This window comes from Oncorhynchus kisutch, linkage group LG2 (assembly GCF_002021735.2).
Source record: "Oncorhynchus kisutch isolate 150728-3 linkage group LG2, Okis_V2, whole genome shotgun sequence".
NCBI classification, from domain to species: domain Eukaryota; kingdom Metazoa; phylum Chordata; class Actinopteri; order Salmoniformes; family Salmonidae; genus Oncorhynchus; species Oncorhynchus kisutch.
This window is the reverse complement of record NC_034175.2, coordinates 2,631,940-2,691,939: the sequence shown is the minus strand read 5'-3', so window position 1 is coordinate 2,691,939 and position 60,000 is coordinate 2,631,940. Positions and strand designations below refer to the sequence as shown.

Sequence of the window (60,000 nt, the reverse complement as noted above, 5' to 3'; positions counted from 1 at the left end):
TTCTGGACGGGGGATCCGTGAGACTCCGGAACCCTACGGCCTGACAGGGATCCTAAGCTTGTTATAACACTACTTAGAACACAAACCAATCCTACACCGTAATCAGAGGAATGTAATTGGTGGGGAGGTTAGACAATGGTCTCTCTATCCTATATACTGTACATACATCTGTAAGCATTTAGCTGTTTTAAGTTATTACAGTATTATTGTTATGTATTATGTCTTTATTACACATTTGTATAATGTTCCTATTTAGACCATTCCATTATGTACATTGTACAGGAAAACGCCCTGTTAGAACGCTCCATTAGTTTAGCCTGTGTGACATCATATCCCTGACATCATTGCTTGGCTCATTGGGAAAGAAGAAGTCCATGGAGCGATACAGTTTTTAACCGCGTTGAATACATTTTCTCTGTAAACCTTTCATTACTACAGTATAGAAACGGTGAAACGGAGAAGCTGTTGAATGTATTTATTAGCGTCAGACTAGCCTTCCTTTATTGAAGGTCGCGCCACTACAGTGTCCTTTATCTGACATCTAGATGAACTGTTGTGCCATAACAACACTTGGAGTATCCAGCAGGCCTACAGGTCTTAATGAAGCAGGAATCGCCCAGATGTTGTAGTAATACCATTATCACAACATTAGTTGTTAAGTACCACGTACCATAACCTTGAGGTCACCGTCGCGTCTATAAAAACATCTGTTCATAATTGTTTTCTCCAAAAAGAAAGACAATGTTATTTTGATGATACAATGTATCCTGTGAATTGGTGTGGGGTTATTTAGCTATGCTATAACCATCCATAAACAAGCCAACAACCTACCAAACTACAGCTGCTAGAGTTTTGACAACGTCTCCTATAAATCCTGTAAAATCCTGTTCACCTCCTCTAGTACCACAGTAATTGTCACTACCATTGGACAAGTCATCTTACCAAAGACTACCTGTCATTCAGATGGAATGTTCCTTTTAAACTCAGATCTTGCGACAGATAAGATGTCTTGGTGTCATTGTGTCTGATTACTACGATCCCCTCACTATCCCTCAATCCACCCTCCCGATCTCTCTGTCCCCTCACTATCCCCCTATCCCCCCTCCCGATCTCTGTATCCCCTCACTATCCCCCTATCCCCCCTCCCAATCTCTGTATCCCCTCACTATCCCCGTATCCCCCCTCCCGATCTCTCTATTCCCTCACTATCCCTCTATCCCCCCTCCCGATCTCTCTATCCCCTCACTATCCCCCTATCCCCCCTCCCGATCTCTCTATGCACTCACTATTTCCCTATCCCCCCTCCCGATCTCTCTATCCCCTCACTATCCCCCTATCCCCCTCCCGATCTCTGTATCCCCTCACTATCTCTCTATCCCCCCTCCCGATCTCTGTATCCCCTCACTATCTCTCTATCCCCCCTCCCGATCTCTCTATCCCCTCACTATCCCTCTATCCCCCCTCCCGATCTCTGTATCCCCTCACTATCTCTCTATCCCCTCACTATCCCTCTATCCCCCTCCCGATCTCTGTATCCCCTCACTATCTCTCTATCCCCCCCTCCCGACCTCTGTATCCCCTCACTATCCCCCTATCCCCCCTCCCGATCTCTCTATCCCCTCACTATCCCTCTATCCCCCCTCCCGATCTCTCTATCCCCTCACTATCTCTCTATCCCCTCACTATCCCTCTATCCCCCCTCCCGATCTCTCTATCCCCTCACTATCCCTCTATCCCCCCTCCCGATCTCTCTATCCCCTCACTATCCCCCTATCCCCCCTCCCGATCTCTCTATCCCCTCACTATCCCTCTATCCCCCCTCCCGATCTCTCTATCCCCTCACTATCCCCCTATCCCCCCTCCTGATCTCTCTATCCCCTCACTATCCCTCTATCCCCTCTCCCGATCTCTCTATCCCCTCACTATCCCTCTATCCCCCCTCCCGATCTCTCTATCCCCTCACTATCCGTCTAGCCCCCCTCCCGATCTCTCTATCCCCTCACTATCCCTCTATCCCCCCTCCCGATCTCTCTATCCCCTCACTATCCCCCTATCCCCCCTCCCGATCTCTCTATCCCCTCACTATCCCCCTATCCCCCCTCACGATCTCTCTATCCCCTCACTATCCCCCTATCCCCCCTCCCGATCTCTCTATCCCCTCACTATCCCCCTATCCCCCCTCCCGATCTCTCTATCCCCTCACTATCCCCCTATCCCCACTCCCGATCTCTCTATCCCCTCACTATCCCCCTATCCCCCCTCCTGATCTCTCTATCCCCTCACTATCCCCCTATCCCCGCTCCCGATCTCTGTATCCCCTCACTATCCCCCTATCCCCCTTCCCGATCTCTCTATCCCCTCACTATCCCCCTATCCCCTCTCCCGATCTCTCTATCCCCTCACTATCCCTCTATCCCCCCTCCCGATCTTTCTATCCCCTCACTATCCCTCTATCCCCCCTCCCGATCTCTCTATCCCCTCACTATCCCTCTATCCCCCCTCCCAATCTCTCTATCCTCTCACTAGCCCTCTATCCCCCCTCCCGATCTCTCTATCCCCTCACTATCCCCCTATCCCCCCTCCCGATCTCTCTATCCCCTCACTATCCCCCTATCCCCCCTCCCGATCTCTCTATCCCCTCACTATCCCCCTATCCCCCCTCCCGATCTCTGTATCCCCTCACTATCCCCCTATCCCCCCTCCCGATCTCTCTATCCCCTCACTATCCCCCTATCCCCCCTCCCAATCTCTCTATCCCCTCACTATCCCTCTATCCCCCCTCCCGATCTCTCTATCCCCTCACTATCCCCCTATCCCCCCTCCCGATCTCTCTATCCCCTCACTATCCCCCTATCCCCCTCCCGATCTCTGTATCCCCTCACTATCCCTCTATCCCCCTCCCGATCTCTCTATCCCCTCACTATCCCTCTATCCCCCCTCCCGATCTCTGTATCCCCTCACTATCCCTCTATCCCCCCTCCCGATCTCTCTATCCCCTCACTATCCCCCTATCCCCCCTCCCGATCTCTCTATCCCCTCACTATCCCCCTATCCCCCCTCCCGATCTCTCTATCCCCTCACTATCCCCCTATCCCCCCTCCCGATCTCTCTATCCCTTTACTTAAATACTTCCCTTACATCTTCCTAAGTCTGTTAGTCTGGTCTCATAGAGAAAACCATCTGTCTGCAGTAAGACCACCTCCCTCTCTGGACTTTCTGCATAGAAGGCCAGCATCCCAGAGTCGCCTCTTCACTGTTGACGTTGAGACAGGTACTATTTAATGAAGCTGCCAGTTGAGGACTTGTGAAGCATCTGTTTCTCAAACTAGACACTCTAATGTACTTGTCCTCTTGCTCAGTTGTGCCCTGGGGCCTCCCACTCCTCTTTCTATTCTGGTTAGAAACAGTTTGTGCTGTTTTGTGAAGGGAGTAGTACACAATGTTGTACAAGATCTTCAGTTTCTTGGCAATTTCTTGAATGGAATAGCCATCATTTCTCAGAACAAGAATAGACTGACGAGTTTCAGAAGGTCTTTGTTTCGGGCCATTTTGAGCCTGTAATCGAACCCACAAATGCTGATGCTCCAGATACTCTACTAGTATAAAGAAGGCCAGTTTTATTGCTGTAACGGTTTTCTTCCTGGGAAGGAGAGGAGAGAAAATGCAACGTGGTTATTTATAAACATCTTTAATGAAAGATGAAAACGTGAACACTATACAAAATAAGAAAACGTGGAAAAAACAAAACAGTCCTAACTGGTGCAAAACACAGAGACAGGAACATCCACCCACAAGATACCTAAAGATATGGCTGCCTAAATATGGTTCCCAATCAGAGACAACGATAAACACCTGAGAACCACTCCAGGCAACCATAGACTTACCTAGAACACTCAACTGAACACAACCCCATAGACTACAAAACCTTGGCCTAGTAACCTTAACAAAGGGCCCCACTGGACTGAGGGGCAGCTCCGGCCTGAGGGACAGCTCGGGACTGAGGTAGCTCGGGACTGAGGGGTAGCTCGGGACTGAGGGGTAGCTCGGGACTGAGGGGTATCTCAAGACTGAGAGGTACCTCAGGACTGATAGGTAGCTCAGGACTGAGAGGTAGCCCAAGACTAAGAGATAGCTCAGGCAGGTTGACGGCTCTGACAGATCCTGGCTGAATGGCGGCTCTGGCAGATCCTGGCTGACAGGCGGCTCTGGCAGATCCTGGCTGACTGGCGGCTCTGGCAGATCCTGTCTGACTGGCGGCTCTGGAAGATCCTGGCTGACTGGCGGCTCTGGCGGTTCATGACAGACGGGAGACTCTGGCGGCTCATGACAGACGGGAGACTCTGGCGGCTCATGACAGATGGGAGACTCTGGCGGCTCATGACAGACGGGAGACTCTGGCGGCTCATGACAGACGGGAGACTCTGGCGGCTCATGACAGACGGGAGACTCTGGCATCTCATGACAGACGGGAGACTCTGGCAGCTCTGTACAGACGGGAGACTCTAGCAGCTCTGGACAGACTTGTAGCTCAGGTGGCGCTGAGCAGACGGGAGACTCCGGCTGCGCTGGAGAGAAGGAAGGCTCTGGCAGCGCTGGACAGGCGAGGCGCACTGTAGGCCTGGTGCGTGGTGCTGGGCCGAGGACACGCACCTCAGGGCGAGGAGGTGCGTGGAGGTGATGCGTGGAGGTGGTACTGGATAGACCGGACCGTGCAGGCGCACAGGAGCTCTTGAGCACCGAGCCTGCCCAACCCTACCCGGTTGAATGCTCCCGGTCGCCCTGCCAGTGCGGCGAGGTGGAATAGCCCGCACTGGGCTGTGCAGGCAAACCGGGGACACCATACGTAAGGCTGGTGCCATGTACGCCGGCCCAAGGAGACGCACTGGAGACCAGATGCGTAGAGCCGGCTTCATGGCACCTGGCTCGATGCCCACTCTAGCCCGGCCGATACGAGGAGCTGGTATGAACCGCACCGGGCTATGCACCCGCACTGGGGACACTGTGTGCTCCACAGCATAACACAGTGCCTGCCCGGTCTCTCTCGCCCCCCGGAAGTTGGCGCAGGTCTCCTACCTGGCTTCGCCATACTCCCTGTGTGGCCCCCCAATACATTTTTGGGGCTGACTCTCGGGCTTCCTTGCCAGCCATGTTCCCTCGTAACCCCTAGACAAAACAAGACACATAAATCACCCATGTCACACCCTGGCCTAACCAACATAATAAAGAAAACACAGAATACTAAGACCAGGGCGTGACAATTGCTTCTTTAATCAGGACAACAGATTTCAGCTGTGCTAACATACAGTAAGTGCAAAAGTTTTTCTTCTGATCAATTAGCCTTTTAAAATGATAAACTTGGATTAGCTAACACAACGTGCCATTGGAACACAGGAGGTGTTGCTGGTTGCTGATGGCCTCCGATGTAGATATTCGATTAAAAATCTGCCGTTTTCAGCTCCAATAGTAATTTAAAACATTAACAACATCTACACTGTATTTCTGATCAATTTTATGTTATTTTAATGGACACAAAAAATGTGCTTTTCTTTCAAAAAGAAGGACATTTCTAAGTGACCCCAAACTTTTGAGCGGTAGTTTACATATACTGAATGAAAATATAAACGCAACAGGCAACAATTTCAACAATTTTACTGAGTTACAGTTCATATAAGGAACTCAGTCAGTTGAAATAAATAAATTAAGCCCTAATCTATGGATTTCACATGACTGGACAGGGGCACAGCCATGGGTGGGTCTGGTAGGGGCATAGGCCATCCCACATGGGAGCCAGGCCAACCCACATGGGAGCCAGGCCCACCCACTGGGGAGCCAAACCCAGCCAATCCAAATAGTTTTTTCCCCCCAAAAGGGCTAAAGTATAGAAAGAAAATTTGTCAACACACCTTCCACATCGTTTATTATTTTTCCATAGAACGCATAACCCATCGTTGATTATCCCTTACGTGTGGGTGGTCTGGGTAATCTAACCCACTACCCTGCCATAACAAGCACATGCTCCACCAACTGAGCAAAGGATTTAGTATGAGAGCAGTCGTTCTATGCTTTGGTAAACGTTTATAAACTCCATTGTTATGATCTCCTGTCCTCTCTGACCTCTAGTATTATTACAAGCCCACTATACTCCACTATCCTCCACTATTCTTCACTATCCTTCCCTATCCTCCACTATTCTCCACTATCCTCCACTATCCTTCACTATCCTTCACTATCCTCCACTATCCTCCACTATCCTCCACTATACTTCACTATCCTCCACTATCCTTCACTATCCTTCACTATCCTCCACTATCCTCCACTATCCTCCACTATACTTCACTATCCTCCACTATACTTCACTATCCTCCACTATACGTAACAATACTCCACTATCCTTCAATGTCCTTCACTATCCTCGACTATCTTCCAATATCTTCCACTATCCTTCACTATCTTCCACTATATGTCACTATTTTCCACTATCCTTCAATGTCCTTCACTATCCTCCACTGTCCTTCACTATCCTCCACTATCCTTCACTATTCTCCACTATCCTCCACTATACTCTATCATATGCCACTATTCTCCACTATCCTTCAATGTCCTTCACTATCCTTCAATGTCCTTCACTATCCTCCACTATCCTCCACTATCCTTCACTATCCTTCCCTATCCTCCACTATCCTCCACTATCCTTCACTATCCTCCACTATCCTTCACTATCCTCCACTATACACCACAATACTCCACTATCCTTCAATGTCCTTCACTATCCTCCACTATCCTTCACTTTCCTTCACTATCCTTCCCTATCATCCACTATTCTCCACTATCCTTCACTATCCTCCACTATCCTCCACTATCCTTCACTATCCTCCACTATACGTAACAATACTCCACTATCCTTCAATGTCCTTCACTATCCTCGACTATCTTCCAATATCCTCCACTATCCTTCACTATCCTCCACTATATGTCACTATTCTCCACTATCCTTCAATGTACTTCACTATCCTCCACTGTCCTTCACTATCCTTCACTATTCTCCACTATCCTCCACTATACTCTATCATATGCCACTATTCTCCACTATCCTTCAATGTCCTTCACTATCCATCAATGTCCTCCACTATCCTTCACTATCCTTCACTATCCTTCACTATCCTCCACTATCCTCCACTATCCTTCACTATCCTCCACTATCCTTCACTATCCTCCACTATACGCCACAATACTCCACTATCCTTCAATGTCCTTCACTATCCTCCACTATCTTCCAATATCCTCCACTATCCTTCACTGTCCTTCACTATCCTACAATATCCTCCACTATACTCTATCATATGCCACTATTCTCCACTATCCTTCACTATCCTCCACTGTCCTTCACTATCCTCCATTATACTCTATCATATGCCACTATTCTCCACTATCCTCCAATGTCCTTCACTATCCTCAACTATACTCTATCATATGCCACTATTCTCCACTATCCTTCACTATCCTCCAATGTCCTTCACTATCCTCCACTATATTCTATCATATGCCACTGTCCTCTAATATCCTCCACTATACTCTATCATATGCCACTATTCTCCACTTTCCTTCAATGTCCTTCACTATCCGTCAATGTCCTTCACTATCCTCCACCATCCTCCATTATCCTCCACTATCCTTCACTATCCTCCACTATCCTTCACTATACTCCACTATCCTTCAATATCCTTCACTATCCTTCACTATCCTCCACTATCCTCCACTATCCTTCACTATCCTCCACTATCCTCCACTATCCTTCACTATCCTCCACTATACTCCACTATCCTCCACTATCCTTCACTATCCTCCACTATCCTCCACTATCCTCCACTATCCTTCACTATCCTCCACTATACTCCAATATCCTCCAATGTCCTTCACTATACTCTATCATATGCCACTATACTCCACTATCCTTCACTATCCTCCAATGTCCTTCACTATCCTCCACTATACTCTATCAGATGCCACTATCCTCCAATATCCTCCACTATACTCTATCATATACCACTATTCTCCACTTTCATTCAATGTCCTTCACTATCCTTTAATGTCCTTCAATATCCTCCAGTATCCTCCAATATCCTCCACTATCCTCCTCTTGCCTTCCCTTTCCTTCACTATCCTCCACTGTCCTTCACTATCCTCCACTATACTCTATCATATGCCACTATTCTCTACTATCCTTCACTATCCTCCAATGTCCTTCACTATTCCCCACTATACTCTATCATATGCCACTATACTCCACTTTCCTTCAATGTCCTTCACTATCATTCAATGTCCTTCACTATCCTCCACCATCCTCCATTATCCTCCACTATCCTTCACTATCCTCCACTATCCTTCACTATCCCCCACTATCCTTCACTATCCTCCACTATACTCCACTGTCCTTCACTATCCTTCACTATCCTCCACTATCCTCCACTATACTCCAATATCCTCCACTGTCCTCCACTATCCTCCACTATCCTCCACTATCCTTCACTATCCTTCACTATCCTCCACTGTCCTCCACTGTCAAGTTGTGTCTTCAGGCCAACAGTATAATTAGTGTGACCTAACCACAGTGCATCAGTATTTGTCAGTTCAGTAGAGAGTCCCACAGACAACAGGAACATGATGAACACATACATCTGCCAAGGATAAACCTCCCAAACTGTGTGTGTGTGTGTGTGTGTGTGTGTGTGTGTGTGTGTGTGTGTGTGTGTGTGTGTGTGTGTGTGTGTGTGTGTGTGTGTGTGTGTGTAATGATCTAGACATCGTTAACTCCCACTGGCATGATTTAGGACAACCTCTATTCGCCATGACAACAGCAGCCTGTTCCAAGCATACACATATGCACAAACACGTACACACACGTAAACACACACACATGCATAAACATGCAAACACACACACCTCCTGCACAGTGCATATCAATCATGATTGGAATCTCACTAACTTGTCTTCCAGAGAGAAACTCCCTCTAACACAAACTCCCAGAGAGTCAGAGCTGGAACAGCACCCTGTTCAAGGGCCTAGAGGGAGATGATTCCCTCGGGGGGGGGGGGGGGGGGGGGGGGGGGGGGGGGGGGGCAGAAGGACAGAGGGACAGCCCCCGACACAGAGAAAGTGGTAGACTGAGTGTGTTCTTTTTAATCAAGCAGATGCTTGAGCAATAAGATACACTCTGCCAATATACCAGCCTAACAGACTAACAACAGAGATGGAGAGGGAGAGAGAGAGAGAGAGAGAGAGAGAGAGAGAGAGAGAGAGAGAGAGAGAGAGAGAGAGAGAGAGAGAGAGAGAGAGAGAAAAAAGAGAGGGATAGAGAGAGAGAAAGCGGGAGCGAGAGAGAGAAAGAGGGAGCGAGAGAGAGAGAGAGAGAGCAGAAAACCAGAGTGCGAGTGAACAGAGGAATGGAAAAGGGGAGAAGGAGAAAGAGAAATACAGAAGGAGAGGACACACAGTCTGAAAAAAAAGCTCTGTAAAGGGCCAACAAGCTTTTGACCTTTACATATACTGCAGTCTTAGTTAGGCTGAATGACGGACGAGTGACGGACAGTATGACTGTCAGTCTGTGTGTTGTGTGAACGAGCATGGACTGGGCTATGTTTGGAGGTGGACCAAGATTTGTGCATGTATTTACTGTAGGGAATATCAGTGACACCCATGAGAGGTCTTTGTAGACATCTGTAACATTAACACCCCAGTTTGAATATCAGTCGTGAACAGCATTGACTAAATGTTTCTACTGGTACATTAGTGTAAATAACAACAACATGCCTCTTCAATGTCTTTAAAAGACTGTAGACTGGATCTAGATGATTAAACCATGAACACGGCAGAGCCATCAGAAGCACCCACACAACCCATTCTACTGTTCAGTCTTCCTGATGAAAGAAACGTGTCATATACTGTCTACATTAGTCTACATACGGTAGCAGCAGGTCTTATTGGGGTCTAATAGAACAGCACGGCTCAATTAACGGTTGTTAATACAGACTGCCATTTCTGATAGCTGTCTCCGGTATGATGTGGTGTCAGCCAATCATGTATTAACTACAATCTCAGAAAAAATGTGTCTATCTAAAACCTAAAAGGGTTCTTCGGTTGTCTCCATACTTGAGCCTTTGAAGAACCCTCTTTGATTTCAGGTAGAACCATTTTGATTCCAGGTAGAACCCGTTTCACAGATGGTTCTACGTGGAACCAAAAAGTGTTCTACCTGGAACCAAAAGGGATTATCCTATGGGGACAGCTGAAGAACCCATTTGAAACCCTTTTTTTCTATGAGTGTAGCGTAGGCTAGAGTAGTTTGGCACTACAGTACCAGCCTTGCCAAGACTCAAGATATCAAGGTGAGGTCGGTCTGATAGCAGATATGACTGTGTCTGGGCACTAAACCTGTAGACATCCAGAGTCAAATAAAACACATTTGAAATGGGACTATTTTACTGCAGTATAGCTCACCTTTGACTCCATAACCTTTCGATGCTGTGCCAAGGTACCTGTTTGGTCCTCTCTCTCTCTCACACACACACTGACACAGACACACACATACTGTACAAACACAAACACACACACATACACATGACTGTCCTAACTGGAAACATGGTCATCTCTGGGAATAAGACCAGGGGTTACTATTTCAGTGGAAACCTGAGACCTGACAGAGACTCATTGTCCGTGTGTGTGTGTGTGTGTGTGTGTGTGTGTGTGTGTGTGTGTGTGTGTGTGTGTGTGTGTGTGTGTGTGTGTGTGTGTGTGTGTGTGTGTGTGTGTGTGTGTGTGTGTGTGTGTGTGTGCGTGTGTGTGTGTGTGTTTCAGAATGTCTGTGGCTGTCTGAGTCACATTGTGTTGCCACTCTAAGACAACGATCATATCCGATTTCTTTCTTTCCTTCTGTGGGATGATGGGAAATCAATACTCACCATTCTGGATGAGGTGTGACCAGGTCACAACCACAACCTCACACACACACAAATACACACTTAAACAAACACGCCCGCACGCACACACACAAATAGATACATGTTTCGATTCCTTTGCACACTAACATCAATTATGTTTGTGCTTGGTTTTGAGAAATGACAACACACACACACACATCCACCCACACACACACTTGGATGCAGCTAGCCACACCTCGCCCCCGTAGATTACATATCAGCCCATCTGGGATCACTGAGGCTGTTGATGAACAGAGGACTAAACCAGGAGAAGAGAAGGATAGGAGGAGAGAGGGGGAGAGGGGGAGAAGGGGAGAAAGGGAACAATAGATGAGGGGGGAGAAAGAAAGAAAGAAAGAAAGAAAGAAAGAAAGGGTTTTAGAGAGAGATGAAGAGATGTGATACTAGGTTAGAACAGTTTAGGCCAAAGAGTCCAGAGGAGAGGAAGGACCGAGAGCAGAATGAACAGATGAACAGAAAGCGAAAGAGAGACAGCAGTTAGGAGAGAGAGAAAGAGATAGCTGAAGATGATAATGAAGCCAGGTGTATAGCTGAATGAGTTAGTGACAGGACCCCTCTCTAGATGCTGCCAATGATGACTTTGGTAGGAGGGATGATCAAAGTGCTTTAGTGGGGAGGTGCACAGCTACGAGGGACGACAGAAGGGAAGTGTGCCTGTTGAATGGGTAAGTTAATGATTGGTGTGTGTGAACAAAGACACAGCATTGAGCCAGAGGGGTTCAGTTTGTTAACTCAACCATGTAGACCCCTTGGTTATACCATATAACCCATACTGACACACACAGGAAATGCTTTGTGAGTGTGTGCGTGTGTGTGTGTGCGTGTGTGTGTGTGTGTGTGTGTGTGTGTGTGTGTGTGTGTGTGTGTGTGTGTGTGTGTGTGTGTGTGTGTGTGTGTGTGTGTGTGTGTGTATAGGCTTCCAGTTAGGCATTATGTGTGTCAGTTAGTATCACTATTTGCCCCCTGCAGAATGCCATGTGGACACATGGAGCACTATTGAGCAGGAGTGTCCCTCACAGCGGGTGAATTGGGACCACCTGTATGCAGATGAATAGGGCTGAATGGACCAGAGGGGATTCCTTTGTCCTGCCAGAAAAGGAACAGCTTGCCGGAGTGTGCCGATATGAGACAGGGTCAGGGGATAAAGACAGGCTCTGAAAATCTGTTGGGATCACTGAGTGACATCTTCTATCTGTCCAATAGTGCTGATATGTGAAGAAAAAATGCACTGTACGGTAAAACTTGTAGACGTACAGTAACATAAATCTCTCTTTACAAATGTTAGCTAGAGTCCTTGTTGTATTATTGTAATAGAGCAGGACAGAGGTTGGAGTGAGATGGAGAGAAACGAAGGGGGATGGAGGATTCCAGCCAGTGAAACAGAGGCTTGGGGGTAAAAGGGGGAGTGTGATAGAGAAATAGAGAGAAGGGGGACATGGGTAGACAGAGATATGATTAAAAGATAACATCGTGAGCTCTTTCAATAACAATAAAAACAGCTCCAGGGAGAAGAGTCCTGCCCCAACTATAGTAGTGTGTGTGTGTGTGTGTGTGTGTGTGTGTGTGTGTGTGTGTGTGTGTGTGTGTGTGTGTGTGTGTGTGTGTGTGTGTGTGTGTGTGTGTGTGTGTGTGTGTGTGTGTGTGTGTGTGTGTGTGTGTGTGTGTGTATGTGTATGTGTATGCATGCATCTCTTTCTCTCTGTACCATCCCTGTTCTTTCCATGTTACATGGTATGTACGTATGTCTTTCTACACTCCCATTCTCTGTTTTCAACCCTTTCCATTACTTCTTTCTCTGTTGTCTTTACTTCACCCCACCTTGTCTTGGTTTCTGTTACAGCTTTATGTTTTCCATGTCTCTTTTACTTCAACACACCTTTAGTGGAAACACACCTTCTATTCATTACGCTAATGTGTGTACGTGTGTGTCGGCTGAACATCTGGACATTTTAAGAGAACTACATCAGGCAGCCCCTCGGGCAATGACAGGATGAGAGGAGGGATAGAGAGACGGGGTGAGAATCTGAGGGAGAGTCCCTATTAGTGGCTAGATGATGCCTATCTGATTCCATAACATTTATTTTGTCTACTTGGTAGGTCCTCTACCTCTCTTTCTCTCCCTCTGTCATTCTAGGAAGAACACCCTTGTGGGGACACAACATTCAGTACCATTTAAAATCCTATTATCCATATCCCCTAACCCTAAACCTAACCTTAACTCTAACCCTTATCCTAACCCTAGCTCCTAACACTAACACTAATTCTAACCTTAACCCTAAACCCCCTAGAAATAGCACTTGACCTTGTAGGGACTCTCTCTCTCTCTCTCTCTCTCTCTCTCTCTCTCTCTCTCTCTCTCTCTCTCTCTCTCTCTCTCTCTCTCTCTCTCTCTCTCTCTCTTTCATTCTTCTGTCCTCTTTTATATTGGTTCTACTCTCACTTATCTTTCTTAGTAACTATTTTATTAACAGGAAGGTCTTCCCTCTCTGTTGGCTGTTGGCTGTGGGAGGCTGGAGTTACAGTCATCATCAGGAGCACTGTGACATAAGGACCAAACCCTGCCATTGAAGAGGGCGTGTGTCAGCCGGGACGGAAGTGTGTGTTCGGGAGATTCCATCCCACGGCTGCTACAGCAGAGGAGGTGTTTAGGATGCAGGATGTGCTGCATCTGTGTGTGTGTGTGTGTGTGTGTGTGTGTGTGTGTGTGTGTGTGTGTGTGTGTGTGTGTGTGTGTGTGTGTGTGTGTGTGTGTGTGTGTGTGTGTGTGTGTGTGTGTGTGTGTGTGTGTGTGTGTGTGTGTGTGTGTGTGTGTGTGTTGTATTGTCCGTCAGAAAGCCAGGGGCAAGTGTGTGCTTGCCCAGCCCAGCCCAGCCTGGGGGCAGTTCAGACAGACACCTGTAAACAACAGGTGTAGACTAACAGTGAAATGCGGACTTAGGGGCCCTTCCCAACAATACAGAGAGAATAATAGAACAATAATAACACAAAGCATAAATACACAACGACTAACGATAACTTGGCTATATACACTGTGTACCAGTACTGAGTCATGATAACGTGGCTATATACACTGTGTACCAGTACTGAGTCATGATAACTTGGCTATATACACTGTGTACCAGTACTGAGTCATGATAACTTGGCTATATACACTGTGTACCAGTACTGAGTCATGATAACGTGGCTATATACACTGTGTACCAGTACTGAGTCATGATAACGTGGCTATATACACTGTGTACCAGTACTGAGTCATGATAACTTGGCTATATACACTGTGTACCAGTACTGAGTCATGATAACTTGGCTATATACATGGGGTACCAGTACTGAGTCATGATAACTTGGCTATATACACTGTGTACCAGTACTGAGTCATGATAACTTGGCTATATACACTGTGTACCAGTACTGAGTCATGATAACTTGGCTATATACACTGTGTACCAGTACTGAGTCATGATAACTTGGCTATATACACTGTGTACCAGTACTGAGTCATGATAACTTGGCTATATACACTGTGTACCAGTACTGAGTCATGATAACTTGGCTATATACACTGTGTACCAGTACTGAGTCATGATAACTTGGCTATATACACTGTGTACCAGTACTGAGTCATGATAACTTGGCTATATACACTGTGTACCAGTACTGACTAACGATAACTTGGCTATATACACTGTGTACCAGTACTGAGTCATGATAACTTGGCTATATACATGGGGTACCAGTACTGACTAACGATAACTTGGCTATATACACTGTGTACCAGTACTGAGTCATGATAACTTGGCTATATACATGGGGTACCAGTACTGACTAACGATAACTTGGCTATATATACGGGGTACCAGTACTGAGTCATGATAACTTGGCTATATACACGGGGTACCAGTACTGACTAACGATAACTTGGCTATATACACTGTGTACCAGTACTGAGTCATGATAACTTGGCTATATACACGGGGTACCAGTACTGAGTCATGATAACTTGGCTATATACACTGTGTACCAGTACTGAGTCATGATAACTTGGCTATATACACGGGGTACCAGTACTGAGTCATGATAACTTGGCTATATACACTGTGTACCAGTACTGAGTCATGATAACTTGGCTATATACACAGGGTACCAGTACTGAGTCATGATAACTTGGCTATATACATGGGGTACCAGTACTGAGTCATGATATCTTGGCTATAAACATGGGGTGCCAGTACTGAGTCATGATAACGTGGCTATATACATGGGGTACCAGTACTGAGTCATGATAACTTGGTTATATACACTGTGTACCAGTACTGAGTCATGATAACTTGGCTATATACACTGTGTACCAGTACTGAGTCATGATAACTTGGCTATATACACTGTGTACCAGTACTGAGTCATGATAACTTGGCTATATACACTGATTACCAGTACTGAGTCATGATAACTGGGCTATATACACGGGGTACCAGTACTGAGTCATGATAACTTGGCTATATACACTGAGTACCAGTACTGACTAACGATAACTTGGCTATGTACACTGAATACCAGTACTGAGTCATGATAACTTGGCTATATACACTGAGTACCAGTACTGAGTCATGATAACTTGGCTGTATACATGGGGTACCAGTACTGACTAACGATAACTTGGCTATATACACGGGGTACCAGTACTGAGTCATGATAACTTGGCTATATACACTGGGTACCAGTACTGAGTCATGATAACTTGGCTATATACACTGGGTACCAGTACTGAGTCATGATAGCTTGGCTACATACACTGAGTACCAGTACTGAGTCATGATAACTTGGCCAAATACACGGGGTACCAGTACTGAGTCATGATAACTTGGCTATAAAGATGGCAGGGAACACGGCCCCTGTAATGTACTGGGCCATATGCACTACCCTGTTTTAGCACCTTGCAGTTGAATGCCAAGCAGTTGCCATACCAAGCGGTGATGCAGCCAATCAAGATACTCTCAATGGTGCAGCTGTGAAACCTTTTGAGGAGCTGAGGGTCCACTACAAATCTTTTCAGGCTCCTGAGGGGGAAGGGCCGTTGTTGTGCCTTCTTCACGACTGTGTTGGTGTGTGTAGACCATGTTAATACCTTATTGATGTGGAGGAACCTGAAGCTCTTGACCCACTCCACTACAGCCCTGTCGACGAGGTTGGCGGTGTGCTCGGCCCTCCGTTTCCTGTAGTCCATGATCAGCTCCTTTGTCTTGCTAACGTTGAGGGAGAGGTTGTTGTCCTGGCACCATACTGCCAGGTCACTGACTTCCTCCCTATAGGCTGTCTCATCGTCGTCTGTGATCATGCCAACCACCTTCATGTCGTCAGCAATCTTAATGATGGTGTAGGAGTCGTGCCTGGCCACGCAGTCATGGGTAACAGGGAGTACAGGAGGGGACTAAGCACGCCCCCCTGAGGGTCATCGTGGCAGATGTGTTGTTGCCTACCCTCAACACCTGGGTGCATCCCGTCAGAAAGTCCAGGATCCAGTTGAAGAGGAAGTTGTTCAGTCATAGGGTCCTGAGCTTCGTGATGAGCTTGGATGGCTCTACCATGTTGAATGCTGCCCTATAGTCAATGAACAGCATTCTCACATAGGTGTTCCTCTTGCCCAGGTAGTAAAGGGCAGTTCGGAGTGCAATAGAGATTGCATCACCTGTGGATCTGTTGGGGTGGAATGTGAATTGGAGAAGGCTCCAGTGTATCTAGAATGATGGTGTTGATGTGAGCCTTAAACAGCTTTTAAAAGCATTTTGGGGCAACAGATGTGAGTGCCACGGGCGGTAGTCATTTAGACAGGTTACCTTGGCATTCTTGGGCACAGGGACTATGGTGTTCTCCTTGAAACATGTAGGTATTACAGACTGGGTCAGGGAAAGGTTGAAAATGTCCGTGAAGACACCAGCTGTTCAGTGCATGCTCTGAGTATGCATCCTAGTGATCCATCTGGCCCCATGGCCATGTGAATGTTAACCTGTTTATAGTCCTTACTCAAGTCCTGCCACATCCAACGAGCGCCAGAGCTGGCGTAGTAGGATTCCATCTTAGTCCTGTATTGACGTTTTGACGGCTCATCTGAGGTCGTAGTGAGATTTCTTATAAGCTCCCGGGTTAGTGTCCCGCTCCTTGAAAGCGGCAGTTCTAGTCTTTAGCTCAGTGAGGATGTTACCTGTAATCCATGGCTTCTGGTTGGGATATGTACGTTGGGTCATTGTGGGGACGACGTCATTGACACAATTATTAATGAAGCTGGTGACTGATGTGGTAAACACCACCATTTTATCAGATGAATTCCGGAACATAGTTCAGTCTGTGCTGGCGAAACAGTCCTGTAACTTAGTGTTCGCTTCATCAGACCACTTACGTATTGAACTGGTATTTCCTATTTCAGTTTTTGCTTGTAAGCAGGAATCAGGAGGATAGAGTTCTGGTCCGATATGCCAAACGGAGGGCGAGATAGAGTTCTGGTCCGATATGCCAAACGGAGGGCGAGATAGAGTTCTGGTCCGATATGCCAAACGGAGGGCGAGATAGAGTTTTGTATGTGTTTCTGTGTGTGGAGTAAAGGTGATCTAGAGTTTGTGTGTTTCTGTGTGTGGGGTAAAGGTGATCTAGAGTTTTGTATGTGTTTCTGTGTGTGGGGTAAAGGTGATCTAGAGTTTCTGTGTTTCTGTGTGTGGGGTAAAGGTGATCTAGAGTTTCTATGTTTATGTGTGTGGAGTAAAGGTGATCTAGAGTTTCTGTGTTTCTGTGTGTGGGGTAAAGGTGATCTAGAGTTTTGTATGTGTTTCTGTGTGTGGAGTAAAGGTGATCTAGAGTTTCTATGTTTATGTGTGTGGAGTAAAGGTGATCTAGAGTTTCTGTGTTTCTGTGTGTGGGGTAAAGGTGATCTAGAGTTTTGTATGTGTTTCTGTGTGTGGAGTAAAGGTGATCTAGAGTTTTGTATGTGAGGTAAAGGTGATCTAGAGTTTCTGTGTTTCTGTGTGTGGGGTAAAGGTGATCTAGAGTTGTGTATGTGTTTCTGTGTGTGGAGTAAAGGTGATCTAGAGTTTCTGTGTTTCTGTGTGTGGAGTAAAGGTGATCTAGAGTTTGTGTGTTTCTGTGTGTGGGGTAAAGGTGATCTAGAGTTTTGTATGTGTTTCTGTGTGTGGGGTAAAGGTGATCTAGAGTTTCTGTGTTTCTGTGTGTGGAGTAAAGGTGATCTAGAGTTTGTGTGTTTCTGTGTGTGGGGTAAAGGTGATCTAGAGTTTTGTATGTGTTTCTGTGTGTGGGGTAAAGGTGATCTAGAGTTTCTGTGTTTATGTGTGTGGAGTAAAGGTGATCTAGAGTTTCTGTGTTTCTGTGTGTGGGGTAAAGGTGATCTAGAGTTTTGTATGTGTTTCTGTGTGTGGGGTAAAGGTGATCTAGAGTTTATGTGTTTCTGTGTGTGGATTAAAGGTGATCTAGAGTTTCTGTGTTTCTGTGTGTGGGGTAAAGGTGATCTAGAGTTTTGTATGTGTTTCTGTGTGTGGAGTAAAGGTGATCTAGAGTTTCTGTGTTTCTGTGTGTGGATTGAAGGTGATCTAGAGTTTCTGTGTTTCTGTGTGTGGGGTAAAGGTGATCTAGAGTTTCTATGTTTCTGTGTGTGGATTAAAGGTGATCTAGAGTTTCTGTGTTTCTGTGTGTGGGGTAAAGGTGATCTAGAGTTTTGTATGTGTTTCTGTGTGTGGAGTAAAGGTGATCTAGAGTTTTGTATGTGTTTCTGTGTGTGGGGTAAAGGTGATCTAGAGTTTCTGTGTTTCTGTGTGTGGGGTAAAGGTGATCTAGAGTTTTGTATGTGTTTCTGTGTGTGGAGTAAAGGTGATCTAGAGTTTTGTATGTGAGGTAAAGGTGAGCTAGAGTTTCTGTGTCTCTGTGTGTGGGGTAAAGGTGATCTTTGTCACCTCTAGTTACACAGGTGACATGCTGGCAAAAATGAAGTAAGACGGATTTCAGTTTCCCTGCATTAAAATATTACAATTCTTCAGGTCCTGTTAATAGGATGGTCTGGAACGGAGCTTGTCTAGTTTGTTCTCTGGTGATTGGTGATTTACCAATAGAACAGAGCTTGTCTAGTTTGTTCTCTGGTGATTGGTCATTTACCAATAGAACAGAGCTTGTCTAGTTTGTTCTCTGGTGATTGGTCATTTACCAATAGAACAGAGCTTGTCTAGTTTGTTCTCTGGTGATTGGTCATTTACCAATAGAACAGAGCTTGTCTAGTTTGTTCTCTGGTGATTGGTCATTTACCAATAGAACAGAGCTTGTCTAGTTTGTTCTCTGGTGATTGGTCATTTACCAATAGAACAGAGCTTATCTAGTTTGTTCTCTGGTGATTGGTCATTTACCAATAGAACAGAGCTTGTCTAGTTTGTTCTCTGGTGATTGGTCATTTACCAATAGAACAGAGCTTGTCTAGTTTGTTCTCTGGTGATTGGTCATTTACCAATAGAACAGAGCTTGTCTAGTTTGTTCTCTGGTGATTGGTCATTTACCAATAGAACAGAGCTTGTCTAGTTTGTTCTCTGGTGATTGGTCATTTACCAATAGAACAGAGCTTGTCTAGTTTGTTCTCTGGTGATTGGTCATTTACCAATAGAACAGAGCTTATCTAGTTTGTTCTCTGGTGATTGGTCATTTACCAATAGAACAGAGCTTGTCTAGTTTGTTCTCTGGTGATTGGTCATTTACCAATAGAACAGAGCTTGTCTAGTATGTTCTCTGGTGATTGGTCATTTACCAATAGAACAGAGATTGTCTAGTTTGTTCTCTGGTGATTGGTCATTTACCAATAGAACAGAGGGTACAGGTGTTTATTTGTCTCCTCAGGGAGCCCACTTGTTTGCCTCTTTTGCAGTGTCTCTTCCTCTTTCGAGTCCAGGGATTAGGGCCTGGTCTGAGCAGTATGTCAAAAGCTGCCAACTTGTTGAAGTAGACATCTGAATCAAAATGGAAGTTAGGGATCACTGTTCTGATGTCCAGAAGCTCTTTTCGGTCATAGGAAACTATCCCGTGTATATAGCCAAGTTATCATTGACTATCCACTGCAGAGCCATCTTCATTAATCTTCACACACACACACACACACACACACACACAAAATGGAGTTCTGAGCCTGTTCACCGGGCCTTGTCCTGGTCCCGGCCTGGACTAGCAGAGAACACAGTGTGTTTGGCACATTTACTCAATTATTCATTATTGCTTGATTTCTGCAATGTGCTCATTTTTGTTTTTGTCAGTCTTGTTTTTTAGTGGCACAAAAGAAGTGAATACTAAATGTGGGATAAAAAAAGGTGGGCTATACTGTATTATGATGCATTATTTTGAGCAGCTTTGTGTTGCTAATTTACAGTCACTGTGTGCCTGCAGACTATATGGCTACAGGGGACCCAGAAGATTAGCTACACAGATAACATCTTAATGATTCAATAGGATAACATCTGACTGACAGTCACAGATCAGCTCTCCTACAACCTTTAGGTAGACTTTTACATTACATTAGATTCACTTATTTTCTAAAGTGTACCATAGTATTTTTATTTCACATTTTCATGTTGTTGAATATGTGAGCCTATAATTAACACAAAAACTATTTTGAGTGCGTCATGAATTCATTTCAGTGTCACAAAAATAGCGATAGGCCTGTATATTTCTGTCCATGGCTTTGATAATATCATAGAGATTGGATGAAGTGTTCATGGCGTCTCTAGGTGAATAGTCAGAGCAGCGGGGCGTTTTTCCCGCTGCTATTGGCTATACAACCGGGAGAGGCGTGGCTCCGTTAGACAAAACAGTCAACGCGCCTCGGACTGAACCATACAAACCGCTGTTAAACTCAATAGAAGGAGGTCTCAACCCTAGAGAAAAGCAACAGCTATAGACCAGCACCCTTATCATACAGTTCTTTTGACAGTGTGCACAGACTTATTCTGCAATAACTGACAGTATTTGTTGGTGTTCTGGTCCAAAATCAGCAGCTATGGATTTGGTGTGGTTGGTGTGTTTGGCTGTGAGCTTCGGAACCTGGTTCGCCTCTGCAGAGAGACATAGCGTCTTCTGGAATAGCACAAACCCAAAGTAGGTGTTCTTAATCTCTTTCTCTCTGTGTGTGCGTATTTTGGTGTAGCACACATTAAAAGTGTGTGTGGTTTCTGTTTACGCGCACCTAGTGCTCAACTCACTTTGAGAATGATTATCTGACACTACACCAGGCCAACTTAAATACACTTTCTGTCAAGGAACAAATACTGTGTGTCTCATCCACTCAATGGATAGCCTACGCGCTGAATTTCCTCGGATTCTTTATCAGACATCCAGCCCCACTGGACACACACGGCCTGGTTGAATCAACGTCGATTGCACGTCATTTCAATGAAATGTTGAACCAATGTGGAATAGAAGTTGACATCTGGATTTTGTTATTGCTTTTTACTTCTTCCACTTGTAGGATATTAGGTGAAGGCTGTGTGACTTGTTGTATTAGCTGTCTGCTTGCCCTTTTAACCAGGTAACAGAATTGTAATCAGGCTATGGGAGGCCAATCGCGCCGCAGGGCATAAACAGAGAACAAGGGAAAGATTGGGAACGAATTCTGAGACAGATGGACAGACAGAATCAACCATATATGTGATCTCGATACATAGACAGACTTCCTCACACGGCATAAAAATAAAGCCTGACATGAACCAACTCGACCTGAGTGTCTGAATATAGACTGTATGTCTGTGTTTCACTCGAGTGGTGCTGTTGACAGTCTGACACTTCAGCTCTCCAAAGGGGGAGATGGGGTGAGATGTCCAATGCTGATTGTTTTGGGGTCAGAAATTGTAATGCTACCCTGCCACTCAGTGAGATCAATGGAGCTTGACCGCATATGTGAGGCAGTGTGATTTATTGAGCTTTTAGCACAGAGCTGAAGATGGTGAGAAAGAAGGATGGATTATTTTATAGAGAAAATGTACAAAGACTGAGGGGTCACGGTTTCAGCCGACTGGGTCGACGTTATTGTCCCTTCTTATCGGCCTTTTTGTGTTACCTTAATTCGATTTGCACCATGTCTCTGTAGCCTCATTCTCCTTAGGACAATGATGATGACAGAACACTAAATTAGATTTCCTATGAAATGGGAAAGACATTGGTTTTGTAATTGAATTAATGACGTGAGCACAGGAAAATATTGTTGACGAGTCATACCATGTCATGCGTCGTGACGTAATGGGTTTTGTCGGTGTGAGTCAGTCGTGTACTTTACCTGTTCTGTACACAGGTCTGACTTCACCTGGGTTTGTCGGTATGACAGCACTGAGACGGTGCCTCGAGCACAAGGAACACGACTTCTGTTGATCAGGTGATATGAGGAAGAGAGAGGGAGAAAAGAACTGAAGAGAAGGACATCTGAACTAAACTCTTAGTCCATAATGACAAAAGAAAGAGGTTATAGAGGAGAAATCAGAGCTTCAGAGTTGTAGGTCAAGTGAGAATTGCTATGAATGCAGAGAAATACAGAAAGAACATTTGAGGGGCAGTGTGAGTGTGTGTGTGTGTGGTGTGTGTGTGTGTGTGTGTGTGTGTGTGTTTTAACTATACTTGACAGGAAGTCCCCACCAGAATAGTAAACAAACATTTGACCAACTGGGGACATTTTTTGTTGATCCCCACAAGATCAAATGTTATTTCTAGGGTTAGGAGCTAGGTTTAGGTTAAGGTTAGGGTTGGGGGTTAACCTTGTCCCCACAAGTTTATCTGCGCAAGACTGTGTTCTTTAATCCGGCTCTGGACCACATTCCCACTCTAACTTGTGTTGCATAACATCATCATCAACAACAACAATCATCATGTACACTAATCCTTTTCGTAGCAGACTAAAGATAGACTAACGCATAACCAGACAGATATGCTCACACACTGTCCACTAAAGACCGATAGACTCACACTGATAACTATTACTCACGATACAAGCTCTACTCACACATTCTGTACTGCATATGTCTCACACACACACACACACTTTTTTTCCCCAGAAGTCTTTATCTAAAGTCTCTGAAAACCTCCAATTGGAACTCAGTGAATGTGGTTTTCAGAAGGAGAATAATCAGTGTTAAAATTGAAGACCTAATCCTAGTCTGGCCCGTACCCACCTGCAACTGTTACCACATGTTTACTGTATAATCCCTTGTCCTTCTCTTTAATCCCTCTTTCTTTTTCAACTTTCTCTTTCTCTCTGGGCAGTTTTCAGTCTTCTTTCAGCCTGAAAGCCCAATCTGGTCTCTCAACTGTCGTCCCACTTTACACTGTGTCTCAACCACCTGATTCACTCTCATGTGATCAATCTGTCAGTCAGACTGACAGCCAGTGAATCACTGAGTTTAATTGATTCTAATTGATTCCTGGCTGATTGATCTAAGGCGATCAGGTGTAAACTGATGTTTACTGACTGACTTCGGCTGGTAACACACAGATCGCTCAGTGAGTGTGTACAGTTGTCAGTCTCCAACTTGACTGGTGTAGAAACTGGTTTTTCGCAGTCTGTTCCAACCGTGTGTGTGTGTGTGTGTGAGAGAGAGACTGGGCTTGTTTCGACCTGATCCAACAGCTTAATCATTAGTTCTGGCGCAATACCTTGTTACTGGAGGTGTTTTTGTTGTTTTTGACTGAGGGTGAGTGTGTAGTGTTGCCTGAACTCCAATGTCAGAGAAAGGGAGGGGCCCTGCATGTAGGCGATAGTACGGAGCACTGGTAAATCAGTGACTCTCTCTCACACACACACACATACTCTCTCCCTCTTGGGGCAGGAGGGAGGAGTTGGGTGTTAATATTAGTAGCAGCCAGCATTCCACACTTCCCCTGTTACTATACTCAACTCTGTCAGCTGTGTTTGACCCCCCCCCCTTTCCTTCCTTCTCTCCCTCCCTCTGTACCTGTCTGTTCCTCTCTCCATCGCCACTCCCTCTTCTCCACACCAGCTGCGTCTTCTCCAGCTTGTTATTGCCTGACCACCTATCTCACTCTCTCTCCATGAGTTCATCTCTACCACATATTCATGTTCTCCTCTCCTATATAGCTATACATTTCCAATCCTCTGTCTTTTGTCTTTCTCTCTCGTGTTGTTGAGGTGTTGGGCTTGTCTGAACAGATATGTCCTAGAGGAAGAGGTTTAGGCTGGTGGAGGAAGAGGGTGGTGTGGTTGTAAAGTTAAATGTGTGATTTTCTTCTCTGTTGTAAAGCTCTTCTTTCCTCTGGCTATATTCCCCCTCTCTCTATTCTGAAACCCTCCCCTCTCTCTATTCTGAAACCCTCCCCTCTCTCTATTCTGAAACCCTCTGCGTTCTCTATTTTGAAGCCCTCTACTCTCTCTCCTTCTCCCCTCTCTCTATTCTGAAGCCCTCCACTCTCTCTCCTTCTCCCCTCTCTCTATTCTGAAACCCTCCCCTCTCTCTATTCTGAAGCCCTCCACTCTCTCTCCTTCTCCCCTCTCTCTTATGGATCCCACCTTTCAATTCAAGGGGCTTTATTGGCATGAGAAACATATGTTAACATTGCAAAAGCAAGTCTCTCTCTCTCTACCACTTCATCTGTCGCTCTGGGTCTCTAATCCTACAGCAGAATGAGGGGGAAATACACGCGCACACAGATTACAGACGATCTGAGCTGTAATCTGACTAGCTGACCTATAGACACGAAAATCGTCATTGTCATTCTGCTGCATTTTATATTTAGAATAGATTATATCCTTGTTATCTCTCTGGCGTAACACACGTGTGTGTGTGTGTGTGTGTGTGTGTGTGTGTGTGTGTGTGTGTGTGTGTGTGTGTGTGTGTGTGTGTGTGTTAGTCAATCTGAAGCTCCTTAAATATGTAGAGGAATATATCCTACAGAGAACAATCAGTTAAAGGAGCCAATAGGGTAGCTCCAGTCAGTGAGCTACACAGCATATAGTTCTGTCCATTCAATCACATCTAGGCATATAGCTTGTTTCCTGCTGACATAACAGCTGTCTTACCTAACACTCTCACACACACATTATCATGGATGTAACATAAAAGCTTTGCCGTGTTTAAATTATGTATTTTTTAAAAATACTTTAATTAGCACCACCTGGGCCCCCTTCCATCTCAACTCTTCCTCTCTGCTCCTTATCTATGGTCCAGACTTCCTCTCTCTCTCCGTTAGTCCCTCTCTTTCTCACAGACCCTGCTCTGTTTTCCTGAGTAGATTTCCACACAGATCACAGCAGCTTGCTGTGTCTCCCCACTGTTACGGTTTGTCTCAATTCTACAGTACTGAGGACTGCTTTATCCTCACGTTATCACATTGTGTGTGTAGGGTCATGTTTGTGTGTCCAGTATCATCTCATGTAGTGTTTCAGAGATGGCTCTCTGTTGCCCCCTAAGGGCCACTTCCAGGCTCAGGCCTGACTGACTGACTGGCATCCTTCTCTGTTTGAAGCAACCAGGATATTCCAGTCTCAGGCCTGACTGACTGACTGACTTCCTTCTCTGTTTGAAACAACCAGGATATTCCAGTCTCAGGCCTGACTGACTGACTGACTGACTTCCTTCTCTGTTTGAAGCAACCAGGATATTCCAGTCTCAGGCCTGACTGACTGACTGACTTCCTTCTCTGTTTGAAACAACCAGGATATTTCCAACAATAATTTTTGCAATTCATGTCATTCACTTTGAATGAATGAAAATAGTTTTGACCCCAACCGTGTTATTCTGTATAATCCAGATTGAACCAGGGTTAGTTGGAATATAATCGCCCTGGTTGAGAGACCTGTGAGTCTAGTTCTCCTCATTGACCTAAACCAACCTGCATATCTAGCAACCTGCCAACATGTAGCCTCTTTCTATTCATCTGAAAGAGAGTTGGGAACAGAAAGCGGGGGATGGGTAGAAGAGTAAGGGATTTGTGTTGAGAAATTAGGCTGTCATGAAGAGCTCTGATATTATGTTACCTTTTTAAGAGCAAGGGAAGAATAGAGGAGGGAGAGGGGGGTGAGTTAATTTAGAGCGCATAAAGGGGAGAAAGACAGAGGGAGGAGAGATGGATGAATGGATGGCTGGCTGGAGGGAAGGGAGAAAAGGTTGTGTTGACATTTTTAAAGGCTCTCAAACCCTGCAATTCCTTATAAAGAATCACACATACGATGACTGTGGTAGTACTAATTGGAGTCTGGATGTGATAATGGGGGTTGGGACAGAATGATTAGACTCCTGTTATTCTGACCTGTTGGAGCGTGACAGACAGAAGAATGACCTCTTTGGAACTCTCCTCTTGGGAGAGAATGTGGGAGATTAGAGTGTTCTAGAGAGGTTCTACTAGGGGAGTTGGTGTATAATACTGTATTAGTAGATACAACTCAAACCCAGATTACAACTGACAGGCCTATATCCTCTTGAGTTGAGATGTGAATGTGGGATACCACAGTGAATTAATAGGGTCATTTATATGCCTGTGTGTGCAGATTTTATAGTTGTATGGTGTGAGAGCATTCTATTCCACAGACTCTCACAAACCCCAGAAGCCCTGTCATGACATTCCTCGTGTGTGTGTTGCCGACTATCTGTGGAGTATATGGTGGGTTTTGTTAACAGTGCTGACTCTCCTTCAGACCCTGTGTGTGTGTGTGTGTGTGTGTGTGTGTGTGTCTAGACTCTCCCTTGCTGAGTCCGTGGGAGTGTGTATGAGGATTCTGACTCTGAACTCTAACCCCTGTGACCTGCCTGACAGTTTGTAACATTCCCCAAAGAATGAGAGCAGGAGGAGATGGGGAGAAAGGAGAGCATTTTGGTTGTGGGTTTTTATATGGAAAACACAGGAGGGATGGAGGGAGAGAAGAGAAATGGGCCTATAAGTAGGGAAGAGAAGAGAGGGGATAGATGTGATAACAGCAAGATATGAGGAGAGGACTTCAAAGCTGTTGAGAACTTAATGAGGTGTTAAACAACTCACCCAAATCACCCTACTGTCATAACCACCTACCGCAAACACACACACATCTGTGACGCAGTAGCTGCAGTAGCAGCTCTGAGAACTGTTCAGTTCAGAGAAGAGCTGAAGGGAGACTACCTTCCACCCTGGCTGTTTACACACACCTCAGTGAGAGACACACACACACACCTACCTACCTCAGTGAGACAGGCACCTCAGTGAGACAGGCACCTCAGTGAGACAGGCACCTCAGTGAGACAGGCACCTCAGTGAGACAGGCACCTCAGTGAGACAGGCAGGCTCTGCCCTGATTAATAGATGTGCTCAAGTGCCTGGGCTGTGAGGCGGCCTGAATTCTGGTATTCAGAGAACCTCTCCCTCACACACGCGTAGCTATCACATTAACGCAACTCTCACTCTCCTGTGAACTGTCAGAGTAGAAGGACGAAGGAGAGGGAAAGACTATACTGTTGGGAGGGAGGGAGGAAGGGGTGCTTGTGTTCCAGGTGTGAGTCTGGCCCTGTGTCAACTGGCTTCAATCAGCTGGACTTCTCCCAGATCCCTAGGCTGAGATTGAACACACACTCTCACACCCCTCCCATTGATAAGTATGGCCGTCAACGTTACTGCAAATCTAGCTTCATCGTGATTATTGTACAGAGTCAATTCATGGGCAACATGGACCACGTGCAAAATGCTGAGAGCCATAGTACCTGCAACACACCTCACCTTATCACATCTACATCAGCCTCTACTAGTGAGCAGAGGACACTGAGCACAGCCTTGGGGCTAGAGGGGGTGAAGGTTGGGGGGCAGACTGGAGTCTAGTCAGCTCCAGGGTTTATGTCTTTGGGGGGAGGAGTAATTACACCCTATTCAGAACCCCTCCCCTTTGTGGGCAACAGCTTGGCCCCAGACCCCAGATAGTTTTTAATTAAGTAGGAAGAGCGACAAAGGGAGATCTGAAAGTTTGTGTGGAGTGACAGATTAGCAACAGAATATGTGTTTTGACAGCTTTAGAGAGGAACATGTTTTTAAGGAGAAGCTGTGATTAGTGTGGAAATCAGGTGGATTCCATTCAGTTAGGAAAGTCTCTTTACTCTACTGTAGCAGTGCAGTTCTCTCATGCCGTTCGTCTCAACCCTGTCATTACCAGTCTGAGTCAAAGAAATAAGAAAGGAACACAGATTTGTTTGTCAATTAAGCGCTTGAACCGCAGACCGGTGTGTGTGCATGCGAAGGCTAAGCCAAAGATATCATCCTGTTTTGAAGTGGTGTGAGAAAGAGGCTAATCTAGCTATTAGCCCTGGCTAATGAGCCTAGGTATGGGCTCTGCTAACAATACATGTTGTAACAGGCAGGTTACTCTCGATAGGTCTCACACAGACACACACACACACACACAGTGGCAGGGGGGGTTAGAGACCCACATGGAGCCAGTATGTCTGTCACTTAAGGACAACAACAACAACAGTACAGAAAGGAGGGATGAAAGGAGGGAGGCAGGATACCAGATTCCTCCTGTTCCAGGCTTTGATGTTTGGACACACACTAACGCAACATAAACATGTATGAACTGGGTTCTTCACACTGTCTCTCTCACACACAAAGCTAGTGTATACATTACTATGAGCCCTTCCTCCCTAATTAAAGTGCCACCAGCTGCCTGTGATACAGACGCTCTCTCTCTCGTGGCACAGGACAGAGCCACACACCCAGAGTATGTGGCAGGGTGTTTGTGCTGTGGCCTGTGTGGATGTCTGTTCAGCCCAGGGCTGGGAACCAATGAGACTCTGACGTGCATATTCTACTGATTACATCCTCAGGGATAACAAGCTCTTACCCACAAACTCAACCTCTCTTCCAGAAAAGTGTGTGTGTGTGTGCACCCTGCCAGCACCACTGACTCCACTCGGCAACTCATAGTCCCTGTGTGAGCTGAATCCTAATAGGCCTGGAGGACAGCTGGAAATCACTGTTTTAATTTGATACCCAGATACAGCACTTTGTTTCTTTCATCTCTCTAACATTCCTTCCTACCAGAAAAATACGTTCCACTGCTCTACCCAATGTTCTAGGGTTTATTTCATGAGGTGTGTGTGTGTTAGACGTGTGTCCTTTCACGTGTATACCTCAGTAGATTGGAGGGGTTGACTGGAGGGAGGGAGGGAGGGTGAAACAACCACCACAACAACAGTTTAAAATCTAGAACTGAGATGGAGGGAATGCTTAAAGAATCATAGTCAATGGAGGGTGAAGATGAAAATGAACAGAGAGAGACTGTTTCCACCTCCCTCAATATTTATTTTTCATGGAGGGAGGAAGAAAGAAGTAGGAAGAGACAGAATCAGGGGTGAAGAGTCACTAGAGGAGTAAAAACAGTCACCCACTGACACTCCAACAGGTGGAGAGGGAAAGAAGGAGAGGGAGAGGGACAAAGAGAGATGATAACTAACCCATTCAAATGACTTGTGTAGGAAGGGAGAGAGATTAAATGACTTGTGCAGACAGCACATGTATATGACAGACAGAGACAGAAGGAGAAACTGTCACTCAACCTATTCTCCATGGACACAGCTGGCCAGTGAAACTCTACTCTTAAAACAACATGAGTGGAACGCTCCAGAAAACAGATGAGGGATCGGCAGAAAGAGTGTAGGTGTGTAGTGGTGTGTTCTTGTCTAAATAAATACATCAAACAAGTTCAGCCAGTGACTCCTGATTGGCTACTCAGTAATTATCATTGTCTGGGTGACAGGTCTACACTAGGACTCACGCAATCACACACACGTGCCGCAGGTACACACACACACACACACACACACACACACACACACTGTCTGTTTGGGCTGAGTCTTATTAACAGCTTTTTGTGTTTATGATTGTCTGTGAGTGTTTATTATGAGTGTGTGTTTGAGTAAGTCAGTTCTTCCATGCGTGTTTGTTCATGCGAGAGGAACAGCCCACCCAAACATGGGCTCAACTCTGTCATCTGGATGGGAATGGGCTCAACTCTGTCATCTGGCTGGGAATGGGCTCAACTCTGTCATCTGGCTGGGAATGGGCTCAACTCTGTCATCTGGATGGGAATGGGCTCAACTCTTTCATCTGGCTGGGAATGGGCTCAACTCTGTCATCTGGCTGGGAATGGGCTCAACTCTGTCATCTGGCTGGGAATGGGCTCAACTCTGTCATCTGGCTGGGAATGGGCTCAACTCTGTCATCTGGCTGGGAATGGGCTCAACTCTGTCATCTGGATGGGAATGGGCTCAACTCTGTCATCTGGATGGGAATGGGCTCAACTCTGTCATCTGGCTGGGAATGGGCTCAACTCTGTCATCTGGCTGGGAATGGGCTCAACTCTGTCATCTGGATGGGAATGAGCCGTGATGATATTTCATAATGTTACGTTTGTTCCAGTCAGTCAGAGAGGACTACTAGATGTAAGGTCATCTAAAGATAATTGCCAACCATGTCACTAACCACTTCTCTTCTCTTGCTCCCTAGTTTCCTATGGGATGAGTACACAGTGGAGGTGAAAATCAACGACTACCTGGACATCATCTGTCCTCACTACACACGCGGGGAGCTGCCGTCCCAGGAGGCCGAGCGGTACGTGCTGTACATGGTGGAGAAGGAGGACTATGAGGTGTGTAAGCCCCACTCCTTCGACCAGCTGCGTTGGGAATGTTCCCGGCCCTTCGCTGCCCACGCCCCCGAGAGGTTCTCCGAGAAGTTCCAGCGCTTCACCCCCTTCACCCTGGGCAAGGAGTTCAGACAGGCAGAGAGCTACTACTATATCTGTAAGTATATCAATACTATAGTAGTACTACACATTAACTAATACCACTACTATCTATGTGCAGTACTTCTGAATGAATACTACCACTTAACTGTACAATAGACTACTCTAACACAATGCTTGGGTATTTGTACTAAACCTCCCTCTTCTCCCTCTTCAGCCAAGCCGCTGCATCACCACGGCCAGGAGTGTCTGAGACTGAAGGTGGATGTGGTTGGACCTCATGGTGAGCTCCATTCCCCTGTCTCCGTCAACATGCTAGCATTAGCTTCTGTTAGCTTTAGCCTTTAGAGGGTTTTCCTATGGTAGCATTAGCTTCCGTTAGCATCAATGGCTAAGCTTAGTGTTCCCCATATTCAGTGCTGTTCCCGTTGGGTGTTCATACAATCAAGTTCTTACCAATGACTTCTTGTCTTCTACAGGTTCTGGGAAGGCCAAGGCTGACAAAGGCAAGGATGGAGCGATGGAGGAAGCGATGGATGGAGGAAATGGAAAGATGGGAGGAGGAGGAGGAGTGCACAACCCCTCCAACAGGCTTCCAGCCGGTACGTCTCCCTTCTGTCCATCCAGTGAGACAGTCAGATGTACAGTAGAATTGTTCCACTTGTTTCTGATAATAACATGTTCTCTCTCTCTCTCCAGATGACCCTACTGTGTTGGAGCCTAAGGTTCAGAAGAGTGTGGGTAGTTCAGGTGTTCAGCTGGTCTCTCTGTCGGTCTTCTTCACCCTGTTCCCCGTCCTACTATCCCTGTTACTATGTTGAGACTGAGTTAAAGACCTAGCTACAGAGACACTGTCAACCCAATGCTGGACATTGGCACAGAGAATTTTTATAGATATTTTTATATTTGCAACTGGACTGAGCTGCTCTGTGTGTGATTGGAACGTGGATCGTTCCAGAGACCATGATCTTCAAGAGTATTTTCTGAAGGATGTGTTTCTACATGTTTTTGTAAATGAAAGAGGATGGATGCTATTCCCCCTTTTCTCCTTTTCACTCCATTTGATCTGTATGGACACTTGGAAACCCCACTGACACTGGAACAGATCTAACTGGAAATGTGATCATTATTAGAAAACTGATAACTGTTTTCATGATTACCCTGAATTGAAGTTTAACAGTGATATACACTGGGTGTAAAAAAACAAGATCAGTACCTTCCTAATATCGAGTTGCACCCCCTTTTGCCCTCAGAAAAGCCTCAATTCGTCAGGGCATGAACTCTATAAGGTGTCGAAAGCGTTCCACAGGGATGCTGGTCCATGTTGACTCCATTGCTTCTCACAGTTGTGTCAAGTTGGCTGGATGTCCTTTGGGTGGTGAAAGATTCTTGATATACACACAGGAAACTGTTGAGCGTGAAAAACCCAGCAGTGTTACAGTTCTTGACACACTCAAACCGGTGTGCCTTGTACCTGCTACCATACCCCGTTCAAAGGCACTTCAATCTTTTGTCTTGCCCATTCACACTCTGAATGGCACATATACACAATCCATGTCTCAATTGTCTCAAGGCTTAAAAATCCTTCGTTAACCTGTATCCTCCCCTTCATCTACACTGATTGAAGTGGATTTAGCAAGTGACATCATAGTCTGACATGGAAAGAGCAGGTGCTCCTAATGTTTTGTACACTCAGTGTATAATGTGGGTACATATTCTTGGTTCAATCTGAAATAGTTTGAGCCAAAGCCTACAGTAGTCCTCAAACGGCCTCATGTTTCCTCCTCTACATGTAGAGACTATTGATGTATATAGATGTAAATGTATTAACTGACCTTCCTCTAAGAACGGTTCATGTCTTGTATAGTGTAGTAGATACTCAGGTCAATGGGGATGTTTCTTCTTGACATGTCACTAAAATCAAACTAAAGTGTATTTGTCACGTCCACAGGATACAGCAGGTGTGAACAGTATAGTAAAATGCTTACTTGCAAGCTCTTCCTCAACAATGCAGTATTCAATTATAATTCACTGTACAAAACCCAATGATGTGATAATCTGTGCTTTAGAGTATGCATCTATCACACACTAGAACAAAACACACATTCTATGTTGTAGATATACACATATTTACATAACCAGATCCTTTGTCATTGAGATGGTACAATAGCTTCTTGGGAACAAATTGGGATTGTTTTAGTCATTTGCTGGTTTGCTTTTGTATGTCTTTATGGTTTAGTGTTGAACAGATGTGTGTGTATAGGAACGAGATGGAGGGAATGGGAGTTGAGGGGAAAGAGGAGAGCAAAGCGCTAATGACAGGATTCTGAGTGGGTGTTGTGATTGCATGACGGCTGGGAGCTGTGCTTCCTTCCTTTACTGATGGTCATTCATCGCATACTCTGATATACTGTAAACAACGTCACACAAACAACATAGCCGGTACACTGGACATTATGGTGTGTGTACAGCACAGTAGGTTGGTGGCACCCTAATTGGGGAGAACTGACTCGTGGTAATGACTGGAGTGGAATCGGTGGAATGGCATCTCATACATAAACACATGGATGCCAGGTGTTTGATGCCATTCCATTAGCTCCGTTCCAGACATTATTATGAGCCGTCCTCCCTTCAGCAGCCTCCTGTGGTTTACAGGTGTTACACAAAATGCAAAGGAAATCCCTACATACAGACACTGTATTGTAATTTGTTTTTGTAAATGTTTGTATGGAAAATTTGTACATAGAAAAATATGAAAATAACAGCATTTGTTTAAAATGTGAAAACTTTAATGTAATTAAAACAGTGATATAATAAATCTGACTTGAGTGCTTTCAATTCTCACATTTTATAGCCAAAGGTAAAGACCTTGATGGTCACACTTTCAAAGTTGTTACTTTTGACACAATTCACAGCTGGAGTTGAAATCTTTCACTGCAACATTCTGACATTTGTTTTGATGGTTGACAAAGGTGACTCTCCAAGCCCCTCCCTCTGCCCTCTGAAGAAATCTCACCCTTTCGCCAACTCCCCTCATGTCTTTCCTGTGCTCTTCCCTCGCTTTTCCCATTTCTGTCTTTCACCCTGGGCTGGTTTTCTCTGGCCATAACATCACAGCCCTCTGGCCAAACATCGGTGTGGAGAGGGATGAGAGAGCTACTATTTGGCCCTAAACAGAGAGTACACAGTGGCAGAATACCTGACCCCCTGTGACTGACCCAAACTTAAGGAAAGCCTTGTGTAACGAGTGTGCTGAGAGTCGGGAAGCAAGTTCAGGGAGTGAGTGTTTTAATAAATAAACAACTAAATACCAAACAAATGCACAGAAATGATGATGCCTGGGGAAGGACCCAAAGGGAGTGTCCAGGTGAGTCTGATGACATGCAGGAGCGCGTCACAATGGTGACAGGTGTGTGCCATAACGAGCAACCTGGTGACCTAGAGGCTGGAGAGGGCGCACACATGACACTTTGACTATGTACAGACTCAGTGAGCATAGCCTTGCTATTGAGAAAAGCTGCCATAGTCAGATATGGCTCTTGAGAAGACGGGCTATGTGCACACTGCCCACAAAATGAGGTGGAAACTGCTGCACTTCCTAACCTCCTGTCCAATGTATGACCATATTAGAGACACATATTTCCCTCAGATTATACAGATCCACTGTTCATTTTTATTGTTTATTTCAATTTTGTGTATTTTCTACTTCACTTGCTTTGGCAATGTTAACATGTGTTTCCCATGCCAAAAAAGCCTCTTGAAATGAAAATTAAAATAATAATTTTAGAGATGAGAGAGTAGAGAGGCGCGACAGGAGACCATGAGCAAACTGACACCTGGGTATGAAAGTGCTACTTTCGCTCTCTCCCTCATACTCTCCCTTGTCCTTTTATTTGCTATCTTGTCTCTTCTCTACCTCCCTCCCTCCCTTCCTCAATCCAATTCAAAGGGCTTTATTGGCATGGGAAACATGTTGACATTGCCAAAGCAAGTGAAATAGATCAACTTTTCCAAAGGAATAGATATTTTGTCAATTAGGGTGTGCAGGGTGAGTATGTGGTCTGTCGTATGGTAATTTGTGTTTTTTTTAAACAATTTGCTCAGTACATTGTTTTCACTGAATAAATGTATGAGTCTGCTGTTAAGGATAATGCAAAGGATTTTCCCAAGGTTGCTGTTGATGCATATCCAACGGTAGTTATTGGGGTCATTTGTCTCCACTTTGTGGTTTGCGGTGATCAGTCCTTGGTTTGCGGTGATCAGCCTGAGCTGTGGAGGATGTTAAAAAGTTGAAGTATAGCCGATTGGAATTTGTTGTCTGTATATTTGATCATTTCATTTAGGATTACAACGCCACAGGCCTTTCTGGGTTGGAGGGTTCTTATTTTGTCCTGTAGTTAATTCAATGTAATCGGAGAATCCAGTGGGTTCTGGTAGTCTTTAATAGCTGATTCTAAGATTTGAATTTGTGAATGTATATGTTTTTGATGTGTGTTCTTAGTTATAGAGTCAAAAAGATTGGAGAAGTGGTTTCTCCATACATCTCCGTTTTAGATAGATTACTCTTCGTGTTGTTGTTTGTTTAGTGTGTTCCAGTTTTCCCAGATGTGGTTAGATTCTATGGATTATTCAATTACATTAAGCTGTTTTCCTACATGCTGTTCCTTATTTTTCCGTAGTGTATTTCTGTATTGATTTAGTGATTTACAATAGTGAAGGCGTAGTCTCAGGTTTCTGGGTCTCTATGTTTTTTGTTGGTTAGGTTTCTCATTTTCTTTCTTTGTTTTTTCCATTCTTCATCTAACTCTCTCTCTCTCTGCCCTGTCTCCTGTGAAAACTCCACATCCGCTGCCACCATGTTGAGTTGGACTGCAGGGCTGCCCATATAGGTAGTACCACCTATATGTTCCAACCCATCTTAATATTTTCTTTAAATTGGCCAGTCTGAGATATGGCTTTTTCTTTGCAACTCTGCCTAGAAGGCCAGCATCCCAGAGTCGCCTCTTCACTGTTGACGTTGAGACTGGTGTTTTGTGGGTACTATTTAATGAAACTGCCAGTTGAGTACTTGTGAGGCGTCTGTTTCTCAAACTAGACACTAATGTACTTGTCCTCTTTCTCAGTTGTGCACCGGGACCTCCCACTCCTCATTCTATTCTGGTTAGATTCAGTTTGCGCTATTCTGTGAAGGCAGTAGTACACAGCGTTGTACGAGATCTTCAATTTCTTGGCAATTTCTTGCATGGAATAGCCTTCATTTCTCGGAACAAGAATAGACTGACAAGTTTCAGAAGAAAGTTATTTGTTTCTGGCATTTTTATCCTGTAATCGAACCCACAAATGCTGACTCTCCATATACTCAACTAGTCTAAAGAAGGCCAGTTGTATTGCTTCTTTAATCAGGACAACAATTTTCAGCTGTGCTAACACAATTGCAAAAGGGTTTTCTAATGATCAATTAGCCTTTTAAAAGGATAAACTTGGATCAGCTAACACAATGGGCCAATGGAACACAGGAGTGACGGTTGCTGATAATGGGCCTCTGTACGCCTATGTAGATATTCCATTAAAATCAGCCGTTTCCAGCTATAATAGTCATTTACAACATTAACAATGTCTACACAGTTTTTCTGATCAATTAGATGTTATTTTAATAGACAAAAAATGTGCTTTTCTTTCAAAAACAAGGACATTTCTAAGTGACCCCAAACTTTTGAACGGTAGTTTATATATAATTAAATACAGTAATATGAGATCTGTATTTAAAACGTTTACATTTGAATTTTAGTCATTTAGCAGATGCTCTTATCCAGAGCGACTTACAGTAAGTGCATTTGTCTTAAGATAGCTAGGTGAGACGACCACATAGCACAGTCAAATATACAGGATGCTAACATTCCATTCCAGCTAAACAATGCATATATAGCATTTTGCACAAAAAAAATTCATACACATTTAAAATCTATTAATTAAAAATCTGAGAAGTTATATTTTACACACAGATGAAGGTACCCATAAGCAATCCTATGTGATGAAAAGGCGCTGGTGGAAGAGTTGGTGGATATAGCATTTTGGAAATAAACTCTTCCTTTGTTAAAGAAGACTGTAATGGGGTAATTTATGATACAGAAACAGTCCTTGACTTTTTCCACATTTTGTTGAGTTACAAAGTGGGATTAAAGTGGATTTAATTGTCATTTTTGGTCAACGATCTACACAGCATACTCTGTAATGTCAAAGTGGGATTAAAGTGGATTTAATTGTCATTTTTGGTCAACAATCTACACAGCATACTCTGTAATGTCAAAGTGGGATTAAAGTGGATTTAATTGTCATTGTTGGTCAACGATCTACACAGCATACTCTGTAATGTCAAAGTGGGATTAAAGTGGATTTAATTGTCATTTTTGGTCAACAATCTACACAGCATACTCTGTAATGTCAAAGTGGGATTAAAGAGGATTTAATTGTCATTGTTGATCAACAATCTACACAGCATACTCTGTAATGTCAAAGTGGGATTAAAGTGGATTTAATTGTCATTTTTGGTCAACAATCTACACAGCATACTCTGTAATGTCAAAGTGGGATTAAAGTGGATTTAATTGTCATTGTTGATCAACAATCTACACAGCATACTCTGTAATGTCAAAGTGGGATTAAAGTGGATTTAATTGTCATTTTTGGTCAACGATCTACATAGCATACTCTGTAATGTCAAAGTGCAAGAAAAATTCTAACATTTATTACAATGTTGAAAAATAAAACACTAATACCTTGATTACATAAGTATTCAACCCCCTGAGACAATACATGTTAGAAACACAATTGGCAGCGATTACAGCTGTGAGTCTTTCTGGGTAAGTCTCTAAGAGCTTCGCACACCTGGATTGTGCAATATTTACCCATTATTATTTAAAAATTATTCAAGCTATGTCAAGTTGGTTGTTGATCTTGCCATAGATTTTCAAGCCAATTTATGTCAAAACTGTAACTAGGCCACTCAGGAAAATTCAATGTTGTCTTTGCAGCTCCAGTGTATATTTGTCCTTGTGTTTTAAGTTGTTGTCCTGCTAAAAGGTGAATTTGTCTCCCAGTGTCTGTTGCAAGTAAGGCTGAACCAGGTTTTCCTCTAGGGTTTTGTCTGTGCTTAGCTGAATTACGTTTCTTATCCCTAGTCCTTGCCAATTCCAAGCATGCCCATAACATGATGCAGCCACCACCATGCTTGAAAATATGAAGAGTGGTACTCAGTGATGTGTTGGATTTTCCCCAAACATAATGCGTTGTATTCAGGACAAAAAGTTCATTTATTTGCTAAAATGTTTTACTGTATTACTTTAATGTCTTGTTGAAAAAAGGATGCATGTTTTGGAATATTGTCTATTCTGTGCAAGCTTCCTTATTTTCACTCTGTTATTTAGGTTAGTATTGCGGAGTAACTACAATGTTGTTGATCCATCCTCAGTTTTCTCCTATCACAGCTCTTAAACTTTGTAACTGTTTTGTCACCACTGGCCTCATGGTGAAATTCCTGAAATTCCTTCCTCTCTGGCAACTGAGTTAGGAAGGACACCTATATCTTTGTAGTGACTGGGTGTACTGATACACCATCCAAAACCTAATTAATAACTTCACCATGCTCAAAGGGATATTCAGCATCTTCTTAACAATCTGTGCCCTTCTTTACGAGGCATTGAAAAAACTCCCTGGTCTTTGTGATTGAATCTGTGCATGAAATTCACTACTCGATTGAGGGACCTTACAGATAATTGTATGTGTGGGGTACAGAGATGGGTTAGTCATAAAAAATATATGTTAACCACTATTATTGAACACAGAATGAGTCCATGCAACTGATTATGTGACTTGTTAAGCACATTTTTACTCCTGAATGTATTTAGGCTTGCCATAACAAATACTTATTGACTAAAGACATTTTTACTCCTGAACTTATTTCGGCTTGCCATAACAAAGGGGTTGAATACTTATTGACTGAAGACATTTTTACTCCTGAATTTATTTAGGCTTTCCATAACAAAGGGGTTGAATACTTATTGACTGAAGACATTTTTACTCCTGAATTTATTTAGGCTTGCCATAACAAAGGGGTTGAATACTTATTGACTGAAGACATTTTTACTCCTGAACTTATTTCGGCTTGCCATAACAAAGGGGTTGAATACTTATTGACTGAAGACATTTTTACTCCTGAATTTATTTAGGCTTTCCATAACAAAGGGGTTGAATACTTATTGACTCAAGACATTTCAGCTTTTCATTTTGTATTAATTTTCGAAATGTTTCTACAAACAAAACACATTTTTGACATGGGGTATTGTGTGTAGATCAGTGACACAAAATCTCTAATAAATCTAATGTAAATGCAGGCTGTAACATCACTAGTGTGGGTTGAAGGTCACTAGTGTGGGTTGAAGATCACTAGTGTGGGTTGATGGTCACTAGTGTGGGTTGATGGTCACTAGTGTGAGTTGAAGGTCACTAGTGTGAGTTGATGGTCACTAGTGGGGGTTGAAGGTCACTAGTGGGGGTTGAAGGTCACTAGTGTGGGTTGATGGTCACTAGTGTGAGTTGATGGTCACTAGTGTGAGTTGATGGTCACTAGTGTGGGTTGATGGTCACTAGTGTGAGTTGATGGTCACTAGTGTGAGTTGATGGTCACTAGTGTGGGTTGATGGTCACTAGTGTGGGTTGAAGGTCACTAGTGTGGGTTGAAGGTCACTAGTGTGGGTTGATGGTCACTAGTGTGAGTTGATGGTTACTAGTGTGAGTTGATGGTCACTAGTGTGGGTTGATGGTCACTAGTGCGTGTTGATGGTCACTAGTGTGAGTTGATGGTCACTAGTGTGAGTTGACGGTCATCAGTGTGAGTTGATGGTCACTAGTGTGGGTTGATGGTCACTAGTATGAGTTGATGGTCACTAGTGCGGGTTGACGGTCATTAGTGTGAGTTGATGGTCACTAGTGTGGGTTGATGGTCACTAGTGCGGGTTGATGGTCACTAGTGTGGGTTGATGGTCACTAGTGCGGGTTGACTGTCATTAGTGTGAGTTGATGGTCACTAGTGTGAGTTGATGGTCACTAGTGTGGGTCGATGGTCACTAGTGTGAGTCGATGGTCACTAGTGTGGGTTGATGGACACTAGTGTGGGTTGATGGTCACTAGTGTGAGTTGATGGTCACTAGTGTGAGTCGATGGTCACTAGTGTGGGTTGATCAAATACAATTTTATTGGTCACGTACACATATTTAGCAGATGTTTTTGCAGGTGTAGCGAACTGCTAGTGCGGGTTGATGGTCATTAGACTTGATAATGAATGTTATGTATTATTCCCGTATCTGTTGACAGTGAGTGACACAAGAATGGAGGTCCAAGTACAAGGACTGAGGACACACTGATTATTCACTGTTGTATTGTATTGATGTCATTCTGAACACTGTGTGATTCTGTAGCAGCTGACAAAGTCATTGCCTTTTTGTTTTGACTTCCTACAAGCCTCTCAGGCTGCTGTTTACAGAACATTTGGTGCTGTCTGATTAAGATATTAAGGTTCTGTCTCCAAGAGGCCAGTTAGACATTTTCTCTGCTTCATGCTGGGTGGTGTCTCCCTGTTGCAACTTGTAATAAACCAGGTAGATTTTTGATTGACTTCATCTACAACTGCTCTCCTTTTGGTTCACCTGGAAATGTTTATTATACAGGCAAAACATGATTTAGGAGCAGTTCCACTTCACACTGTAGTGACTGAGATGAGTTCCCCCTCGCAATGTACAAAACCCTATTGCTCATTATTATCCTATATAGCATAAAGGTGGATATTGTGAAGAGGGTGTATGTGGTATAAAGTTACACTGTTTCGAACATTCCAGGCTATATTTGGGTATTTATATTGGATCTCAGTGATGATACAGCAGAGGAGGTCATTCATTCCAACCCAGCATGCCTCCAAGGTGAAAACTTCACACTGTGCCCAGACTACACTACTAGACATCCCAGTATTCTGACTGTCATCTTGTTGTCTGTCCCATAGAGGAATATGTCATTAGGATATTATTTGCTAAGGATGGGAGTTATATACAGCAATTATGGAGCACAGATACAGTATCCGACCTGACAAGGTAAAAATCTGTGGTTCTGCCCCTGTACAAGGCAGTTAACCCAGTGTTCCTAGGCCGTCATTGTAAATAAGAATTTGTTCTTAACTGAATTGCCTAGTTAAATCAAGGTTAAATAAAAAAATACAAAATAAATAGACAGGCAACTGCTGTTGTAAAATGACAAATACATTTGATTAATTGATTGTTTGAGCCATATATTTCTAAATAATCCGATGGCAGGTAATCAAACAAAAGTGTGTGTGGTGTATATTGTGCTGCGTTCATCTAAATGAGTGCTCCACATTTGACATAGACTATATTCTGCTGCGTTCATCTAAATGAGTGCTGCACATTTGACATAGACTATATTCTGCTGCGTTCATCTAAATGAGTGCTGCACATTTGACATAGACTATATTCTGCTGCGTTCATCTAAATGAGTGCATTTAGTGACCTTATAATATATCCCTGGACACTGATGTAGCGGTGCACTCGGCAACATCTAAATCCCATTATTGGTGATCACTGATGCAACTTCATGTCTCCAGGGAGAGGAGGTGGATAGCGTTGCCCTAGGACACTGATCTAAGGTCAGTTTATCATTCTTTCCCTAAATTGTTAAGGTTCATGTTTTGGGAGAATGGCTGATCCAAGATCTGTACCTAAAGTCCTTGCTGGATTACAAGCGAAATCATCCATCGTCATATTGGGTAGCCTAGTGGTTAGAGCGTTGGACTAGTAACTGAAAGGTTGCAAATTCAAATCCCTGAGCTGACAAGGTACAAATCTGTCGTTCTGCCCCTGAACAGGCAGTTAACCCACTGTTCCTAGGCCGTCATTGAAAATAAGAATTTGTTCTTAACTGACTTGCCTAGTTAAATAAAATAATAAATATTGACCATCATTTCATTGGTGGAAACCAATCCATCCTCTCATCCTTATCTGCCAATCAGGGTGCAGAATTATTTCAGAATACTGTGGCGTATTCATTAAGGAAACCGTTTACCGTTAAAGAACCAAACTGAAGCAAACAGAGCAAAACGAGAATTTCTATTGGACACGTGAAGTTAGGTGTCTCTCTTTACGTTCTGTTTGCTTCCGTATACGAAACGTTTTGCAACAGAATTGGCGAAATTAATACGCCCCTGATTACAAACACGGAACTACAGTGTCGTTAGAACGACGTCAACGTTGAGTCGCTGATGCAGATGTCAACTATTTGCACGATAGCTGATTTGATATTCATAGCGAAATTACTCACAATTTAGACACATACCTAGCTATCTAGGTAGTGCTCCACATATTCCCCTTTCCGATCTATGGAGTTTTTGCAGTTTCTATCATGGGCGTGCATCGTATTTACAGTCGGGATGTTCTCGACTGGACTGTAAGTTTGAAAGCTTTCTTGCTTTTCAGAGAAACTATCTGGCTAAGTAGCAAACGTTAGCTAGATACCTATTCTTTATTGCCAACATCGCAAATTTGGGCAGAGACCAACTTCAGTTCTAATTTGCTTGTTTGTATTGCATTAAACTTTGGAAACATAGCTAGCTCGGTGTTGGTTAGCTAGCTAGCTAGTCCACCCTTATCTCACATATATGAGTTAATCAAATATTTGCTTAGTTATTCGTTCAATGTCTGAGGCTTGTGTAAATAGAATACTCAGGACAGGTGATAATAAAACAATGTTTTCGTTCAGTTGCATCCTTTTTCTTATGCTAGATTTGCAAGCAGGTCTTTTAAAAGTGTGTGTGTGTGTGTGTGTGTGTGTCAGGACGGACCTGAAGAAGATGAGAGCTTCCAAAAGTGCAGATAACGTCCAGTTCCTCCCCTTCCTCACCACATGCCTCAAGTAAGCTGTGTGTGTGGTGCCTAGGCAACGTGCCAGTAACCACTGATTAAACCTGGGTCATCTGCACAAGTCATACTGTGTTAGCCCACTGAGCTAAAGTCTTGTCTGTCTCTATAGTAACCTGGGCTGGCTGTATTATGGGATACTGAAGACGGATGGGACTCTGGTCCTGGTTAACACCATAGGAGCCTGTCTACAGTCCCTCTACATCCTCTGCTACTGCCGCTACACCAATGACAAGGTGAGTTGACCACAGTGTTTTATAGTCTCTCCTACTGCCACTACACCAATGACAAGGTGAGTTGACCATAGTGTTTTATAGTCTCTCCTACTGCCACTACACCAACGACAAGGTGAGTTGACCACAGTGTTTTATAGTCTCCTACTGTCACTACACCAATGACAAGGTGAGTTGACCACAGTGTTTTATAGTCTCTCCTACTGCCAGTACACCAACGACAAGGTGAGTTGTCCACAGTGTTTTATAGTCTCTCCTACTGCCAGTACACCAACGACAAGGTGAGTTGACCACAGTGTTTTATAGTCTCTCCTACTGCCACTACACCGATGACAAGGTGAGTTGACCACAGTGTTTTATAGTCTCTCCTACTGCCAGTACACCGATGACAAGGTGAGTTGACCACAGTGTTTTATAGTCTCTCCTACTGCCAGTACACCAACGACAAGGTGAGTTGTCCACAGTGTTTTATAGTCTCTCCTACTGCCAGTACACCAACGACAAGGTGAGTTGACCACAGTGTTTTATAGTCTCTCCTACTGCCAGTACACCGATGACAAGGTGAGTTGACCACAGTGTTTTATAGTCTCTCCTACTGCCAGTACACCGATGACAAGGTGAGTTGACCACAGTGTTTTATAGTCTCTCCTACTGCCAGTACACCGATGACAAGGTGAGTTGACCACAGTGTTTTATAGTCTCTCCTACTGCCAGTACACCGATGACAAGGTGAGTTGACCACAGTGTTTTATAGTCTCTCCTACTGCCACTACACCGATGACACGGTGAGCTGACCACAGTGTTTTATGGTCACTTATCACATAGATACGGCCAGACCTGAATCCCCCAGGAGTGCATTCATTTGTCTTAGAGATGGTCTGGTGTTCATTTCTGTAGATATCAGAATGATGGTTTTCTGTAGATATTCAAAGGTTTGTTTGCTTTAGTTCATTGTTTGTATTTTTCCGTTAGGGTTTGAAGTACACTTTTAGTAAATCTGCCCACTGGTTCCCTGCTTGAAGCCTAGTTTTAGGGTGTGTGCCAAAATGGTTAAAACTAGTATGGGGTCAGTAAACTTGTGTGTGTTCGTTCCAGAGGCGAGTGACCTCTCAGACGTTACTAGCAGGAGGAGTGGTCTGTGGAGGCTGGCTGTACTTCAGTGTTGTCCTGCCTCAGGGAGAGTCTCAGCTGGCCCAGCTAGGTCTCACCTGCAGCCTGTTCACTATCAGCATGTACCTGAGTCCACTCGCTGACCTGGTAAATATGCAAACCCTTTCTTACAGTGTTTATACAATATGCACCCTATGTCCACGCATTGGACACATTCTTCCACGCACTGGTGAAGAAACTTTACACAACTTTAATACAAAGTTCAGATAACATACACTCACTAGCCTGGCAAACAGACCTATTTTTCCAATGTTCTGGTACCTACCACCCTGATACCCACAGTTCTCTGATTCCTCACATACTATAATAAATATGTAAGGTAGACCAACAACAGGCCAATTAGATTCCATCTTCAGAACATGACCACCTCTCTCATCACGCTCTCTCCCCTTGCCCTTTGCCTCCTCTCGTTGCCTCTGTGTTCCTGTTTATTCCTCCGCCCGGGCTGCACGATATGGGCAAAAAGTTGGGGGGGTGCAAATATTGCGATATATACTGAACAAAAATCTAAACTCTACATGCAACAACTGAATTACAGTTCATATGAGGAAATCAGCCAAATGAAATACATTCATTAGGCCCTAATCTATGGATTTCACATGACTGGGCAGGGGCGCAGCCATGGGTAGGCCTGGGAGGGAATAGGAAGTGTGCTGCTTGAGTGACAGGAGGTGGGGCTTGGTGTGTGGGTAGCAGCTGCAAGAAGAGAGAGGAAGAGAGACACTGAGTAAACTATAAAAACAGATGTTACACGTGGCGTTTCAAATTATTGCATGCTATATGGATTTCTTCCTATATGGATATTGCACATGTCAATATTGCGATTTTGATTAATTGTGCAGCCCTGCCCTCCACCTTCCTGTTTGTCTCATTCTCCCTCTCTCTCATATGATCCTGTGTCCATTTCCTGCCTTTCATCTGTGTCTTCCTGTTCTGAGTTTGTGTCTTATCCCATCTGCTGTCTTTTTGGATACATTGGAATTGTGTCAATTCATCACCCCCTCCTCTCTCTCCCTCTCTCTCTCTCTCCCTCTCCTCTCTCTCTCTCCCTCTCTCTCTCTCTCTCTCCCCCTCCTCTCTCTCTCTCTCTCTCTCCCCCTCCTCTCTCTCCCTCTCTCTCTCCCCCTCCTCTCTCTCTCCCTCTCTCTCTCCCCTCCTCTCTCTCCCTCTCTCTCTCCCCTCCTCTCTCTCCCCCTCCTCTCTCTCCCCCTCCTCTCTCTCCCCCTCCTCTCTCTCCCCCTCCTCTCTCTCCCCTCCTCTCTCTCCCCCTCCTCTCTCTCCCCCTCCTCTCTCTCCCCCTCCTCTCTCTCCCCTCCTCTCTCTCCCTCTCCTCTCTCTCCCTCTCCTCTCTCTCCCTCTCTCTCCCCCTCCTCTCTCTCTCCCTCTCTCTCTCCCCCTCCTCTCTCTCTCCCCCTCCTCTCTCTCCCCCCTCCTCTCTCTCTCCCTCTCTCTCTCCCTCCCCCTCTCTTCTCTCTGTCAGATGGAGATAGTGCGTACTGGTAGTGTGGAGCGTTTGTCCTTCTCTTTGACTGTAGCTACCTTCCTCACCTCAACATCCTGGACGCTCTATGGACTACAGCTGCAAGACTACTATATCATGGTGTGTGTGTTTACAGTGCATTCTGAAAGTATTCAGACCCCTGGACTTTTTCTACGTTACAGCCTTATTTTGAAATGTATCAAATATTTTTTTCCCTCATCAATCTACGTACAATACCTCATAATGACAAAGCAAAAAACTAGTTTTATAAACATTTTTGCAACTGTATTAATTTATAAAAAATACACAACTAAAATATCACATTTACATAAGTATTCAGACCCTTTACTCTGTACTTTGGCAGTGATTACAGCCTCGGGTCTTGGCACACCTGTATCATTCTTCTCTGCAGATCAGCTCTGTCAGGTTAGATGGGGATTGTCGCTGCACAGCTATTTTCTAGTCTCTCCAGAAATGTTTGATCAGGTTCAAGTCTGGGCCCAGGCTGGGCCACTCAAGGACATTCAGTGACTTGTCCCGAAGCCAGTTCTGCGTTGTATTGGCAGGGTTGTTGTCCTGTTAGGTGAATCTTCACCCCAGTCGGAGGTCCTGAGCGCTCTGGTGCAGGTTTTCATCAAGGATCTCTCTGTACTTTGCTCCGTTCATCTTTCCCTCCATCCTGACTACTCTCCCAGTCCATGCCACTGAAAACATCCCTACAGCTTGATGCTGCCGCCACCATGCTTCACTGTAGGGATGGTGCCAGGTTTCCACCAGACGTGACGCTTGGCATTCAGGCCAAACAGTTCAATCTTGGTTTCATCAGACCAGAGAATCTTGTTTTGAGTCTTTAGGTGCATTTTGGCAAACTCAAAGTAGGCTTTCATGTGCCTTTTTAACTGAGGAGTGGCTTCCATCTGGCCACGATACCATAAAATCCTGATTTGGTGGAGTGCTGCAGAGATGGTTATCCTTCTGGAAGATTCTCCCATCTCCACAGAGGAACTCTGGAGAGTGTTCTTGGTCACCTCCCTGACTAAGGCCCTTCTCCCCCGATTGCTCATTTTGGCCGGGTGGCCAACGCTAGGTTGGTTCCAAAAATCTTCCATTAAGAATGATGGAGGTCACTGTGCTCTTGGGGACCTTCAATGCTGCATAAATGTTTTGGTCCCTTTCCCCAGATGTGTGCCTTGACACAGTCCTGTCTCGGACCTCTACGGACAATTCCTTCAACCTCACGGCTTGGTTTTTGCTCTGACAACTGTGGGACCTTATATAGACAGGTGTGTGCCTTTCCAAATCATGTCCAAACAATTGAATTTACCACAGGTGGACTCCAAGTCCAATCAAGAAACATCTCAAGGATGATCAATGGAAACAGGGTGAACCTGAACTCCATTTCTGTTTCATAGCAAAGGGTCTGAGTACCTATGGAAATAAGTAAAAAATTCATCTAGTTCTTGCTTTGTCATTATGGGGTATTGTGTGTAGATTGAAGAGAGAGAAAATGTATTTAATCCATTTTGGGAATGAGGCTGTAAGGTTACAACTTGTAAAAAGTTAAGGGGTCTGAATAATCAAATGTATTTATATAGCCCTTCGTACATCAGCTGATATCTCAAAGTGCTGTACAGAAACCCAGCCTAAAACCCCAACAGCAAGCAATCCAGGTGTTGAGGCACGGTGGCTAGGAAAACCTCCCTAGAAAGGCCAAAACCTAGGAAGAAACCTAGAGAGGAACCAGGCTATGAGAGGTGGCCAGTCCTTTGCCAAAGCACAGCCCCCAACACCACTAGAGGGATATCTTCAACCACCAACTTACCATCCTGAGACAAGGCCGAGTATAGCCCACAAAGATCTCCACCGCGGCACAACCCAAGGGGGGGCGCCAACCCAGACAGGAAGATCACATCAGTGACTCGACCCACTCAAGTGACGCACCCCTCCTAGGGACGGCATGAAAGAGCGCCAGTGACTCAGCCCCTGTAATAGGGTTAGAGGCAGAGAATCCCAGTGGAAAGAGGGGAACTGGCCAGGCAGAGACAGACTGTATGTGAGACATGGTAGGGGCTAGATGGAAGGGGACTGTTAAATGATTGTAAATTACCTTTAGGGAAAGGGGATACCTAGTCAGTTGTACAACTGAAAAGTGTCTTCCGCATTTAAGCCATCCCCTCTGAGGCAGAGCGGTGCGGAGAACTGCCTTAATCGACGTCCAGGTCTTTGGCGCCCAGGGAACAGTGGGTTAACTGCCTGCCTTAGGAACAGAACGACAGATGTTTACCTTGTCAGCTCGGGGATTCGATCCAGCAACCTTTCGGTTACTGGCCCAATGCTCCTACCCGCCAGGCTTTACCTTCTTTGTGTTTGTTTGTGTGTTCCAGGTTCCAAACACGCCAGGCATTGTGACCAGTCTCATCCGGTTCTTCCTGTTCTGGAGATTTGCATCTGTCAATCAAGGCGTGCCATCCTATAAGCTCATCGAAATCTAAGTGGCTGGAGACTCACACCAATGGTTACAAGGGAGAGAGATAACAGGCTTCTTGACCCTATCAGGGTCAGGCTGTCAATCACTGATATTGTTACTCATATTGTAAATGATTCATGATCACTCCTACCCACCAAGGGTTTAAGAAGACTTTCTCAAGGCAGAAGCTGTCCCTAATCACAGATCTAGGATCAGAGTACCCTAGCAATGGGGAATGAAAAATTATGAATAAATATCTGACCCTGCATCAGTGGTTAGGGGCATCTTCCTCATCCTTCTCCTTCCACCACTTCCTTTTTGTGCCTTCTGTACTAGTCTGGGACATCATTACTGAGAACTCAACCATGGGCGGGACAGTCCTGCCCTGTCAATCACAGTAGTCTCTGTTATCCAGTGGAAGGTTTTTTGCTCCGCATCAATGCGCTGCTATTGGTTGAATCGCTCTAACTAACAGGGCAGGATGATCCCGCCTCTCGTGGGGTTTGAGACCCCCTCACCTTTATAGTTGACTTGTCTGTCCTCATCACTATGGTACCCTGTGAACTAGGGGTGAACAACTGTTCCTGGTAGCCACAGTATCTGCTGGGTTGTTGTCCTTCTCTTTTAACTAGACTGATGTACAGTGCATTTGGAAAGTTTTCAGACTCCTTGAGTTTTTCCACATTTTGTTACGTTACAGCCTTATTCTAAAATGTATTAAATTGTTTATTTTCCTTATCAATCTACACACAATACCCCATAATAACAAAGCAAAGAGTTTTCATTTTTGTACATTTATTAAAAAAAAATGGAAATATTACATTTACATAAGTATTCAGACCCTTGACTCAGTACTTTGTTGAAGCACCTTTGGCAGCGATTACAGCCTCAAGTCTTCTTGGGTATGACGCTACGAGCTTGGCACACCTGTATTTGGGGAGTTTCTCCCATTCTTCTCTGCAGATCTTCTCAAACTCTGTCAGGTTGGATGGGAACGTTGCTACACAACTACTTTCAGGTCTCTCTGGAGATGTTAGATCGGGTTCAAGTCCAGAGACTCGAAGCCACTCCTGCCTTGTCTTGACTGCGTGCTTAGGGTCATTATCCTGTTGGGAGGTGAACCTTTGCCTCAGACTGAGGTCCTGAGCACTCTGGTACAGGTGGTACATGCTTCACCGTAGGGATGGTGCCAGGTTTCATCCAGATATGATGCTGCCACCACCATGCTACACCGTAGGGATGGTGCCAGGTTTCATCCGGATATGATGCTTGGCATTCAGGCCAGGAGTGGCTTCTGTCTAGCCACTCTACCATAAAGGACTGATTAGTGGAGTGCTGCAGAGATGGTTGTCCTTCTGGAAGTTTCTCCCATCTCCACAGAGGAGCTCTGTCAGTGTTCTTGGTCACCTCCCTGACCAAGGCCCTTCTCCCCCGATAGCTCAATTTGGCCGGGCGCAACTCTAGGAAGAGTCTTGATGGTTCCAAACTTCTTCCCTTTAAGAATGATGGAGGCCACTGTGTTCTTGGACCTTCAATGCTGCAGAAATGTTTTGGTACATTTCCTCAGATCTGTTCCTCTTCACAATCCTGTCTCGGAGCTCTATGGACAATTCCTTCGACCTCATGTCTTGTTTTTTGCTCTGACATGCACTGTCAACTGTGGGACCTTAAATAGACAGGTGTGTGCATTTCCAAATTATGGCCAATCAATTGAATTTACCGCAGATGGACTCCCAAGTTGTAGAAACATCTCAAGGATGGAAACTGGATCAATGGAAACAGGATGCACCTGAGCTCAATTTCGAGTGTCATCGCAAAGGGTCTGAATACTTATGTAAATAAAGACATTTCTGCAAATCTATAAAAATAAAAATAAATGTATCTAAACCTGTTTTCACTCTGTCATCATGGGCTTTTGTTTAAGCTTGGTGAGGATTATTATTTATTTTTAAAATCCATTTTAGAATGAGGCTGAATAATACTTTCTGAAAGCACTGAATACCTGGATAACCAGACGTCTAAGGTCACCTGGATAACCAGACGTCTAAGGTCACCTGGATAACCAGACGTCTAAGGTCACCTGGATAACCAGACGTCTAAGGTCACCTGGATAACCAGACGTCTAAGGTCACCTGGATAACCAGACGTCTAAGGTCACCTGGATAACCAGACGTCTAAGGTCACCTGGATAACCAGGCGTCTAAGGTCACCTGGATAACCAGACGTCTAAGGTCACCTGGGTAACCAGACATCTAAGGTCACCTGGATAACCAGACGTCTAAGGTCACCTGGATAACCAGACGTCTAAGGTCTCGACTCGCTAGTTAATCAGTTATATGAATGGATCAGTTAAGTACCACGGAGAGATGAAGTGGCAGGACTGTGTAGTACTAGTTGTAGCTGGGGTGTAGAGCCCTCAGTTGTCCATCCCTACTAGGGTTGCAAAACTCCAGGAACTTGTTTTTCCAGACATCCTGGTTGGAGGATTCACAGAATCTGAAGGGAATAAGAAGGAAATCTGGAGCCCTCCAACCAGGATTTCTGGAAAACCAGGGAATTTATTGAAAGTTCCTGGAGTTTTGCAGCCCTTTCCCTACTCTAAGCAGACATGGCATGTACTCTACATCATCGGTACTTGGTCTCTAAATCCATGAACTGAGGGAAGACTAAGAAGTCCATTCATATTGTGTTTCATACACAATGTTTTATTTGGGTCGTATGTCTTCGTGTGCATGTGCACGTTGGGTTTGTATTTGGGTCGTATGTCTTCGTGTGCATGTGCACGTTGGGTTTTTATTGGTTTACGTTTGTCCAAACTAAATATACTGTAAGTATATTGTCTGTGCTCTTGTTGTTGATGCATTGGATTGTGTATAGGGTATTGTACATATGCTATTTTAATGGGATATTATCACTCTGGAAATAAGGGAATTGGGGCTTTGCTGCTTCTTCAGACTGATTTGAATAAATGTTTTATACTGTTTAACATCCAGTGTTTTTCTTTGTGTAGATAGAGTATCCACATAGGCCTACTGCTAACATGAATAGGTACAATTTGATTGGCTGAATATGCAGACATATTGAATGAGGTGAGAGCACTGCACTTGACCATGTGGAACACCAGAGGTGTATTCATTAGTCAGTTGCAAAACGTTTAGCAACAGAAACCGTTTACTCTGAAAGTAAGTTTCTATTGGACAAATTCCGGTAGGTCCCTCCCCGTTTGGTTCTGTTTGCTTCCTAGAGTAAACAGTTTCCGTTGCAAAACACTTTCGCAATGGAATCTGACTAATGAATACACCCCTGCTCTTGTAGTTATGTGGGGTTTGTTTGTGTTTTAGGGTTAATGAGGTTACCCTTAAATTTGTTTGTGTGGAAAGCAGTGTGAGACCTTGCGTGATTGGGTGATGCGTGAGTGAGTGAGACAAAACAGTGTGATTGTTCTGCAATGAGAATGTGTGTGTGCGCATGAGTAAGTGTGTTTTCCTAGCCAACACTGCCTGATTGGGCAGCTGTGGGAACGGCTGTGTTTTGGGTTTCTCAGCATGTGTGTGTGTGTGTGTGTGTGTACCAGCTTCTCTTCCTGTACTCAAAAGATCCAGCCTCCCTACTGAGAACACAGACACAACACTAAGTGGGAGTGGGGGAAAAGAGGAGGAGATTGAGGGAGAGGGGACATGGAAAAGGAAGATGGGAGGAATAGGGTCAATGGAACATCAGATATTGACAGAGTGTAACAGGAGATGTAAGAGAGAAGGGAAGGATCAAGGAAAAGGATAGAGAGACCTAGCTATGCCACAGGGAGAGAGACCTAGCTATGCCACAGGGAGAGAGACCTAACTATGCCACAGGGAGAAAGCCCTAACTATGCCACAGGGAGAGAGACCTAGCTATGCCACAGGGAGAGAGAGAGAGCTACGCCACAGGGAGACAGAGATAGCTATGCCACGGAGAGAGAGATAGCTATGCCACAGGGAGAGAGACCTAGCTATGCCACAGGGAGAGAGGGAGAGCTATGCCACAGGGAGACAGAGAGAGCTATGCCACAGGGGGAGAGAGATAGCTATGCCACAGGGAGAGAGAGATAGTTATGCCACAGGGAGAGAGATAGCTATGCCACAGGGAGAGAGAGATAGCTATGCCACAGGGAGAGAGAGATAGCTATGCCACAGGGAGAGAGAGATAGTTATGCCACAGGGAGAGGGAGAGCTATGCCACAGGGAGAGAGAGATAGTTATGCCACAGGGAGAGAGAGATAGTTATGCCACAGGGAGAGAGAGATAGCTATGCCACAGGGAGAGAGAGATAGCTATGCCACAGGGAGAGAGAGATAGTTATGCCACAGGGGGAGAGAGATAGCTATGCCACAGGGAGAGAGAGATAGTTATGCCACAGGGAGAGAGAGATAGCTATGCCACAGGGAGAGAGAGATAGCAATGCCACAGGGAGAGAGAGATAGCTATGCCACGGGGAGAGAGAGATAGCTATGCCACAGGGAGAGAGAGATAGCTATGCCACAGGGAGAGAGAGATAGTTATGCCACAGGGAGAGAGAGATAGCTATGCCACAGGGAGAGAGAGATAGCTATGCCACAGGGAGAGAGAGATAGCTATGCCACAGGGAGAGAGAGATAGCTATGCCACAGGGAGAGAGAGATAGCTATGCCACAGGGAGAGAGAGATAGCTATGCCACAGGGAGAGAGAGATAGTTATGCCACAGGGAGAGAGAGATAGTTATGCCACAGGGAGAGAGAGATAGCTATGCCACAGGGAGAGAGAGATAGCTATGCCACAGGGAGAGAGTGATAGCTATGCCACTGGGAGAGAGAGATAGCTATGCCACAGGGAGAGAGAGGCAGCCTACAGGTGTGACTACTAGATGGTCTGGTTTTGATTCAACTGGAAATAGAAGAGGATATCTATAAACACTAGAGCTCTATTCTAGGGGGAAGAGATGAGGGATCTGAAGGCGTTCACATGCTTCTTGTGGGGAACAGTTTGTTCATATAATTTGTTCATATAATATATATATTATGTCTTTCTTCGTTTTGGTCTTCGGCAAGGTTTGTTTTGGCTGTTTGCGCACACTTTGTTTTCTCGAGGCAAACTGAAGATCTGGAGCTGAAGTCTGCTCCCCTTCATCATCATTGGTCAACAGTAGGGATTCTTCAATGATGTGTTGTCATTCAACAATAGGCCGCCTGTTTTTATGCACACTTTTAGTTATACTGCACCAAACACCTTAGTTAGATGTCAAAATGCTCGACGAAAGTGAAAAACTCACCAGAAGTGGGCGGGTAGAACAGTGACTTTATTCTAGCAAGATGGACCGTCTCCAATCATCTTTGCTGATAGCAATGTTGTGTTTCCATAAGTGGGTGAATTGATCTAATGTAGCATGTATGGTAAAGCCTCAACCCATAGCTATCTCTTCCAGCTATCTCTTCCAATTCAAATGAGCCAAAAAAAAAAGAAAAGTGAATAATGACAAAATATGTGTTGTTTTGTGTGACTACAGCACCAGCAATAGAAGGCAACAATAGAGACACGTTCTTATTGAGCGAGGCACTGGCTTCGGTTGGGTCATTATAATTCAAAACAATACATTCTAAAATAAAGCACACGCCTCGCACGGTCGCCTTTGGTGAGTTTAGGCCATTAGATCTCCTCTGCAAAAACGTCTCAATTAATGACAGATTTCTTGAGTTATCTTTGTTTAATTCTGACAAATTTGAGGGAGTGTATATTGTTGTGGGTGTAGTGAAATGCTTGTGTTCCCAGCTCCAACAGGGAAGTATATATTGTTGTGGGTGTAGTGCAATGCTTGTGTTCCCAGCTCCAACAGGGAAGTATATATTGTTGCTGGTGTAGTGAAATGCTTGTGTTCCCAGCTCCAACAGGGAAGTATATATTGTTGCTGGTGTAGTGAAATGCTTGTGTTCCCATCTCCAACAGGGAAGTATATATTGTTGCTGGTGTAGTGAAATGCTTGTGTTCCCATCTCCAACAGGGAAGTATATATTGTTGCTGGTGTAGTGAAATGCTTGTGTTCCCATCTCCAACAGGGAAGTAGTGTCTAACAATTCACAACAATACACACATCTGAAAGTAAAAGAATGGAATTAATAAATATATAAATATTAGGACGAGTGGCGTTGTCTAAAATACAGTAGAAGAGAACACAGTATATACATACGAGATGAGTAAAGCATTACCTTTAAGGGAGTATGCGAGCGCACTTGTTTGGCTTGGCGCCTTTAGGGGAGAGGGTGTAAGGAAAGGGTGTAAGGAGCGCAGGGGGGGTTCTCTGATATAAACTAGGAATAATACAGAGAGATGAAGGGAATAGTTGAGGAGAGAAGGAGGGGCTGATTGGAGGGGTGTAGTCCCAATGTAAGGAGAGAGATGGGGACAATAGAAGGATCTACTGTATGGAGACACACAGACTAGACAAAGCTAAAATGGGTTAATACACACCCATATGATCATTGTGATTGTGTACGTGTCTTGGGGAGAGAGTTAGGGTATGGTTGTCTGGGGCGTACGGGCTAGAGTGGGACAAGATGTTGTGTGTGTTTAATCACTGGAACAATGGCAGTCTGCTCACAAACAGGATCCCTCTGTTTCCTGAGTCTCGCTCTCTCTCTCGCTCTTATACACACACACACACACACACACACACACACACACACACACACAGAGAGAGAGAGACATAGACATGTACGCACGTACTCACAAACAACCACCCGAGCCACTGCCTGTTCACCCCACTACCATCCATAAGGTGAGGTCAGTACAGGGGCATCAAAGCAGGGACCGAGAGACTGAAAAACAGCTTCTATCTCAAGGCCCTCAGATTGTTAAACAGCCGCTACTAACACAGAGAGGCTGCTGCCTACATACAGACTTGAAATCATTGGCCACTTGAATAAATGGATCACTTTAATAATGCCAGTGTAATAATGTTGACATATCTTGCATTACTCATCTCATATGTTTATACTGTATTTTATAAATCAAAATCAAATCAAATGTATTTATATAGCCCTTCGTACATCAGCTGATATCTCAAAGTGCTGTGCAGAAACCCAGCCTAAAACCCCAAACAGCAAGCAATGCAGGTGTAGAAGCACGGTGGCTAGGAAAAACTCCCTAGAAAGGCCAAAACCTAGGAAGAAACCTAGAGAGGAACCAGGCTATGTGGGGTGGCCAGTCCTCTTCTGGCTGTTCCGGGTGGAGATTATAACAGAACATGGCCAAGATGTTCAAATGTTCATAAATGACCAGCATGGTCGTATAATAATAAGGCAGAACAGTTGAAACTGGAGCAGCAGCACGGTCAGGTGGACTGGGGACAGCAAGGAGTCATCATGTCAGGTAGTCCTGGGGCATGGTCCTAGGGCTCAGGTCCTCCGAGAGAGAGAAAGAAAGAGAGAATTAGAGAGAGCATATGTAGGGTGGCCAGTCCTCTTCTGGCTGTGCCGGGTGGAGATTATAACAGAGCATGGCCAAGATGTTCAAATGTTCATAAATGACCAGAGAGAGAGAGAGACAGAGAGGAGGGGTGAGGAGAGAGAGACAGAGAGGAGGGGTGAGGAGAGAGAGACAGAGACCATCTATTGCATCTTGCTTTTGCCGCTCGGTCATCGCTCATCCATATATATATTTATATGTATATATTCTTATTCCATTCCTTTACTTAGATGTGTGTGTATTAGGTAGTTGTTGGGGAATTGTTAGATTACTGTTAGATATTACTGCACTGTTGGAACTAGAAGCACAAGCATTTTGCTGCACTCGCATTAACATCTGCTAACCATGTGTATGTGACCATTAACATCTGCTAACCATGTGTATGTGACCATTAACATCTGCTAACCATGTGTATGTGACCAATAACATCTGCTAACCATGTGTATGTGACCAATAACATCTGCTAACCATGTGTATGTGACCATTAACATCTGCTAACCATGTGTATGTGACCAATAACATCTGCTAACCATGTGTATGTGACCATTAACATCTGCTAACCATGTGTATGTGACCATTAACATCTGCTAACCATGTGTATGTGACCATTAACATCTGATTTGATTAAGCCTTCACTTCACTGGTAATGTCAAATTGAGATTGATTCATCTGAAGGATCAAATTATTCTCAGCAGAAACAGATTTAATAAGAACAGCAGGGGCTGAAGAGTGTAACATGGTGCAGACTCAGCATACACACACACACACACACATACACACCCACACACACACACACACACACACATACACACACACATACACATGCATTGACACAGTCAGCATGTGCACTCTCTACAATCAGTAAAAACACACCTGTCCCAGCTGTTGTTTTGAAGAGAGAAAGAGGGCAAAAGGAGGAGGGAGGAATGTGCTTCTCTCTCATTTTTTTCTGTCACCCCCTCCTCTCTCTCTCTCTCTCTCTCTCTCTCTCTCTCTCTCTCTCTCTCTCCTCACCCCTCCTCTCTCTCTCTCCTCACCCCTCCTCTCTCTCTCGCTCTCTCTCTCTCTCTCTCTCCTCACCCCTCCTCTCTCTCTCTCTCTCTCTCTCTCTCTCTCTCTCTCTCTCTCTCTCTCTCTCTCTCTCTCTCCTCACCCCTCCTCTCTGTCTCTCACTCCTCACCCCCTCCTCTCTCTCCTCACCCCTCCTCTCTCTCTCTCCTCACCCCTCCTCTCTCTCTCTCCTCACCCCTCCTCTCTCTCTCTCTCTCTCTCCCTCTCCTCACCCCTCCTCTGTCTCTCTCTCCTCACCCCTCCTCTCTCTCTCTCTCTCTCTCTCTCCTCACCCCTCCTCTATGTCTCTCTCCTCACCCCTCCCCTCTCTCTCTCCACACCCCTCCTCTCTCTCTCCTCACACCCCTCCTCTCTCTCTCTCCTCACACCCCTCCTCTCTGTCTCTCTCTCCTCACCCCCCTTCTCTCTGTCTCTATCTACTCACCCCTCCTCTCTGTCTCTCACTCCTCACCCCCTCCTCTCTGTCTTTCCCTCCTCACCCCCTACTCTCTGCCTCTCTCTCTCTCCTCACCCCTTCCTCTCTCTCTCTCCTCACCCCCTCCTCGCTGTCCCTCTCTCCTCACCCCTCTCTCTCTCTCTCCTCACCCCCTCCTCTCTCTCCTCACCCCTCCTCTCTCTCTCTCTCCTCACCCTCCTCTCTCTCTCCTCACCCCTCCTCTCTGTCTCTCACTCCTCACCCCTCCTCTCTCTCTCTCTCTCTCTCTCGCTCTCTCTCTCTCCTCACCCCTCCTCTCTCTCTCTCTCTCTCCCTCACCCCTCCTCTCTCTCTCTCTCTCTTCTCTCCTCACCCCTCCTCTCTCTCTCTCCTCACCCCTCCTCTCTCTCTCTCTCCTCACCCCTCCTCTCTCTCTCCTCACCCCTCCTCTCTCTCCTCACAACCCCTCCTCTCTGTCTCTCTCTCTCTCCTCACACCCCTCCTCTGTCTCTCTCTCTCTCTCTCCTCACCCCTCCCCTCTCTCTCTCTCTCTCTCTCTTCACCCCTCCTCTCTCTCTCTCTCTCTCTCTCTCTCTCTCTCTCCTCTCCTCACCCTCCTCTCTCTCTCTCTCTCTCTCCTCACCCCTCCTCTCTCTCTCTCCTCACCCCTCCTCTCTCGCTCTCTCTCTCCTCACCCCTCCTCTCTCTCCTCACCCTCCTCTCTCTCCTCACACCCCTCCTCTGTCTCTCTCTCCTCACACCCCTCCTCTCTGTCTCTCTCTCTCTCCTCACCCCTCCTCTCTCTCTCGCTCTCTCTTTCCTCACCCTCCTCTCTCTCTCTCTCCTCACCCCTCCTGTCTCTCTCTCTCTCTCTCTCTCTCTCTCTCTCTCTCCTCACCCCTCCTCTCTCTCCTCTCCTCACCCCTCCTCTCTCTCCTCTCACCCCTCCTCTCTCTCCTCACACCCCTCCTCTGTGTCTCTCTCTCTCTCTCCTCACCCCTCCTCTCTCTCTCTCTCTCTCCTCACCCCTCCTCTCTGTCTCTCTCTCTCTCTCTCCTCAGTTTCCTTTGTTTTTACTCCTCGATGTTAGTTCTGTCTTCCTCTTCCTTGTTGTTACCCCTGACTTTCCCTTATCCTGATCATCTCTCTGTGTGTGTGTGTGTGTGTCTGTCTGTGCACATGTGTGCGTGTCCATGCGCGCCTCCCTGTCTGCATGCCTGCATGTGTTCCTGCAGGTAAAAGAGAGAGATAGCAGAGGGCTGCTGTGATTGACTTATACAACACACACACACACACAAACACACACACACAAGAGAGAGAGAGAGATAGAGATAAGAGCAGTGGTGGAAAAAGATCCCAATTTTCATACTTGAGTAAAAGTAAAGAGACCTTAATAGAAAATGATTCAAGTAAAAGTGAAAGTCACCCGGTAAAATACAACTTGAGTAAAAGTCTAAAACTATTTGGTTTTAAATGTACTTATGTATCAAAAGTAATCCATTTAGGGATAGTTCAGTACTCAGACATAATTTACATATGAAGCATTTGTGTTTAGTGAGTCTGCCAGAATGAGAGACAGTAGGGATGACCAGGGATGTTCTCTTGATGAGTGTGTGAAATCGACCATTTTCCTGTCCTGAAAAGCATTCAAAATGTAACGACTGCCTTTGGGTGAACAGTAAACATTTTGTTTTTAGAACCTATTTGTTTGTGCGAAATATAAATGGGATCAAATTTGGTTTATATTCAAACTTTGGGCGAACTAGAATACCTAGGCTTTTTCAATTCAAAATGATTAACTGGAATGAATCAATACACAGTAGCTGACATAGACTGTGAGTACATGTTTAATTAGGCCTACAGTTGCATAGGGCAGGACTACACAATGCAAACCTGCATAAAGCAAGCTAAACCCAGTGTGTTCTCTCTCTCTCCTCACCCCTCCTCTCTGTCTCTCTCCTGTCTCAGCATCCAGTATTTATGCTGCAGTAGTTTATGTGTCGGGGGGCTGGGGTCAGTTTGTTATATCTGGAGTACTTCTCCTGTCCTATTCGGTGTCCTGTGTGAATCTAAGTGTGTGTTCTCTAATTCTCTCTTTCTCGCTTTCTTTCTCTCTCTCGGAGGACCTGAGCCCTAGGACCATGCCCCAGGACTACCTGACATGATGACTCCTTGCTGTCCCCAGTCCACCTGACCGTGCTGCTGCTCCAGTTTCAACTGTTCTGCCTTATTATTATACGACCATGCTGGTCATTTATGAACATTTGAACATCTTGGCCATGTTCTGTTATAATCTCCACCCGGCACAGCCAGAAGAGGACTGGCCACCCCACATAGCCTGGTTCCTCTCTAGGTTTCTTCTTAGGTTTTGGCCTTTCTAGGGAGGTTTTCCTAGCCACCGTGCTTCTACACCTGCATTGCTTGCTGTTGGGGTTTTAGGCTGGGTTTCTGTACAGCACTTTGAGATATCAGCTATATATAAATTTATATAAATACATTTGATTTGGTTTGTGTTTTACTGTCCAATCATGCTGCTTTCTGTGTGTAGGAAACCCCCCTAGTCCTTCTTTAAAACATAATTCATATGAACAAGTACAATGTTGCTGCAGTTTGACAGGGTTTTCATTCTCTACAAGGCCAGGAGTTTTTCCAGGAGTTTTTTAAAACCATGTGACTATTAGAAAAACTCTGTCCCATCATAGCCCATATTAAACAGATGAATCATGTCATACTGTGTAAAGTCTGGAGTTTCACCTGGTTAGGTTACCAGATCAGGAAAAACTACGGGCCCCAGAATGCATTTTTCACCACACTACTCTGGGACCTGAGGTGCCACTTCTGGATAGGAGATTGACAAGTCATACAGATTGTGAGACAGATACTTAAAGCTGCACTATGTACATTTTTGGGAGACCTGAACAAATGTACATGCATTATAGATCTGTCATTCTCATTGGAAGGAAGTATAAGAAGTTGTAGATCTGTTCTATCTGCTC

The 60,000-nt window shown here is 44.9% G+C and overlaps 2 protein-coding genes across 2 annotated transcripts; both read left to right on the top strand.

Annotated features, from left to right (window-relative positions):
• The first annotated feature begins 20,825 nt into the window (after window positions 1-20,825).
• Window positions 20,826-33,553, top strand: LOC109880816 (ephrin-A1). Its single transcript, XM_031837367.1, has 5 exons — window positions 20,826-21,119; window positions 30,483-30,778; window positions 30,938-31,003; window positions 31,200-31,322; window positions 31,420-33,553. Exons 1-5 carry the CDS (start codon window positions 21,022-21,024, stop codon window positions 31,539-31,541), a joined length of 705 nt encoding a protein of 234 aa, XP_031693227.1. The 5' UTR covers window positions 20,826-21,021; the 3' UTR covers window positions 31,542-33,553.
• An 8,443-nt stretch (window positions 33,554-41,996) lies between these two features.
• LOC109883771 (sugar transporter SWEET1) lies at window positions 41,997-51,031 on the top strand. The gene is made up of 6 exons (XM_031837362.1): window positions 41,997-42,225; window positions 42,613-42,690; window positions 42,808-42,931; window positions 44,024-44,185; window positions 45,579-45,698; window positions 47,963-51,031. The coding sequence occupies exons 1-6, from the start codon at window positions 42,158-42,160 to the stop codon at window positions 48,068-48,070; spliced, it is 660 nt and encodes a 219-aa protein (XP_031693222.1). The 5' UTR covers window positions 41,997-42,157; the 3' UTR covers window positions 48,071-51,031.
• Window positions 51,032-60,000: the final 8,969 nt, after the last annotated feature.

What these genes read in the sequence shown, in the direction of transcription:
- LOC109880816 (XM_031837367.1), top strand. Translation starts at nt 21,022, where the DNA reads ATGGATTTGGTGTGGTTGGTGTGTTTGGCTGTGAGCTTCGGAACCTGG. An exon ending in AGAGAGCTACTACTATATCT is followed by an intron (nt 30,779 to 30,937) that starts GTAAGTATATCA and finishes CTCCCTCTTCAG; the next exon opens with CCAAGCCGCTGCATCACCAC. An exon ending in GGATGTGGTTGGACCTCATG is followed by an intron (nt 31,004 to 31,199) that starts GTGAGCTCCATT and finishes TGTCTTCTACAG; the next exon opens with GTTCTGGGAAGGCCAAGGCT.
- LOC109883771 (XM_031837362.1), top strand. Translation starts at nt 42,158, where the DNA reads ATGGAGTTTTTGCAGTTTCTATCATGGGCGTGCATCGTATTTACAGTC. An exon ending in TTCCTCACCACATGCCTCAA is followed by an intron (nt 42,691 to 42,807) that starts GTAAGCTGTGTG and finishes CTGTCTCTATAG; the next exon opens with TAACCTGGGCTGGCTGTATT. An exon ending in TGAGTCCACTCGCTGACCTG is followed by an intron (nt 44,186 to 45,578) that starts GTAAATATGCAA and finishes TCTCTCTGTCAG; the next exon opens with ATGGAGATAGTGCGTACTGG.